The 60,948-nt window shown below is 42.2% G+C and overlaps 2 protein-coding genes across 2 annotated transcripts in view; both read left to right on the top strand.

Moving 5' to 3' along the window:
- Positions 1-19,828: 19,828 nt before the first annotated feature.
- nufip2 (nuclear FMR1 interacting protein 2) lies at positions 19,829-34,060 on the top strand. Its single transcript, XM_017491562.3, has 4 exons — positions 19,829-20,083; positions 24,964-26,628; positions 26,979-27,011; positions 28,433-34,060. Exons 1-4 carry the CDS (start codon positions 19,939-19,941, stop codon positions 28,483-28,485), a joined length of 1,896 nt encoding a protein of 631 aa, XP_017347051.1. The 5' UTR covers positions 19,829-19,938; the 3' UTR covers positions 28,486-34,060.
- Positions 34,061-44,675: 10,615 nt separating this feature from the next.
- Positions 44,676-60,948, top strand: part of nlk2 (nemo-like kinase, type 2) — a 91,461-nt gene continuing 75,188 nt past the window's right edge. The window contains exon 1 of the mRNA XM_017490887.3: positions 44,676-46,408. Coding sequence (XP_017346376.1) covers positions 45,933-46,408 — 476 coding nt within the window. The 5' untranslated portion in view covers positions 44,676-45,932. The remainder of the gene's footprint in view (positions 46,409-60,948) is intronic.

Below are 60,948 nucleotides of genomic sequence, written 5' to 3'. Positions count from 1 at the left end.
CGCCATTGGAAAGGGATTTAGCATAACATATAAATAATAATCTATTTAGAAATGGGAAAAAATGACCTCATTTTTTCTCAAAAATGGGTTTCTGTGCCAAAAAATAAACAACCTTTTTCATCTTGAATAAAACGGATTATCTTTGGTTGATTTTCAAACAGAAGCTTTGTCCTGATTTAGTCATTCTCCTCGTTTATACAGTATTAACACCTCACTATGAAGCGTGATCTCTAGCTTTGACTCAAACACGATAGCAGGTCTAGTCTAGGAGGATACAAAGCGATGGAGGTGTACACGTTGTCATAAATCTAAAGTTGCTCCGCTGACATGAACAGACAATAGCCTCGGCTCATCAAAGAAGGAACCTGAACATTTTATGGTTCCCTCTCGATCTGTCTTCACCCTCCTCCCTCCCTGTCTCGGCTGTCGGACTGTTCCTGTGACGAGCAGAGCCGTTTGTCCAAATTAGTGGATGGTAATATTGTGAAGCGCTAATAACAGGATGCTCTGGATTCTTTGTGCTTTCAATGCTTTGTGTTCCTTTCATTGATCATTTATGGCCCAATTTAATGAATTATTATTTGTCTTGACTAGTTCCTTTTTGGAGCTGGATAAATGCATTAAAAAAAAAAAAAAGTGTAAGTGCAACAGTGGGAGTAAACCTTGTACCTAGACACTGTAACAAACAAAACAGCTGGTGTTTGTTAGCACTATGCTCTCTCAGTTCTCTCAGGGAAAAAAAATAGTACTAAATACGGTAGGGATATATAGATACAGACACTGTGCTGATACTGTGCTCATTTAGGCTACTCGTACTGGTGAAAATGCTCGGATAATGATAACGAGTCTTTATTGGTCATGTATATATTACAGCACGGTGAAATTCTTTTCTTCGCATACCCCAGCATGTTAGGAATTTGGGGTCAGAGCACAGGGTCCGCCATGATACAGCGCCCCCTGGAGCAGAGAGGGTTAAGGGCCTTGCTCAAGGGCCCAACAGTGGCAGCTTGGCAGTACTGGGGCTTGAACCCCCGATCAGTAACCCAGAGGAGTTCACTGCTAGCACCAAACACTAGCTAAACTGTTTCTCTTGCTAGGGTGGTACCTTCAAGGTCACTTCTTAAGTACCTTTCATTTGTAATATGTATGCAGAAGATATATAATAGAGTGTATGTTGAACCTCGCAAAAGAAGGTTCTAGAAATATCCCTTAAAGGTTCCGCACTATAAGGCCAAATGTTTGTGGACACCTGCCCATCACACCTATATATGGTTCTTGGTAAATGGCCTGCACTTATATAGCGCTTTTCTAACCTTAGTGGTTCCAAGAGTTGATTGTGATGATGTGGTGTCCACAAACTTCTGGTCATATAGTGTATGTTGAACAAAGGTGGGGACCAATCAGAATCCAGAACAATGTTGTGATATAAGCTGAATGTAATGAATTATATTCATGGAGGGGGAAAAAAGCAATTCAGACGTAAACAAGCAACGTGGTCTGATGTTTGATTATTCGTAACGATCCACACAAGTGTGTTTGTATTAAAAAGTTAGGTTAGGTTTAGGGATACCGGTAGAGTCACTGGAACCTTATTGGTTTAAGACTGACGCAGAGTGTAACACGCAAATCAAACAAATACAATTTAAACAAAAGTGATGCATATAACTTGTATGCATTGTTATAATATATAACATATTTATATGCAATTGTATGCATATAAATTGTATGCATTGTTGCATATTAATTTTCTGCATGCATTTTGGCTCTTTCTCATCAGAACTTATAAAAAGCTAGACATGCAACACCCACAAGTGACAACAGTAGCTCTATTGACACACCCACAAGAGACAAAGCAACATGACTTTCATTAAATTGTACATTAAACATTGGCTTAAAGTATGTGCCTGAGTCATAAACTGAAAACTGCTCAAATGTATGACCTTTCCTTTTTCTCCCTAAAGTGTATGGCTTTAAGCTATTCAAAATAACCCACAATTCCATGAGGTTGTGTAAAGGGTGAGAACACCATTGGTCAGGCCATGTATCTGCTCATCATGAGAGTGTTTCTCCTTGTTCTTGCAGCGGTTCAGGCTATTTTTTTTACGAGGTGCAGGAGTACAGTCCGGCCTAAAGCCAAAGCAGGAGCTCAGAAGATCCTATCAGTCCAGTGGGTGTGTAGGAGGTTATAACACTTAGACGCTGAACGAGACGTCAATTCAAACATTGCTTCTTTCCTGCCTACCTTTTTGTGCTGACCACGAAGAGACTGAGTATGAGTTCAACATCCTCGCTTACCTCTGGTAAAGAGCATTTTGAGCAGATAAATGGATGAATGGTGTGTATGATGCAACAAAACATGACTTGTGCGTAAAATATACCTTTCCAGAGACCATGGCATTGTCGAATATACTAATAAAGACGTAGTTCCTTTTATAAAATCGTTTCATAAACAATGTATCTCGATGGCTAAGACATGTCATGAGTAAGGAATAGAACACCTCGTGTTGTGCCGTTATAGGATAATCATCATGAACAGAGCATTTTGAAGAAGCGGCGTTAACATGACCACCATCTTGTAATAGAGTTGTTTTGTGCACACCACTGGTAAATCCATCCTATCAGTTTGTTTTGACAGTCAGAGCTGCTGATGTAATATCCTGAGGGTCGTGAATGGTGCTTTCCACTATGTCAATAAAAGCCGAATTGGTTTTTGTTAGCGGAAAATGTGTGAATTACACCATCGCCCTTCCTTTACTTGTTCTGCAATTATAATTGTAATGTGCAGGTTGGCTAAATACAGGTCTGCAGCTTCTATCGCTCTGTGTGTATGCTCTGTAATTTGAAATAAGATGAAAACCCTTTGCGTGTTGGTGTTTTGGGAGGCTGTGTTAATTCAATTCGCTTCCCAGAAAGGTGTGTTAACAGCAACCACAGCAACTGGAATGGCTTCATTAATAAAATCACGACGATGCTGGCTATTTTTCCATGACGTAGCAAAAATACAGATGTTATGTGATCTGTTTGTTATGATACACCATCCATATGTAATGCACATCTTATGGAGATATGTTTTCTCTGGCTGGGGGGGGGCACATCATGGATGTTTTCTGGAAACAAGGAAGGTCACACAGTCTGGGAAGACATGAGAATGCTTGTGTAATTGCTTCTGCGTACGTAAAAGCAACTTTTGACCAGTTATGTGAAGAAGAAAGAGTTCTGAACACTCACTGAACAGTCCGAAGGACACGACGGCTATAATTCAGGTCGTTTCTCCCACGGGAACTCAGTTGTTTTCCATTAAGCAGAAGTCGGTGCAGCCATTTTATTGGTTCAGAAAAAAACAAATAAGAGAAGAAAAAAATCTGTATCTAATGTATGGTTGAAATGTAATAATCTGTAGTTATTCGTAGGAAATAATCCAATCATTTATATTACTCGTATTGACAAAATGTTGTTCTGATTTGTTCTGTTTGACCAATAAAATATTTATTTGGTGATAAATATGCAAAAAAAAAAAAAATGTTCATGGAAGCCCTCGGACTGACATTTCAACCAAAAATGCTATCCATGACTGCACGCTAATTATTAAACCTATTAAATCTCCTGAAACATTTGGACAAATTTTAATCGAGAACGGCTGACACGAGGACATATTAGATATAGGTCCCCAGGTCATTCCTGACCTCAGGTTACATCGCACGTGCTTCCTCCGAGACACAAGGTATCTTTCAGCAAACTGCTGCCTATGCGGTGTCACTGGGCACAGTCATGGAAAAGCGCTATCCGTCCTCGTCCACATACATGAGCTCTGTGTAAAATGTAAATAAAAACAGAGTGCAACGATTTGCAAATCTCATAAAGCCATATGTTCTACACAATAGAACATAGAAAACATATCAAATGTTTAAACTGAGGAAATGTACTATTTTAAGAAAGAAAAAAAAAAGAGTTTTTTTTTTATTTGATGGCTGCAACACATCTCAAAAAATTTGGGACAGGGGGAAACAAAAGGCTGGAAAAGTTACTGTTCATATATATATATATATATATAAAAAAAAAAAAAAAAAAACAGGTGGAGGTTGAGGAACATTATTTTGAAATTATACCAAACTGTAGCCGCAGTTTTTCACAGATTGCTGAACCTCTGCCCATCTTTACTTCTGAGAGACTCTTCTTCTCTAAGATACTCTTTTTATACCCAGTCATGTTACTGACCGGATGCCAGTTAACCTCCAGCTGTTTCTTTCTAATAACACTTACTTTTCCAGCCTTTTGTTGCCCCCGTCCCAACTTTTTTGAGACGTGTTGCGGCTATCAAATTCAAAATGACCTTATTTTCAGTACATTTCCTCAGTTTAAACATTTGATATGTTTTCTATGTTCTATTGTGAATAACATTTTGGAATTGGGGTTGTAATTAAAGCAGTCCATACAGGAATTTTTTATTATTATTGCGGCTAAAAAAAGGTTTGCTTTTGCTAAGGGTTTTATTTCAAAAATTACTACTCGAATCGGCGAAACCGCAATCGCATGAAATGGTCTTGCGCGGTCTTTCGCCGTGGTGTTTGTTGGTAAATGAGACCTTTTAGCCGTACTCATGTTCGACGCACGGGAATCGCAGAGCGCTTTGGCTGAACGCGCGTCGTGATGACGTCACGTGACATGTCTTGGCCCAAATCTGCAGAAAATCTGTGGTAACTGTGATAAACTGCAAGCTCCGTCAAATACTGCAGAGTACGCTTGATTTTGCGTTAATTTCTGCGATCAGAAAATCACGCAGTCCTGGAAGGACTGATTAAAGGTGTGCAGTGGGGGTTGCTCGCTTTGTACATGGGAGCATTGTCATGCTGGAACAGGTTTGGGTGCACATAAACTTTTTTTGTAGAAAAAAATTGTTGTAGAAATCTTTCGTGAAATCCTTTGTAATGAGACGCTGCTCTCTGGACGTTCGGGAAATTTATGGAGGTGTTTTTTATACCATGTGCTTAAGCATGAGAACTATGCAGGAAGATTAGAGGTCCGTGTGATTTAAATGCTCACCTGTTTATTACGGCCGCTAACACGCTCAGGAGTAAAGCACATGTAACGGTCAAAGTGCAGGCAAGTGTGAAGTGGAAACTTTGAAGAGTTTATGTATTGAAATTTGTTTGATTTTTTTATTATCTACATGCTGTGCTTCAACGCATACATAACTTGGCCTATGTCACGCATTCTGCTAATAAGCTTAAGTTGAATACCATGGGGATTATACCGCTTAGGATCATAATGCATGCATTAAAAAAGGGCAGTTAATCATTCATCTTGGATTACTGTTGCTTCCCTCAGTTGATTATTTTCCAACAGCACACCCTCAAGTGTTTGATTCTTCTTATATTACAACAATTTGCCCATGATTTTTTTATGTATGAAACAACAACATGTCAAGCTCCGCTTCCATTCACAGTTATGTTTAATGTTCTGGAACGTTCATGAAGCAAGTTCTTGTTCTCACTTACAGTATATCAGCTATAAACAGTTGTTTCTTTACCATCCTCTCTTTTATTCTCTCTCGAAGTTAATAAGACAAAAAAAAAAATAAATACGCAGCTTGTCTTCTTAAAGAATCAAGAATTTTACAGAAGTACTTCAAAATTTCAAGGGGAAGAATTTATTATTTTTATTCATCAATCCATCTTCTATACCGCTTATCCTTTTCAGGGTCATGGGGGAACCTGGAGCCTATCCCAGGGAGCATGGGGCACAAGGCGGGGTACACCCTGGACAGGTTGCCAGTCCATCGCAGGGCACAATCACACACACACTCACACACCCATTCATACACTACTTGGACACGCCAATCAACCTACCATGCATGTGTTTGGACTGGGGGAGGAAACCGGAGTACCCAGAGGAAACCCCCGCAGCACGGGGAGAACATGCAAACTCCGTACACACAGGGCAAGGGCGCGAATCGAAACCCACGACCCTGGAGGTGTGAGGCGAACGTGCTAACCACTAAGCCACCGTGCGCAAAAACAGCACCAAAGGATTGTTTGTTTAATTATTAAAGGGCTTTGCTAAAATTGTCCACGTAAACTTTTTTAGGTGTCAAAACTGATTACTGTTTGGTTGAGGATAATGGCAAACTTCATATTTTTTTGTACCTTGGAACTCTGTGTTATCATAGTCATTTTTAAACAGATACTAACAACATTAACTTCTTCAATGCAAGTTAATATTTCATTTGATACTTGAACCTAATTTCTATTTAAATTCCTGAAATAAATACACATAGGTATACGCTCCACTCAAAAACACAAGAGAAGACGATTTTATTTTTTTTAATACAAAACTGGCACCTGTCATGTAATGGGAAGAATCAACGATGAGGACAGGCAGAGGTCAAACGATCAGGTAAACAGACTAGAGTAGGTAAGGCAGGATAATCAGAGTCAAGGGCTTAACCGAATCAGAACCAGAATCTCAACACAGTAGACTGGCTTGGTAATGACAGAGACTAAATCAACTGAGTCGCAACGTTCTAGTGAATGAACAGTCTCTTTTAAAGTGTGGTGTGGTTGTTTGTCTGACTGGGAACAGTGTGTGATTAGTCCTCTGGGAAAGTGAATGTGTCTGTGTGTAGTTTGGGAGTTGTAGTCGTCGTCGGCCGTGTTTGTAGTCTGCGGTGCATTCTAGGAAATGGAGTCGCTGGTTTGCCGTGCCATGACAGTACTTGAAATCCCATCACAATAATACAGAAGTGACTTTTGAAATAGCCTGTACAGTATATAAAGCAACAAATAAATAAACATTTTCATTACATTTAAAATCCACCCTCTCTAACCCTAATCCCTCAGAGCAAACAAGAACAAATCCGTTATGTTTTGTTTACACAGACACCCGACATTACACTGGAAGACGCCAATGAAACTGTGAAATTAGCTTCTAAACCAGGGATGAGAAAAAATTCCGGTCCTGAAAAAAAAAAGGAGTTTCGCTCCATAAGCAGCTAACAAGCTAACGTTTTCGATCAAATCTGTGCCAAGTAAATTAGATCTGGAAAACCGGATGTCCTCATTCCACTAAATACAAATTCACCAAATACTACTTATTTAACACAGCGATAAGTGTTGCAAATCGAGGTTTCCACTGGGAAAAGTGAAGGGAGGAGGAGCACAGAGAGGGGGGCGGGGCATATGATTGAACAGGAATGCGCAGGATATTTTCACTTCAGCTGGCGTTACAATCATCCTTCATGTTTTAAATCATTCAAATGATGTAAATGATAATGCCCCAGTAGAAATGCTCTAGTGACACCCCTGCTTGTTACCAAGAAACCACAAAGCGTGAACTCCTCTGTTACATTTATTCATTTAGCAGACTTACCAACGAGGAAAGACAAGCAAAGCGATATATCAAGCGGAGAACATGACAAATAGTGCTACGGTACAAGATTTATACTTGAGCTCTAGAAAAGCAAAGTGCACAGAGTAGAGGTGTAAGAGCCAGAGTAATTATTTATTTATTTATTTATTTATTTATTTATTTATTCAAAGAAGGATGATGTGGGGTTGGCGTTTTAGGGGTTAGTTTAGTGCTCTCGGAAGAGGTGGGTCTTTAGCTGTTTTTTGAAGATGGTGAGAGGTTCTGCGGTCCGGATTGAGGTTGGGAAGTTCGTTCGACCACTGAGGAACGGTTAGTGTGAAAGCTCTGGAAAGGGACCTTGAGCCACGCTGAGTAGGAACTACTAAGCATCTGTTGTTAATCGATCGCAGATTGCGTGAGGGAACGTAAACCTCAAGGAACATGTTGAGGTAGGAGGGTGCTGTTCCAGACAAGGTCTTGTACGTGAGCATCAAGGCCTTGAGTTTGATACGAGCGGCTACAGGAAGCCAGTGGAGGGAGATGAAGAGGGGTGAGACATGGGTCCTTTCGGGCTGGTTGAAGACGAGGCGTATTGCTGTTGCATTTTGAATCAACTTGAACAGCTTTAACTGTTACAAATCTCTGACACTGGACACTCCTTCCATAAATGTTACATCTCTTTACAGGATATCAAAGATAATACCTTTTTCTTCGTTATTTATTATTATTAGATAATGTGGAGTGTCTACCTAGTACTAGTCTTTATACCATTAGTTCGCTGTTACTTTACTAAAGAAAACATATTAGAACGAGCGCATTAATATAAACCTGTGATTTGTCTTGCACTGCTGCCAGAGCTGCTGTTATAGAAAACAAAATCAACAGCTTCTGACCAATCAGATTTGAGAATTGAACAGCGTTGCGTTTAAACGGACAACTTTTCAATCATACAACATCTAATCATTATCTCCTACCATAGTTATCAAGCGCTTAACCCCTTGGTTCTTTTTTTTTTTTTTTTTGCAGATGAATTGTACGTGTTCGTTTAGGGGTTTCCCCAAACTCACAGCAGTGATAGCTAAAGGCAACGATTATGGTGTAATGGAAATGTCTAGGACCTCCTAGGCCTCTATTCAAGGGCCTTGTAATAAAAGAGAAAAAGAATACAACAGCACATTGTCGGCACACGCTCTCTCCCTGATCGGCTCTTCTCGCCCGGCTTCTTGGCACAGCGGTGCGCCATCTGGCGCAGTCGGGAGGAGATTATGATAAAAAGCCGGGTGTCCTGTCTTCTTAGGAGAGGAGGATTTTAGGTTTCTTCCGCTCTGTGACTCAGTGTCCATAGAGCTGCGGAGGAAAGATGGAGGGGGAAGGAAGACGGGGCAGAAGTGAGTCATGTATGTATTGACACACACTCTCACTTACAGCTCGTCAGCAGGTCAAGCCGATACAGGAAGCAGTCATGACTTATACGGACTGGGTAAATTAAAACAGTCTAGCACTAAATACATTCATTTTCATTCGATTTTGACTTCCTTAAAAGACGTCCAGACTGTAGTCAATGTTATTGTGAAACGTACTGTGTGTGTTTATTTCTATAACCTTTATTTCTGCTCTAGTCTAATAAACACTCTCTTTTACAATGAAAATGCAATCAACACTAAAAAATAAAACACTTTTCCCAGCAATCCTTTTTTAAAAAATTGCTTGTCTAATATCTAGAGGTGCACCGATACTAAATTTCTCAGCCGATACCGATAACCGATTATTCAGAGCGATATCGGCCGATACCGATAACCGATTATTCAGAGCGATATCGGCCGATACGATAACCGATTATTCAGAGCGATATCGACTGATACAGATAACCGATTATTCAGAGCGATATCGGCCGATACGATAACCGATTATTCAGAGCGATATCGGCCGATACGATAACCGATTATTCAGAGCGATATCGGCCGATACCGATAACCGATTATTCAGAGCGATATCGGCCGATATGATAACCGATTATTCAGAGCGATATCGGCCGATACGATAACCGATTATTCAGAGCGATATCGGCCGATACGATAACCGATTATTCAGAGCGATATCGGCCGATACGATAACCGATTATTCAGAGCGATATCGGCCGATACCGATAACCGATTATTCAGAGCGATATCGACCGATACGATAACCGATTATTCAGAGCGATATCGGCCGATACGATAACCGATTATTCAGAGCGATATCGGCCGATACGATAACCGATTATTCAGAGCGATATCGGCCGATACGATAACCGATTATTCAGAGCGATATCGGCCGATACCGATAACCGATTATTCAGAGCGATATCGGCCGATACGATAACCGATTATTCAGAGCGATATCGGCCGATACGATAACCGATTATTCCGAGCGATATCGGCCGATGCGATAACCGATTATTCAGAGCGATATCGGCCGATACGATAACCGATTATTCAGAGCGATATCGGCCGATACAGATAACCGATTATTCAGAGCGATATCGGCCGATACAGATAACCGATTATTCAGAGCGATATCGGCCGATACCAATAACCGATTATTTGGAGTGATATCGGCCGATACTGATAGTTCTGCCCTTTAAACCTTTTAAATGAATAATAATTAACTCCACAATTCTGAAAGAAACGCAAATAAAAACTTTATTCTCTCCATTTCAACAAGTTGTTTCACAGTAACTGGTCTCATAAACAGAACACACATTACTCTAATTAACATGAACACATGAACTCAATTCCGAAGATTAAAGTAAGATTTCTTAACCTATTGAATGTTATTAATTCGTATTAACATTGACTGAATTCTAAAATACCTCCTGTTAGTCTCACATTCACTCTCCACAAACAAAAGCATTTCTACTTCATCACTGACATCAAACTGGTAATATATAATATCAACCTTGTTATATATTTACATTAACTGTATGTGAAATACACTACTCTACAAATATATTTTTCTGTGCAATATATACTTTTTTGGCAACTCATCTTCATTTAAATCTTTCAACAGTGTACTGGCCCTTTAATTCAGCTCGTGGTTGAAGACAGTGAACAGTGTTTTTAATCACGTTCTAATTATCATTACCTTTAAAGTGATCTGTACATTGTTAGATTTGATACTTTATTATAGGCCTGTTTTGTTTTTATATTAGTTAACTGATATTAACTACGCATTGTACATGTCTAAGGGGGCACAAGATGTTTCCCTGGTGCCTGCAGGGTTGGGGGTTCGATTCCAGCCTCCGTCTTGTGTGCGTGGAGTTTGCATGTTCTCCCTGTGCTTCACCGGTTTCCTCCGAGTACTCCGGTTTCCTCCCCCATTCGAAAGTCCAGTAGTAGTGTTCACTGCCTCGTGCCCTGAGTCCCCTGTGATTGAGGCTCCAGGCTCCCTGCGAACCTGTGTAGGATAAGCGATGCAGAAAATGGATGGATGGAGTCCATTTCCTAAACGTCTTACAAACATGGGCACCGTGGACGATAACACCCGGCTGCTTCACAATGATGCAGCACACCTGGTTCTCATCACACACATACACACATTATAAATAGAGACTTTGGCCATTCAGTCACTGCAAAGTATCTGCTTAGTAGTGTGTTTATTAACTGACTTATCCAGCATTTTTTGCTTGTGTTGATGATTCTGGTCTCTCTGGGTTTTTTTTTTTTTTAATGATTCTTGTCTCTGCCTTGGATAGATATCATGTTTGTTAATCACCTGACATTCGGTCTGTTCTTGACCACTATTAAGCTATTGAGGTTTTGTTGTTGATTGCCATCTCTAATCAAAGTATTACCCACAGCCATCTTAGCCACCTGACATAAACTAAGTCGAACATACACTACACTGATTGATTTTATTTCTCATTAACTAACTCAGAACACCTTGATGTAAATTTACCTTGACGGCTTAGTTTCCCCCCCAACGAAAACGACACTCGAGCCGATCATCATATAAATGATTGACGGTTGCGTAGATGTTTTGAACTCTCCGATATTAACTGACATTCACTAGAAGCCCTGCTCCCTTCCTCCCACACTGCAAAAAAAAAAAAAAAAAAAAAAAGACATCTTAGCAAGTGACAATATTTGGGATTCGCTAATAACATCTGCACACCTCGGAGAAGAAGAGTCACCAGGATCCAAGCGAATTCCCCATGACATCATCTTTACAAGATGGTCCAAGGGGTTATGATGTTGATCTGGGTCACAGTTTAGCTCTCACAATACGTCTCGTCTCGGGTCCCAAAAATACGTCTTATCGGCTGGCTCGCTCCGATTGATTTCGTTGAGAATTGCTTGGACAGGATAATGGCAACATGTCTGCGCTTTCCCTATTCATACAGCAACAGAACATTCCAGAAGAGTGAAATATGACGTGGTAATGATACTGATTACAGCTCAGATGAAAGGGGCCTCAGAGAAAGAAAAAAAAGGAAAGCATTATTGCTTTGCTCAGGGCAAAATAGCCGACTACCTGTAAAACTCCTTCACAGAGAGAAATGTCTAACATTCACCTACACCTTTCACTAACACTCTGATTTATGCCTGAGCTGAAACCATGACAACAGTCTCTGTTTGACAGGGGGGGGGTTTTGTGAACGATGACCATTTTTCATCCATCCATCCATCCATTTTCTATACCGCTTATCCTATTGGGTCGCGGGGAACCTGGAACCTATCTCAAGGAGCAAAGGGCATGAGGCGGGGTACACCCTGGACAGGGTGCCAGTCTATCGCAAGGCACAATCACATACACATTCACACAGCCATTCATACACTACGGACACTTTGGACACGCCAATCAGCCTACCGTGCATGTATTTGGACTGGGGGAGGAACCCGCAGGAATCCCCCGCAGCACGGGGAGAACATGCAAACTCCGCACACACAGGGCAGACATTTAGACATTAATATCTGTGTGTTGAGTTATTTTGAGGGGACGGCAAATTTACACTGTCACACAAGCTGTACACTCACTACTTTACATTGTAGCAAAGTGTCATTTCTTCAGTGTTGTCACATGAAAAGATATCATCAAATATTTACAACAATGTGAGGGGTGTACTCACTTTTGTGAGATACTGATTATATATATATATATATAAATATATATATTTATTCTTATTTAGATTATGTAGATTATCGACTATACAATTCCTATGCAAATGTATGTTGTTACTATAGAAACGGTATCACGTTAGGACGAGTTCCTGAAAAACACAACACTAAAACATTACAGCGGTGTAAACGATCATATAGCACTACTTACTACATTCCAGCGTTTCCAAAAAAAATACTGTAATCATACTGACTGTTATTTTTTACAGGTTTGTGGTCGTACTCGCAGATATTTAGCTGGACGCTTTGAACGATTCTGCACGAGGATCTGCTTACGCTTAATTTAGGAAGTCTTAAAATACGCCTCGTTTGGTGGGACATGATCTTCTTCCTGCAAGCCGCGCTGGCGTTCACGGTGGTGTTCTCAGACATATGAAACCTTCAGACCTGTGCAGCCGACGTCCTAAAATTAGTTTGGGAAGTTCTGTTACGCGATAGTCTCTGTTTGATGTGTTTTAGATGGGATGACATGCCGTGTAGTTTCTATTCCATGACCCCAATGACATCAGGTAGTGCACTGCGCGGATATAGCAGTGCTAACAGGAAAGAGTTAAGTGCTGTTGAATAATTTAGTCAAAGTAAGCCTTTATTATGGAGCAGGAAAATAAAGAATATATACAGTTGCGGATACATTTCAAGTATGTAAAGAAAACAAAAAAATTGAAACGATTTTTTCCAGTAAACTTTTTATTTATTTATTTATTCACGTTTAACATTTTCAGTGTTTGCTGATCTTTAAACCTGTACGATATTTAATCTGAAAATCAGTGTAGGAACAGAAGAATTGCTCAACTCTGTTACACACAAATTGGGTCAAATATATATAGCCAACAGATGTAGTACAATTTAAAACCCTGTCTTCCCTAAGAGAGCTTCTGTCTCTACATCCATTAATTGAACTTTAAGTCTAATAAGATAGAGACTTTTTGTTTTTAGAGTAAACACATTTAACTGAAAAGCTGCCAAGATTATGGGATGATGTCATGGTGTTATCTCTACAAGTTTCTGCCTCCTTGCTCTGCACCTATGCTGCACCTCTCTCCAATACCTGTACTCGTACCTTTGCTCCCTTTCCCCCATCTCGCCATGCCTTGTATTGCTATTGCCGTCAATTTCCTTCATCTGAAATGGTTCACAGGCCCCTCCGAAACTATTGGAACAGCAAGGCCAATTCATTTGTTTGTGTTACACAGCTAAGACATTTGGGTTTGAGATGAAAAGATGGATATGAGACAAGAGTTTAGGATTTCAGCGTTTTTTTGGGGGGGTATTTACATCCAGATGTGTTAAACAAAATAAGAACCTTTTGTATCAGACCGCACGATTTTTAGGGGAGCAAAAGTATAGGAACAGATAAGTGAAGTAAATTCAAGTAAATAACACTTAACATTTGGTTGCATGTCAATACTTCGTCTCATTGACATCACCAAACTGTTGGGTTCTTCTTTTGTGATGCTTTTCCAGGATTTTTACCTCAGCTTCTTTCAGTTGTTGTTTGTTTCAGGGGGGTTTCTCCATTCAGTCTCCTCTTCAGGAGGGGAAATGCTGCTCAACTGGGTTAATGTCTGGTGATTGACTTGGCCAGTATAAAACCTTCCACTTTTCCCCCCTGATGAAATCCTTTGTTGAGTTGGCAGTGTGTTTCGGATGCATGATGAAATTCCTCGTGATTAATTCGGGCGCATTTCTCTGTAATTTGGCAGACAAAATGTTCCTGTAAACTTCTGAATTCATTCTGCTGCTACCATCATGAGTTTCAATCAATACAGAATAGTGAGAATGTTCCAGAAGCAGCCATGCGAGCCCAAGCCATGACACTACCTCCACCATGTTTCACAGATGAGCTTGTATGTTTTGGATCATGAGCAGATCCTTTCTTTCTCCACATTTTGGACTTTCCATCACTTTGGTAGAGGTTAATATTGGTTCCAGAACTTTTGAGGCTCTTCTCTGTATTTCTTTTTTAATTCCAATCTGGCTTTCTGATTCTTACTTCTGATGAGTGGGTTGTATCTTGTGGTATTGCCTCTATATTTCTTCTTCGAATGATGGATTGGGAGACCTTCACCCCTGCCCTGTGGAGGTTGTTGATGATGTCACTGACTGTTATTTTTTGGGTTTTCTTCACAGCTCTCACAATGTTTGTGTCACCAGCTGTTGTTTTCCTTGGCCGACCCATTCGGTGTCTGTTGCTCAGTACACCAGTGGTTTCTTTCTTTGTCAGGACATTCCAAATTGTTGTATTTTCTATGCCCAGTGTTTATGCAATGTATCTGATTGAGTTTCTCTCTTCTGTCAGCTTCAAAACTGGCCCTGCTGTTCCAATACTTTTGGAGGGAACTGTATAATAAATATACCATTTACAGCAAAATGACCCAGAATCCATAATAAATGTAAAAAAATTCTGGGAGATGCAAAATGTATCCCCAATTCTAGAACGACATATTCAGTGCCCTCTACTAATATTGGCACCCTTGGTAAATATGAGCAAAGAAGGCTGTGAAAAATTGTCTTTATTGTTTAACCTTTTCATATTTAGTAAAAAAAAAAATCATAAACATTCTCTGCTCTCATGGATATCAAACAATTGCAAACACAACAAAGGTTTATCCTATATATATATATATATATATATATATATATATATATATATATATATATATATATATATATATATATATAGGTGTGCAGCAATTGGCACCCCTATGACTTCATATGAGCATAATGTATTTGAAGTATATTCCCATTGATATTTTACATTTTATTTAGTACACCTGGGTGACTAGGAACAGGAAGTTGTTCAACCCTGACTTCCTGTTTCACAGGGGTATAAATATGAGGTAACATATAGGTCATATTCCCTTAGTCATTCATAAATATGGGTGAGACAAGGAATATAGCTGTGATGTGCGGCAAAAGATTGTTGAGCTTCACACAATGGGAAGTGTCTATAAGAAAATAGCACAAGCATTGAAAATGTCCATTTCTACCATCAGGGCAATAATTAAGAAGTTCCAGTCAACTGGAAATGTTATGAATCAACATGGAATTGGACTTGTGTCTATATCGTCTCAACGCACTGTGAAGAGGACGGTTCGAGTGGATAAGAAACCTCCAAGGATCACAGCTGGAGAAGTGCAGAAGTTAGTTGTGTCTTGGGGTCAGAACGTCTCCAAAACTACAATCCGAAGTCACCTACATCACCACAAGTTGTTTGGAAGGGTTTCAAGAAAAAAGCCTCTACTCTCATCCAAAAACAAATTCGAGCATCTTCAGTTTGCCGACACTACTGGAACTTCAAATGGGATCGGGTTCTGTGGTCAGATGAAACCAGAATAGAGCTTTTTGGTAATAAACACCAGAGGTGGTTTTGGCGCACACAGAGAGGTAGCCATATGGAAAAGTACCTCATGCCCACGGTTAAATATGGAGGTGGATCTTTAATGTTTTCGGGCTGTTTTTCTGCCAGAGGACCTGGACATTTTGTTAGGATACATGGCATCATGGACTATCAAATATCAACAGATATTAAATGAAAACCCGACTGCCTCTGCCAGAAAGCTTAAAATGGGCCTTGGTTGGATCTTCCAGCAGGACAATGATCCAAAACATTCATCAAAATCAACACAAAAATGGTTTACTGACCACAAAATCAAGGTCCTGCCATGACCATCCCAGTCCCCTGTCCTGAACCCCATAGAAAACCTGTGGGGTGAACTGAAGAGGAGAGTCCCCCAGCGTGGACCTTGAAATCTGAAGGATCTGGAGAGATTCTGTATGGAGGAACGCTCTCAGATCCCTCGCCATGTATTCTCCAACCTCATCAGGCATATTAGGAGAAGACAAAGTATTGACATTGTAAAAGGGTGTCAATAATTTTGCACACCTATATTTAATAGATATATTTTTTGATAAACCCATGTTGTGTTTGCAATTGTTTGATATCCATGACAGCGGAGTATTTTTGTGAATGTTTTCAACAAAAGATCAAAAGGTTCAACAATTAAGACAACATTCTTTGCTCATACTTACCAAGGGTGCCAATATTAGTGGAGGGCACTGTATATTTCCCTCGCTGTTAATATACTGAGAGTGAATTGTGCTGTGTGTTTTATACAGTAAATCACAAACTATTTTAAACTGATAAAGCACTTTGACTGACCTCCTCTGGTAAACCTGAGACAATACAGCTGTTTATCTAAATCAGCATGAAAATGAGCACTGGTTCCATTAACAGGCTGTTGGACAGAGCAACTTTACACCAAAATGTATGGCTTTCATCCTGAATATTTGCAAAGCATGACAGACTGGACACAGAGAGCACCGAGAGCACTGATTCTCAGTGTGGGGGTGGAAAGCAAAGCCAGAAGACCTGTGATTTTTTCTTGTTTAGAGTCACCATGGTGGTAATCCCAACTCATATGATCAAATCTGTGCTATTAGTTATTGAGTTCAGATCCTTCTTAGCCTGTTTGAAGTCGTTTGACTCTGATAAACAGACGAAAATATTATTGTACACATTCAAATAAGGTTCATGAAATAAATGTGTACTGAGGGCGTCGGGGGAATTTATTTGATAGTTAAACTGGTTTCTGCCTAGAAAAAAAGGGTCAATATTTCTTTATTATAATACACTTACAACATGTATGTCCATGAGTATTACTTGCTGTAAATATTCAACATATCAGAACTCAGTGTGATGGTGTACTGTATCTCTGTTCACAAACACTATATGGCTAAAAGTTTGTGCACCCATATCTGCTTACTGAACATCCCATTCCAGATTTATTCTCCCTTTCCTGTTATAATAATCTCCACTCCACTCTTCTGGGAAGGCTTTCCACTAGATTTTGGGGCGTGGCTGTGTGGATTTGTGTTCATTCCGCTACAAGAGCGTTGTCAAAGTGAGGTTGACGTCAGGCGCTCACGTTGGGATGGTGAAGAGGCTCCAGTTCCAGTTCATCCCAGAGGTGTTGAGCGGGGTTGAGGTCAGAGATCTGTGCATTACACTCGAGTTCTTCCGCTCCAACCTTAACACACCGTGTCTTCATGGAGCTCGCTTTGTACACAGGAGCGTCGTCACGCTGGAGCAGGTTTATGCCTCGTAGTTCCAGTGAAGAGAAACTGTAATCCTACGGCGCACACAGACGTCCTGTACAATCGTGAGCTTTCGACTTCGTGGCAACAGTTTGGGGAAGAACCTCATATGGGTGTGATGGTCGGGTGTCCACATACTTTTGGCCTTATAGTGTATTAAAAAGCGCAATAGTCCGTAGCCTTCTGCACCAGCGGCGCTCTGGCTTCGGTTAATCCAAACTGTTTCCGAGTGTAGGAGTGAACATTTTCATTGGATTTACAACTTTTAGACAATCATATACAGTGGTAATGCATGTTAATAATATTTACAGATATCTGCATGGTATATTTACTAATCCCGTGCAGAAAAGCACAGAAATCAACGCTCCACGGCGCCTCTGCATGTGGGTTGCTTTCGATGTGAAACGGGCTCGTCAAAATATTTCATAAAATACAATACGTGTACCTGGCACTGTTATAAACGTATCAGTATGAAGAACCCATGTGCTCTTTCCGTTCTGGATCTTGTAGTCCATGACTTATTTACAGTAATGAACTGTGAACTTTTCAAACAGTAGCCCTATAATTACTAAAAAAAAAAAAAAAAATGTTGCAGTAGGAATTATTGGGGGGTGGGGCATCGGGGGTTGAGGTTGAGAACCCCTCCCTTAGGTACGATGCAGAACCTCACAGTGGAGTTGAAAACCCTCTTTAGACAGATAGAACCTCCAGACATATAAAGAACTTAAAATAACGTATTTCACACCTTATCTTGTGCGCCACATGTCTGACAAATAGTCCAGCGCCTCGAATGATATTTTGACATAAATTGTTGAGAATAAGTGCTTATGTGACGGTCATTTAAGAGTCGGTGCTTTAGGTATGAAAATCAGGACCAGAACATGTGCAGAGAATGCAGAAATATAATGGATTAGTGCACTAAATAGTGAACAGGGTGTGGTTTTGGACAAATCCTGGGTCCTGCACCGAGCGAGTGGAACAAAACAGCGGCTGCGGCGCACTGGCGCCTCTGAGCGCAGGCGGTGATTGGGTCTATTGTAGGGCTCTTCGATTCCAAAAAAAAAAAAAATGCTCAGAGTTGACTCTGATTCTGATTCAAAAGTGTTGGGATTCACTGGAGTCGATTCAAAGAGTCAGTTCCCCCAAAATCATTTGGTTTTTAGATTTCAAAACAAACCTGAAACACAGGATAGGAAAATTGAGACCTTGCGAAATAAACAGGGAAATATCTAATATTTAATAAGTGCATTATTATTGTACACGATCATTACTGGTGGCATGTATGACAAAGGGGTTTTTGACTCATTTACATCTCATGGTATTATGTGAAGAGTTATGAACAACTACTGCCATTTTGGTTAGTACTATCAGTAAATCTAATTTCTTAGTAACTTTCTCTGTCTAGCATTTACATCGACGTGAACACCCTGCTCGTTACACAGGTGCAGTATTATTGTGTTTCGTCGTTTTATGTTTTACTCATGTTCTAGAGGCACTTGTGAAATCCTACAACATATGACTGTGTAAGCCTGACTTGTGCCCAACGTTCCCAGGATAGGATCCAGATCCACCGTGAACCGAAAGCGCAAACTAACGACGGATGAACAAAGTCATCCTCTAAACGATGTGAACTCGTATGTCGTGTGTTCTGTAGGTGGAAAGTTCTGGAATAAAACACCCTGTTAAACCGGCAAAATATCATTGTCCAAATTGACATAATGAGCTTAATATCTAAAGAGTTGGATTATGTTCATTTAATAATAATAATAATAATAATAATAATAATAATAATAATAATAAATCTCTTGAGAGGTCTCCAGCTGCACAAAGTTTGAGAAGCACCTGATGGACCTCAGGTGGTACAAAACACCCATAATGCACTAGAAAATATGGAGGAGGGCACTATTTCAGAAGGCAAGGTCCTGCAGTCAGGTATTGTGTGTGTATTTTCACATTCTCCTTGTGTCTATGTGGGTTTGCTCTGGGTTCTCTGGTTTCTTCTCACCTCCCAAAAACATGCCAGTAGGTGGACTGGTCAATCTACATTGCCCCCATGTGTGTGTATTCCCACCTCACTCCCACTGTTCCCAGAATAATTCCAGCTCTGGGAAGAATTCACCCTCACCCTGAGCAAAGTGTTTACTGAAGATGAATGAATGAATGAATGAATGAGTGAGTAAATGAATCTCTGCATGAATCAGTTACACAGAGTCGACTCGTGATTCCCAGTGAGTCATTTTTGGGAGTCGACTCGCAGCTCTACTCTACTGCCCGTGTCTGAGCTGCTCCTGCTGTGGTGTATAGACCCAGCTGAGCACATTTCACTGTTAATGACACTTATATGGCGGAGCGGCCCTCCACAGGGGCGAGCGGGGTACAGCTCAGTCACGGAGCGGACGATGGACCGAATCGATCGAGATTATCGGTGAACGATGAGCAAAGCTGCCGTCAGCTCCAGGACGAGGAAACGCCGACGAAGAAAACAGGTTAGTCTTTTAGCCACTGTTTTAACTTCTTTAAACTTCAAATATCGTCACACGATCCCTCGATGCAACTCGGCGAGACGCTAGAACTTGTCCGTTGGCTGCGTTTTGTGCCCGACTTAACGCTTGTCATCAACACTGAGTCGGTTGAATCAGCTAGTTTTTGTTATTATTAGCTTTCGGGAAGCTAGCAAGTGTGGACATTGACCTTGTGCACCGGCTTCCACCCATGCTAACCGATTAAATATAAAACAAATACATACGATAAAACCTCGTTATAGCCGTTTATTAAAAAACACTTTACCGTTTAAAATACGACTTCTACATTCTTTCTCTAAGCGAAAGGAAAAAAAATAACACGTATTAGCTCACTTGGCTTTCCACAGCGACACTAACCGGCTCCTGTGGAATGCCGCTAAAACAGTTAGCTTCGCTAAGCTTATTTCCTGTCCGCCATCTTGGCTGGAGCGCGTATTTTTCCATCCGTATTCCGTCACATTCCCCGCCTCCGTTTATAATTGGCTAGTAAATCAGGTGCAGATTGTGGATTGGTGCTGAGTATAAATGTTCAGCCAATCACATGACAGGAGGAGGGGGGACGTGCCAGAAAGCAGGTGGGAAAAAGAAAATAAATGGGAGCGGGGGGGAGCCGACGTAAACTTGTTTCATGTTAGTCTTAAAAGATAACATTATGGAACAGAGGACACATCTAAGATAAAATGCTGGTTCTGCAGTAGTACGGAACAATGCAGAATGAAAAGTGATGTAGCTTTTTTTTTTTTAAATATATATTTTTATTTCCAAGGCTAAAATTAAGGCTAGGCAGGAGGGAGCTAGCTGGCATGCTAACAGGCTGTAGGCCCTGTTGCTCAAGCTGGCAGTCATGTGAGAGTGCAGAAGGCCTGACTGGAATTGCACCCGCAAGAAACCCCCCTCCAAAAACAACTATTTACGGCTACTTAGCAATAATAATCACTGTCTATGTTTATAAAACACGCTATTAAAACTCTGTTCTTTGCGAATTATGACTTGCTATGAAATGTATTCAGCTTGTTTGCAGTTTGCTTGTCAGTGCTAGCTGACTAAATCCCACCGATGACAAACATTACCTTTACAGTTAAATATATTTAAAAAATAATCACTAAAATACTACTTAAAGATCAACAAATTTGTCTAACACCCACCTGCTTGACTCTGTGACATATTCAGCTGTTTTCATGTTATTATTTCTATCTTAATCCAGAGCTCTGTTGAATTCTCGATTCTGATTGGTCAGAAGGTGTTGCTTAAGTAAGGCATTAAACACTCCTGTGTTGTGCAGTTGTAGGAAAATAATCACTGACTAGGTGGCACGATGAAGAAGAGTTACTGCTTCCACCCCGAGGTGATTTATTGTTGTTATACCACATGGAACATCTTAGCCAAACAAGTTCCTGTTCTCGCGTTATACGTTATAACACCTATTAACAGTCGTTCCCTCACCGGCCCCTCTTTTTCTCTCTCTTGAAGTTAATAAGATCAACAAATAAACAATAAACACGCAGCTTGTCATGTTGCGTTCGACTCACAAAGGCAGTAGTACAACCCCAAATCCAAAAAGAGTTGGGACGCTGTGTGAAATGTAAATAAAAACAGGATGCAATGATTTGCGAATCTCATAAACCCATACGCTCTTCAAAATAGAACATAGAAAACATATCAAATGTTTAAACTGAGGAAATGTAGCTTTTTAGGGGGGGGGAAATAAGGTAATTTTGAATTTGATGGCCTCAACATGTCTCAAAAATATTGGGACAGGGGGCAACAAAAGGCTGGAAAAGTAAGTGTTAGTAAAAAGAAACAGCAGGAGGTTGATTGGGAACAGGTCAGTAACATGACTGGGTATAAAAAGAGTATCTTAGAGAGGCAGAGTCTTTCAGAAGTAAAGATGGGAAGAGGAGCAGCAGTCTGCGAGAAACTGCGTCTACAATTTGTGGAACGATTTCAGAATAATGTTCCAAAGACTATCTCATCATCTACAGTACATAATATCATCAAAAGATGATGAGAATCTGGAGAAATCTCTGTGCGCAAGGGACAAGGGTGAAAATCAATATCGCATGCGTGTGATCTTTGGGCCCTCAGGCGGCACTGCATTAAAAACAGGCCTGATTCTGTAATGGAAATCACTGCAGGGGCTCAGAAACACCTCCAGAACTCATTTACTGTGAACACAGTTCACCATGACATCCACAAACGAACGCTGGTTAAAGCTCTATCATGCAAAGAAGAAACCATAAGTGAACATGATCCAGAAACGCTGCCATCTTCTCTGGGCCAAAGCTCATTTAAAATGGACTGAGTCAGAGTGGAAAACTGTTCTGCGGTCAGATGAATCAAAATTTTTTATTATTTTTGGAAAATATGGACGCCGTGTCCTCTAAACTAAAGAGGAGAGGGACCATCCAGCTTATCAGCGCTCAGTTCATAAGCCTGCATCCCTGATGGTACGGAGTGCATTAGTGCCTATGGAATGGGCAGCTTGCACATCTGGAACGGCACCATCAATGTTGAAAGGTGTATAAACAGGTTTTAGAGCAACATCTGCTTCCATCCCATCTTTACTTCTGTAAGACTCTGCCTCTATAAGATACTCTTTTTATACCCAATCATCTTACTGATCTGTTGCCAATTAACCTAATTATTCATATTGTATAATTATGAATAATTTCAAAATGTTCCTCCAGCTGTTTCTTTTTAGTAACACTTACTTCTCCAGCCTTTTGTTGCCCTCGTCCCAACTTTTTTGAACTGTGTTGTGGCCATCAAATTCAAAATTACCTTATTTTTTTCCCCTTAAAATGGTACATTTCCTCAGTTTAAACATTTGATATGTTTTCTATGTTCTATTGTGAATAGCATGTGGGTTTATGAGAATTTGCAAATCATTGCACTCTGTTTTTATTTACATTTTACACAGCAGCCCATCTTTTTTGGAATTGGGGTTGTAACCAAAGCAGCATTTCTTACCTTTAAATGACTTATACTGTGTGTGTATGTACAAGTGCTTGCTTTAGGCTTGCTAAATCTAGAATGCTAAGTCTACAGTTCACTGTTTTGAGGAGGAAAATATAAATCACTCATTACAGCTAGCTTAAAAAAAGACAAACATGGAGGCATCCATTTTTTTCCCCCCATTCACTTCGCAAGTGAAAGGTGCCGAGGTGGAAAATCCCGTAACTTACCACTGCAAATTACCACTTACAAGTTTAAGTCGAACGCAGCGTTAAAGTTACAGCTTCATGTCTGATTGTTAGGAAGCACTGACACTGGAGACTCCTTTCATAAATGTTAATAAACGTCCTCACAAAAAAGCTGCTGACGAATCAGGGTCAAGAATTCAACAGAGAGAAATTTCTTTCAACACAAGACTTTTTTTGGTGTTGTTTTGCTAACTTGGTATTTGTATCAAAGTAAAAATATATATATATATATATACACATACATACATGCAGTGCCCTTTAGTGCCACTAATATTGGCACCCTTGGTAAATGTGTGCAAAGAAGGCTGTGAAAAATTGTCTCGTTTAACTTTTTGATATTTTGTTTAAAAAAAAATGCACAAAAATACTCTGATCTTATGGATATCAAACAATTGCAAACACAACACAGGTTTATCAAAAAAAATTGTTAAATATAGTCGTGTGTCCATTATTGGCACCCCTGTGAATATTTTTTGAAGTATATTCCCATTGATATTTTACATTTTATTTAGTACACCTGGGTGACTAGGAATAGGAAATTGTTCAGCGCTGACTTCCTGTTTGACAGGGGTATAAATATGTTGTAACATATAGGTCAAATCCCCTTAGTCATTCATAACAGTGGGTAAGACCAAGGAATATAGCTGTGATGTGCGGCAAAAGATTGTTGAGCTTCACACAATGGGAAGTGTCTATAAGAAAATAGCACAAGCATTGAAAATGCCCATTTCCACCATCAGGGCAATAATTAAGAAGTTCCAGTCAACATATTCCAAGACAATATTCAGATACTCCAAATTCCCACCCCTGGAATATGCCTGCTTTAATCTGAAATTTGTTTCATGTAAACACCTCATTCAGAAAATCCACTGAAAGGAGATATATGCATGCTCAGTCCGTAAGGAATAGTGGGTGCTCATGTAAGTATCAGTATCTGCTTTTAACGTGTTAAAGCTCAGTAAACATCCCAAATATGACCGAGTTGCATTTGGACTTATCAGTTGCTTGGGGTTAAAAATTGGGTAAAGTTGTATTGTTGACATCAGCTTTTTTTTTTTTTTTTTTTTTTATTTATTTATTTTTTTTAAGCTGTTTCTACTACTCAGCAACATTATGTAAAAACGTGATTGTTTTAGTTCCAAAGATTTTTCCATTTACTTTTTCCTTTTCAGCATGATCTCCTTAACAGGGTGTTGGTTTTAAGGCATTCCCTGAGACAACATCATCCATGTTTTGTTACCGTGAGGCCAAGCTTGCTATCCTGTCTGCAAGCTTCTTTTGCCAAGTTATGCGAAACATCAGAAGCATGACGGTGACAAGCAAAAGATCTGTGCCGAAAAGAAAGCGCATCAAATCTGGTCCAGTGCCCATCTAGTGTTTGAGGCCAGTACCCTATAGATGGGGTGCACCCTTGATATTTTGAATTAAAAATAAAATGCACGTGTGTGTTTGGTCAGTTACTAACACGTAGCAGGCAACCGTAATCCTGATCATTCTGACCCTTTACTATTTAACGTACCTATTCCATATATTCCCTCTTTATGCAAACTTTGACCAGGCTCGACCTTGGGCATTTTGTTATTCAGATGACTTGGTTTTAATTTTATTTTAATGGCACGTGTGTTCTTTTTCTACCCGCAGACAATGGGAAAATAAATGGATTTGTAGTTGAGGGAGAGGAGACTCCCACTTTCCTTGACCTAGACAGCTCTCTGCACTCAGTGAGCCAAAATGGTGACAAACTCCTACTAGAATCTGACTTGAAACCAAAACCCTCTGGACAGCCCTCATACACTGGCCTGAAGGGGGAAAGGAAAGGCAATAACACTAGTAGAAACTACAGTATGGACTGCAAAAATGACAAGCCCTCAGAGTTGACCACACATGAGGGCAAAAAGGAGGCCTTGGTGTCTCTAAACGGTGTGGTGACGCTAAACTGTGGACCACTCACCAACGGTTATCCCGGCACGCCCGGCACAGACAATGATGGCAGTGGCTCGGAAAGCGGTTACACCACACCGAAGAAGCGCCGACCCCAGAGGAACGGCAAATCTTTGGACAATGTGACTGCTTCAAGCCAGGTTAAGGCCATGCAGCAGGCCAGTAAGCAAGAACCAGGGCTAGCCACTCTAGAACTGGGCGACAGAACCTCAGCTGCGCAGGTGGAAATTAGCAGAGCCTCCTCAAAGACAGACAGCCATTCCAGTGGCTTGACAAAAACTAGAGAGGCAACCACTACCCCACCTGTGCTACCGACGTCCGAGGTTTACCGGAAAAGCGCTGGGAAAAAATTTGAGGATAAGTCCACTAAAACAAAAGTGGCGGCATCGGCTAAAGAGGACTCGTGGACTCTGTTCAAGCCGCCACCCGTCTTTCCTGTGGACAACAGTAGCGCGAAGATAGTGCCTAAGATCAGTTATGCAAGCAAAGTGAAGGAGAACCTCAATAAGGCAGCCCAGACTGGCACCGAGATTCCTGCTCCTGCTCCACAGGTAACCGGGAGGCCATCACAGGTGCCCATGTCGGCTGTGAAAACCATCACCTCGGCCAGCTTTAGCAACGGTGACGGCAACACCTGCCCTCTGCCTGGTCCCCACTTCAGCTCGGTCCCCAGTTCCTCCCCCGTACCAGTCGTCTCCTCAGCAGGCTCTGATCATGTAGCATCTTCCACCGGCAGTAGCTGCAATCCCTCCACCTCCACCTCAACTACCCCGTCTGAGCCCAGGAAACCTAATCTGTTCGTTTACCCCCTTTCCGCCTCCTCCTCTTCCAATATGCAACTTTCTCTCCCCAGCGGCCGTCAATCTGACCCCCCACCCAATCAGAAATCTCTGGGCGACATCTTCCAAAACCAATGGGGTTTGTCGTTCATCAACGAACCCAGCGGCGGTCCAGAAGGTCCGACGTGCGGTTCGACAGCAAAGGCCAAACCTGTAGAGGTGAGCTTTCAGGGAGGCTGCACTGCAGCTGTGGCTACGCAGACACACGGCGCCCCCCAGAGGCCAGATCAGTCAGCTTTTCCAGACAAACGGACTAGCGTGAGTAAAGGAGGAAACCTCGCGCCGTCTGCGGCCAGCGGGTCTACCGAAGGCTCGCTTCAGGCTTTGAACCTCGAGGTGGATACGCAAAAGGACGATCCTGGGGTTTCTGGTGCAATAGTGTTTTGCTCTTCCTCTAAAGACGTCGGGGCGGAGTTTCCCCGCAAGTTGTCTCTGCCCAGGGAGCAAGGCTACACTAAGGGCTTTGAGAGGAGGGCCAGCTGGGACTTTTTTGATCTTAAAGCTGCTGTAGTATATCACACTAAAGGTGAACCACCATCACTTCTTATTGATTTCACAAATATCTTTTTGCTTGATGTCATGTGATAATGTTTTGGGGTTTTTTAATGTCAAAGATGTTAAAGCTTTTGCCGTAGGCTAATTCAACAAATTTAATTCCAGTAACCTTTAGGTGAACTTTAAACTTGACGCAGACTCGAAGCAGGTCGTAGTCCGTAAGATGAATTTGCTTATGCAAAATATTTTGACGCACAAGGTTTTGGTCAGTAAATGTAAGCATTTGAATTAATAAAGGCTGCTTGCAAGTGTTTTTAAGCATCTTCATAAGGAACATTAGTACAAACAATAAGTTTTTTTTTTTCTTTTCTTTTTTTTCAGAAATGGAATATATTTTGAATTTGCAAAAGCAAGGTAAGTGTCAACATGTCTTGTTTTTTTTATTATTTATTTATTTATTTTTTATTTTAACCTGTAATGTTTGATAGTAGAAATGCATCCAGATTGTAGCCTTTTATTGATCTCTACAGTAGTCTTGAATTTTTAGGTCTAGATCAGTTATCGTCATATAATTAGGATACCAGACTAATGGTTTTTAATTTGTAGCTGCCCCGCAGAAAAGTCCGCTTAAACCGAAAAAGCTACTCCTTATTGACGTTCTCTAAAATGTTTTCATTGGGTATGTAGCTATGCTTAAACGTAGCATGCTGCAATTTAGGATTGATGATACTGTCAGGAATCGCCGTGAGATTAGACAACTAGCTAAACAAACTAGCGTTGTCTCAAATCGCATACTTGCACCATATATGGCCAAAAGTATGTGGACACCCGATCATCACACTCGTATGTGCTTGTTGACCATCCCATTCCAGATTTTTCTGTTATAATAAGCTCCACTCTCCACTCTGGGAAGGCTTTCCACTAGATTTTGGGGCGTGGCTGTGTGGATTTGTGTTCATTCAGCTACAAGAGCGTTCGTGAGGTTGAGGTCAGGCGCTGATGTTGGGATGGTGAAGAGGCTCCAGTTCATCCCAAAGGTGTTGAGCGGGGTTGAGGTCAGGGATCTGTGCAGGATATTCGAGTTCTTCTTCTCCAACCTTAACACACCATGTCTTCATGGCGCTCTCTTTGTGCACAGGAGCATCGTCATGTTGGAACAGGTTTACGCCTCGTAGTTCCAGCGAAGAGAAACTGATCCTACAGCATACAAAGACGTTATGTACAATCCTGTGCGTCGAAGTTTGTGGTAACAGTTTGGGGAAGAACCTCATATAGGTGTGATGGTCAGGTGTCCAAATATTTTTGGCCTTAACGTGTTATTGAGTACTAACGCTAACCGATTAGCCTTCAAACCGAGCATTTGAAGTCATACCAAGTATTCTCTAGGGTAGAAAAGCATTTTTGAATGTAAGGTCAAGAGTTTTCCTTTCGAGACGAAGCTCATGACAACAGTCACGATGACGGCAGAAAGTCTGAAGGAGAAACAGTGTTTAACATCGCTGTAAATGAAATCGTTTACCGGATGTTTCGGCTCCGACGCGCTTTCTAGTGGATGTCCAGATGTACATAAAGTACACGTGTGCGTGTGTGAGCGGCATCGCTCACGGTGCGCCGCTTCCGCACTCGCGAGTTCTGCGTCAAGTATAAACCGGAGTTTAAGGAAGAAAATCCGATTTGTTTCACTTCAAACCGGGTAACGTGAACGTAGCCTAAACCTGCGTCTGGATTTCTGTAAAGTTGCTTCATGGTAAAATCTGCTGTTAAAAGTGCTATTCAGATTTTTTTTTTTTAAAAATTGACTTAAAATGACAGTTTTCCTCACTGTGCATTTCCAGATCCAAATCGCGTAGTGCTCTACAGTGAATCTAAGAACGGTCCTGATCAGTGAAGCTCAGTCTGGACACGCCGTCTCCTCAGCCGGACTCCGCTAAGAGAAAAAAAACAAACAAACACCCGCGCTTGAAGAAACCCGGTCACAGCCGCTGACTCGGAAACGAACATCGTGACTCGGAACAAAGGCCGCTCTCGAGACGGAGTGTTTTAAAGAGGCTGAGCGCAAGAGTGGATGAAACGGGTTGGCTGAATAAAGGACGAGAAACGAGGACCTGGAGCCAAGACGCTCTGCTTCTAAAGCAGGACCTGTTTTTGTTTTTTTTCTTTCTTTTGTTTGTTTTGTTTTTTGTTTTTGTTTTTTTGCTGAAGACAATTCGACTGTTTTTGTTTTGTTTTGTTTTTTTTAGGGATGTTCAAGAATTCATGTTCAAACTCTAACAGTACGGCATTTCTTTTAAAAAAGCGTAGATGGCGGACTTCGTCCTGCTGGCTGCCTCAGAAGAGGAAGCACCTCGCGTTCGGACGCACTGCGCTCTCGTGTTCGAACACACTGAAATGCTTTTGACCCCCGGGGGGGGGCGAAAAGAGAACAAAAATGTCGCCCTCTAGTGTCTGGGGTTGGGGATGGGAGTTAAGTCACCGATGATAAACTGTTCAATGTTTCAGGGGACATAAACAAAACAAAAACGTTTCGGTCGAGCTGGCACTTGCTAAGGCCTTGGGATACTTGTCTTAATTTTGTGAATGAATTTGGATGAGTCGTGTTTTTTCTGCTTTTTCTTTTTTTTTTTTTGTTTCTTAGAATGAAATTCTAAGGTTTCCAGGGTGCACTTAAGTGAGAATAGACTTGCAAACTGCTGTCTGTGTACGTCCTCTGGAAGATTCGCTAGTCTTATCGTCGTCTTTTCACCTTTCGCATCACCTTGTAATCCACAGATAAAGGACAGGTTTTTTTGGTTTTGTTTTGTTTTTTTTGTTTGGTTTTTAAAAAAAAAAAAAAAAAAAAAAAAGAAGAAAAAAAATCATTTTACATTTTCAGTTTTATATTAACTCTTAGATCCCAGTGGACGAGTAGATAAGATAAGACGCACCACGGACGTTAAGATCGCTTCAGCACCGGTTCTTTTTCAGTTTATTATTTCATTAGAGCTTCTTAGTTTCTTAGAATATTTCTCTTTGCACAAGGAACAGAATCTGCTGTTGTGGTGTGAGTTGTTTTTAGGGCTACAAGGCCACAGTTTAGCATGACACGATAACAGTTTGTTTGATGCACATGAACAGGCACCCAGCTTTTTCCTCTCCTTTTTAAAAAAAAAAAAAAAAAAAATTCTTTCTTTATCTTTATTTTCAACGAGCACCACTTCTTTTTCTTTCTTTTTTTTTTTTTTAATGCATTCACCGTTAAACAGGGCTCTGTTCCTTTATTCTCAAGCTCATGGATTTATAATTTAAAGCCGAGGGTCATCAGGCGTCGTTTTTTTTTTGTTGTTGTTTTGTTTTTTTCTTTCTTTCTACAGCCTGAAGATGTTCTTGTTTGTTTGTCTGTTTGTTGACTTTTTTTTTTTCTTTCTTTAGTGTCAGGAAGCAAATATTAAGATTTAACCTTTCTTTTTTTTTTTTTCTCCATCTATTTTATCTCATCACAAGATAATTGATTCATATATTATATATAATGAGTAGCACTTTATGTATTTTTAAATCGTATTATCTTGACAGAACGTCGACAGATCAGTGCGTAACGGAAATTATATAGCGATTTACGAATAGGATACTAATTTCTAACAACGGGTCTGGAGGTCCTCGTAAAGGAGAAAATATTTGGGGGGGGGGGTTATTTAGAAAATGACCTAATGAAATGAAATGAAATGCACCAACAGTGTTATTGCCAAAAATGGAAGAAAAAAAAGGGTGTCCATGTTTGCTAAAAATGGTTTAGTTTTTTTTTTGTTTTGTTTTGTTTTTTTTGTCTATCTAACCAAACTGATTTTTGACTAGTAGAAAGCCAAGTGGATCATTTTAGCATCATGTACCGTTCCCACCCCCTATACATGGTCATAAACACTGCCAGCTCCAGAGGTGGAAAAAACAAACAACGATTTCCTCGCTTGACACGAAATGAAACGCTGTAAATTTAACAGTTTCTTTGGCTCCGTTGCCGTTTTCTGTTTCTGAAGCTGGCTCACGGTTCAGCCCCGGATCTTCACGAGACATTTCACCGCATCGGCCAGATAATTAACACGTACGTCGTAGCCGGGATAACGATAAAGGTTATTTGTTTGCTTTTTAAATGCTGCTCCCCCCCCCTTAGCGGTTGAACCACCTGCTTTCTTTCTGTTTGTCTTTTTTTGTTGTTGTTGTTGTTGTTGTTGTTGTTGCTATAATGCACCTTCGCTACTTTCTTCTTGACTTCCTAACAGTTGTGTTAGAAATCAGTTAGCGTGAGTTGGTCCTAACCCTTAGCAAACATAGTTCTTACTTTAAAGCACCCTATAAAAGGTAGGTATTTGGTTTTTTTTTTTGGTTTTTTTTTTCTTCTTTTTCCTCTCTCTCTTTCTTTCTTTTCCGAGGATATGGTGAGAGTAGTACAGAGTCCCTGAAGGGACCTTTTGCAAAAAAAATAAAATAAATAAAATAAAAAAATACACCCACAAAACACATGCATTTGTGCTTGAAAGTTTGTGAACCCTTTAGAATTTTCTACATTTCTGCATAAATATGACCTAAAACTTTCACACAGGTCCTAAAAGGAGATAGAGATCCCTATTAAAGAAATGAGACAAAAATATTATACTTGATCCGATATTACATATCTGTGAGTGGGAAAAGTATGTGCACCTTTGATTTGAGTATCTGGTGTGAGACTCTTGTGCAGTAATACACTCCAGATAAACGTTCGGGGTAACTGTTGATCAGTCCTGCACGTCGACTCGGAGGAATTTCAGCCCGTTCCTCAGTACAGAACAGCTTCGACTCTGGGATGTTGGTGGGTTTCCTCACATGGACTGCTCGCTTCAGGTTCTTCCACAACATTTCTACTGGATTAAGGTCAGGACTTTGACTCGGCCGTTCCAAAACATTCACTTTATTCTTCTTTAACCGTTCTTTGAAAGAATGACTCGTGTGTTTAGAGTCGTTGTCTTGCTGCACGGCCCACTTTCTCTTCAGATTCAGTTCATGGAGAGATGTCCTGACATTTTCCATTAGAGTTCAGCAACTTGCAGATGCAGCAAGACAGGCCCAAACCACAATACTACCATCAGCATGTTTCACAGATGGGATAAGGTTCTTATACTGGAATGCAGTGTTTTCCTTTCTCCAAACGGCTTGTCCATGTGATCTTTAGCAAACTGCAGACAGGCAGCAGTGTTCTTTTTGGAGAGCGGTGGCTTTCTCCTTGAAACCCTGCCATGCACACCACGGTTGTTCAGTGTTCTCCTGATGATGGACTCATGAACATTAACATTAGCCAATGTGAGAGAGACCTTTAGTTGTTTAGAAGTTACCCCGGGTTCCTTTGTGACCTCCTGGACTGTTACACGTCTCGCTCTTGGAGTGATCTTTGTTGGTCTCGGCTCCTGGGGAGGGGAACAATGGTCTTCAATTTCCTCCATTTCTACACAATCTCTCTGACTGTGGATTGGTGGAGTCCAAACAGATGGTTTGTAACCTTTTCCAAGCTGATGAGGTTCAACAACTCTTTATCTGAGGACCTCAGAAATCTCCTTTGTTACACTTCCACACATGTATTGTGAAGATCAGACTTTGACATATCCCTGTTCTTTAAATAAAACCGCTAATCCTAGCAGTACACATACTTTTCCCACTCACAGATATGTAACTTTGGATCGTTTTCCTCAATAAATAAATATCCAAGTATAAAAAAAATGTTGTCTCATTTGTTTAATCGGGTTCTCTTTATCAACTTTTAGGACCTGTGTCCTAAAAAATCCGATGATGTTTTAGCTCGTATTTATACAGAAATATAGAAAACCCATAAGGGTTCACACACTTTCAAGCACCAGTGTACTTACAAAAAAAAAAAAAAAATCTTGTGAAAACAGAAATGATTCTGTGTGCATTTAGATAATTTTCTGTTTTCATGAGATTTTATTTTTTTCTCCTGAAACAAAAGGACTTTTATTTTATTTTATTTTTTACAGAATTATCGCTTGCGCTCCATGTACTGTCTCTTGTTTTTGTGAAAATGAAAACTGTCTCATGCGCACATGATGATTGTCCATTCTCACAAGATTTTTTTTTCTGGTTAGGATGCAAGGGTTGTGTGTTTTTTTTTTTTTTTTTTTTTTTTTTTTTTTTTGGAGGGGGTCAAATGTCTCTTTAGGGGCTCTGTAGATTTGAGGTGTGTGTGGGACTACTTTTTAAACCCCAACCCTGCTCAGTCTGATTAGCTCCTGTAACGTAAGTGAGAACTGGAACGAACTTGTTTAACTGTCACTTTAAACGGATAAAAAGTATTCTTTAGTACATAGAAACTCCTTGGCGGTTTGTCGTGGTATAAGAGGAATAAAACACCTCGGGATGTTCTGTTTTACAGGGAGATAAATCACCGGTGCGACTCGGATTGCTTCCCGAGTACACGACCTCGCTGGTTTACGTTCCTCTAACGGCACACCACCGAGAGTTTTCCCCCCCGCTCACCCGATATTAATGAGCGTTGCATTACTTTTTCCTTCAAGCTTCATATCTGACCCTGTGTGTGAAAGTAAACGCGCCCTTTCCCCACAGCTTATCGTTATTTTTATTTTTATTTTTTTTGGGTTGGGTCTTGATGCACACCTTTTATCTCGGAGTTAGTCATGTAGTACTACGGCACACTTTTCTTTGTCGTCGTTGTTTAACCCTTAAAAGTGTGCTGCACCTCTTCTTCTTTTCTGATCTTTTTATCTAAACACTTCTGGCGTGGAGCTGGAAGACGAGGCGGATGCACATACGCAGAATTCCTACTTTAGGGTATGCACATCAAGCAGAAGTCTTTATTTGATCCGTAAGAAGCACTTATTCCCCATCGATTTATTATTATTATTATTATTTTTGAGTTAATAGTTAATATATATAATGTATATGTGTGTGTATAATTATGCACACTAATCTAAACCCTTGATTTCACCTCTTGATGTCAAGGCCACGAATTAGTAAAGAAGTGCGAGAGCAGGGAGAGATCATCGTACTGAAACTAGACTGTTTATTCTGTACATTTGGAAACGTTTCTACGTCAATACGCATACATTTTTCTACTTACACGCGTTACGTTCGTCGCACCGTTCCGACCGCTGCGTCCGTCTGTCCGTCCGCCCGTCCGTTCGGCCGTCTGTCCGTGTGTATGTCTGAGCATGTGTGTTCGTCTTCATCTAACCGCTCAACGACGAGCCGTGTCGAGAACTTGCTTACTCCCGAGTCCAGGCCACGCTGTCTGCGCTGTAAGAAATATTAAAGGAATCCCATCAGAACATGGAGGAAAAAAAACAAAACAATCCTCTCTCTCTCTCTCTCTCTCTCTCTCTCTCTCTCTCTCTGTCTCTCTCTTTCTCTCTTCCCCATGTTCCCTTTCTCTACAACACCGTTTTAAGTTGTGCCATGTTTTGACTGTTTAAAAAAAAAAAAAAAGAAAAGAAGTTTGAATGAATTGTTCTTTTTTTTTTTTTTTTTTTTTTTTTTGCGTGTTGCTCTGTCTGCATTTCCTCCTGCGGTAATGAAGAGGAGGGCACCGTTCCGTTTCAACAATCTTCATCACTGCTAATAAACTCCATGAAAATGAAAAGTCTCACGTCTCTTTCTGAATGTTTATGTTTTCAACGTTAATGACCTGCTTATGAATGTGAAAGTTTGTTATTTAAGGTTCAAGGTTATTATTTAGTCCCGCCCTGAATAAGCGATCTCGCATAGCGGATGTTTTACATATAAGACACAATAATAACTGAATTTACACAAACGAACCAGTTCAAAAGTTTACACACGCTCGATTCTTAATACCGCGTGTCGCTACGTGGATGATCCGCGACATGATGTGTTTGTTTTGTGAGAGTTCTTCACGAGTCCCTTGTTTGTCCTGAGCACTTAAACGGCCCGCTGTTCTTCAGAAAAATCCTCCAGGGTCCTGCACATTCTTTACTTTTCCAGCATCTTCTGCATATTTCACCCCTTTCCGACAGCGTCTGTGTGATGTCCGGATCCATCTTTTCACGCTGAGGACGACCGAGGGACTCGTACACGACTATTACACGAGGTGCAAACGTTCACCGATGCTCGAGAAGGCGACGCGATGCGTTAAGAAGCAGGGGGGCGTAAACTTTTGAACAGGACGATCGGATTATTGTAGATTATTTTGTTTAAAGATCTTTTTTGTTCATTTACTACCGCCCTTCGGAAGCTACACGAGATATTTACATGTTTCCCAGAAGACAAAATGATAACAATTTACACTGATCATCCTGTTCAAAAGTTTACACCCCCCTGCTTCTTAACGTATCGTGTTGCATTCTTGAGCATCAGTGAACGTTTGCACCTCGTGTAATAGTCGTGTACGAGTCCCTCAGTGTGAAAAGATGAATTTTTAATGTTTAACATTTCACTGATTCTGCAGGGCGTATGTAACCTTATGACCTCAGCTATAAGAATCGTGTGTGTGTGATTGTGTTTAGGTGCGTTTGTGTGACTGTTTGAGCACATGTGATTGTGCCTTTGTGTCCGTGTGTATGAGAGAGAGAGAGAATGTGTGTGAATATGCATTTTTTGTGTTTGTGAGAGATAGAAAGAGAGAGATTGTGTGTGTGTGTGTGTGTGTGTGTGTATGAGAGAGAGAGCGTGCATGTGTGAACGTGCCTTTGTGTGTGTGTGTGTGTGTGTGTGAGAGAGAGAGATTGTGTCTAGGTGTGCTTGCATGACCGTTTGATTGTGTGTGTGTGTGTGTGTGTGTCTGTGTGTGTGTGTGTGTGTGTGTGTTAAACTCCACATGGCATTTAAGCATGGTGTGTATATACTTGTCCTTTAAACAACTTCTCCCACATGAGTTGTGAATCACTCCAGCTCCCTCAAACTTTCCCAGAACTTCATTATGGGATATTGTGTGTCGAGTCATGACACAAAATCCCTATGAAGACAATTTCAGTTCCACTTTTCTGACCCTATAAAACCTTGAAACCTTCTGGGATGGTGGTGGGGAATCATTCCAATCAGCTTCATTCACTGCTGCAGAGCGAAACATTTCCGTTTACTACCACTGGATGTCGCTGTTGTCTAACACGTCATATAACGGGCGTACTATGAATCAAATCAGTTCATTTTAACCAAATAAAAAGGTCAGAGTCGATTAAATATGTCTATTCTTCACTTTTCCCCGTGAGCAATAGGTTATTATGTATTCAGCGGAAAGGTGATGAGGTTTTGAGTAAATATTCCGCTGAATATTCCCATCATGCACAGCATTTGTTCAAATGATTTCTTTATTGTTGAGTCAGGAAAGCAGTGTGTCCTGTTTAAAATGTCACTGTATAAAACATCTTTCTAACTGGAAACAAGGATGAACATACAATGAAGGGAAACAGTCTTTCAGATACTTTTGTTTTTGTTATTTAATATACTTGAAAGTTTGTGAACCCTTTAGATTGGTCAATATCTCTGCATAAATATGATCATCAGATTTTCACACAGGTCCTAAAAGGAGATAAAGAGATCCCTATTAAAGAAATGAGACAAAGATATTATACTTGATCCGATACTACATATCTGTGAGCGGAAAAAAAGTATGTGCACCTTTGATTTGAGTATCTGGTGTGATCCTCTTGTGCAGTAATACACTCCAGATAAACGTTCGGGGTAACTGTTGATCAGTCCTGCACGTCGACTCGGAGGAATTTCAGCCCGTTCCTCAGTACAGAACAGCTTCGACTCTGGGATGTTGGTGGGTTTCCTCACATGGACTGCTCGCTTCAGGTTCTTCCACAACATTTCTACTGGATTAAGGTCAGGACTTTGACTCGGCCATTCCAAAACATTCACTTTATTCTTCTTTAACCGTTCTTTGAAAGAATGACTCGTGTGTTTAGAGTCGTTGTCTTGCTGCATGACCCACTTTCTCTTCAGATTCAGTTCATGGAGAGATGTCCTGACATTTTCCTTTAGAGTTCAGCAACTTGCAGATGCAGCAAGACAGGCCCAAACCACAATACTACCATCAGCATGTTTCACAGATGGGATAAGGTTCTTATGCTGGAATGCAGTGTTTTCCCTTGAAACCCTGCCATGCACACCACGGTTGTTCAGTGTTCTCCTGATGGAGGACTCATGAACATTAACATTAGCCAATGTGAGAGAGACCTTTAGTTGTTTAGAAGTCGCCCTGGGTTCCTTTGTGACCTCCTGGACTGTTACACGTCTCGCTCTTGGAGTGATCTTTGTTGGTCTCGGCTCCTGGGGAGGGGAACAATGGTCTTCAATTTCCTCCATTTCTACACAATCTCTCTGACTGTGGATTGGTGGAGTCCAAACTCTTCAGAGAGGGTTTTGTGACCTTTTCCAACCTGATGAGCTTCAACAACTCTCTTTATCTGAGGTCCTCAGAAATCTCCTTTGTTACACTTCCACAAACACGTGCTGTTAAGATCAGATCCCTTTTCTTTAAATAAAACAGGATGCTCACTCACTCCTGATTTTCAATCAATTGACTGAAAACACCTGACTTTAATGTCACCTTCAGATTACATATACTTTTCCCGCTCACCGATATGTACCGTTGAATCATTTTCCTCATCATTAAATATCCAAGTACAATATTTTTTTGTCTCATTTGTTTAATTGGCATCTCTTTATATACTTTTAGTGAAAATATGAAGGTTTTAGGTGCAATTTATGCAGAAATATATATATATATATATATATATATATATATATATATATATATATATATATATATATATATATATATATATATATATATATATTTTAAACAATTCTAAAGGGTTCACAAACTTTCAAGCACCACTGTACTATAATATACTCTGATCAGACAAAACAAAACAAAAAAAAATAGGCAGTAGATTCTTTGGCAATAATTCAGGTTTGGAGAAAGAAGGGTTGTGTGTATGATCTGAAGAACATCACACCAAGAGGGAAGTACCATAAAATTACAAAGGAAAACAATAAATAAAATAAAAAAAAAGAAAAATGCAAAGAGAAAAACAAAATAAACAACAAACACAAAAAGAGAAAAAAAAATAGGAGATAAACACAGCGACAGGAAATAGTGAAAGTCACTTGAGTAGTAAAAGTTGCTTGTAAGAGATGAGTTGATATTTTATTTTGCGTCACAAAGTGTGTTGAACCAGCAGTGTGTGTGTGTGTGTGTGTGTGTGTGTGTGTGTCCTTTGTGTTCTTTGTACTATTTGTGCTCCAGGTCACCTGTTTTCTGCTCTACTTACACACGACGGTTTGGCTCCTTTGTTCTGTTCACATTCCTGCATCCTCTACACCCGCTCGCCCCGAGCCACACCACACACACATTCACTCACCTCTCTGTCATTCCACCGTTTCACCATTCCACTGCTGTGTTGCACTTACTTCACTTTTTTTTTTTTTTTTTTCAGCACTGAATTTAAGAACCCATGCAATTAACCATTTAATAAATGCGTTAACTTGTCGCATGATTTTAACGGGGTGAAGTCTGACACTATCTCTGACACGACGCTTTCCACAATAGTTCTTCAGTGTATTTTGTGTACTTTATGAAATATCCATGACTTTTCTCTGTCTTAAACATTACTGCTACTAACTATGATGGTTCCCTTCTGAGTCCGGTTCCTCTCAAGGTTTCTTCCTCGTATCATCTCAGGGAGTGTTCCCTCACCACCGTCTCCACCGGCTCGCCCAATAGGGATAAATCCACACTCTTAAAATCTCCATCCTGTGTTTATATGTTTCTCTAAAGCTGCTTTGAGACAACGTCCGTCGTTAAAAGCGCCATGCAAATACAATTGAATTGAAATGGTAGTAGCAGAATGAATTCAGAAGTCTTTGGAAACAATCTGTCTTCCCATTTACAGAGAAATGCATCCAGTCTGAACGGGAGGAAGTTCATCATACAGCAAGACAACGATCCAAAACCACAAAAGAAGAAACCAACAGTTTGGTGATGTCAGTCAGTACGTTTACACGGACTACGATAATCCGATATGAACCCGATTAAGACGATACTCTGATTAAGAAACTAGCATGTAAACAGAGATTATCGATGACCTTAATCTGATTAAGGTCATACTCGAAGTAAACACGAATCGAATTATGACGTGTGGAGTATTCCCGTTTTAGTCGCATTATCGACGTGCGTTACAGACGCGTACACACCTTAATCACACTGTTAACGTCGTGTGGGAGTTTTCACCGCATTTTCTGACAGGACACGTACACACACGGCAGTGAGAGCAAGGCTGCGTCCGAAACCGTGTACTTACCTACTATATAGTAAGTTAAATACATGTTTTCGGCTACTATATAGTGGGTAAGTACGTGGCTTCAAGCAGTCGTCTATTAGCACGTACAGCATGACGGATAATTAACCGCACTTGAACGTTCGTAAAATTAAAACCGGAAAACATAAAACTGTATACGTTACCATAAAAAAGACCAACTGTATGTCGATACGTGAAATGCTGGAGGGGACGTCGGACGGCGTGGCGCGGGGCCGTAATGACGTGTGGCGTTAATCCATCTATGTACTATAACGTGTAAAACTGGAACATGAAAGGAATATTCTAAAAGCGACTCATGTAAACACCTTAATCAGAATATTGTCTTATTCGGAATAAGGTCAATGATTAGATTACCGCCGTCCGTGTAAACGTAGTCTATGAGTCTCTGGCTTGATGCAGTTTTTGCAAGCAAGGGATATGCAACCGACTATTAACTGTTACTTACTTTTGCTCGCCCAAAAATTGTGTGGTCTGATACAAAAGGTTCTATGTCTTGTGATGTAAATATGAGATGAGGAAAGCTGCTCGTATTCGTCTTTTGATCTCAAACCCAAATGTCTAAACAAAAGAATAGGGCCTCGCCGTTCCAATGGTTTTGCAGGGGAGTGTAGCATTGTAGTCACTGAAGTACTTCAGTGATGTATTAAAAACCGAGCGCTCAGTGCTCACCTGTAGCTGAAACCTCACAGCAGGGCCTCACTGAATTAAGCAGCGTGTTGATTAATACGCTTAGCGCTGAAGGAAAGTGTTATTTTTGTAACTCCTACTATCTTCTCTTTTACAGCTTCGGGTTATTTTAAGATTAGTGCACAGCAGTGTTTCTACATCTTTATAATCTCGAAGCTTAACAGACAAGCCGTGTGTTTAGTTTGAAAAAGCACAAAAGACTTTAAAAAGAAAAAAAAAAAAAAAAAAAAAAATCAATCACCTGCCGACAGCGAGACTTTACCCAGACAAACCGTTTTCGGATTTATGTGCGTTTTACAAAGACTTCCTGTTTAATGCCTTACCACAGCTACTGACTCTGTCTGTGAAGAAAGGAAGAAAACACTGCGCTGTTACAGGAAAATAATCAACGACGACGCATTACTGTTGCCCCCCCCCACCCGAAGGTAATTATTTTCATAAACACAGCAGTGTTTTGTTTCTCTTATACCACAGCAATTGGTCCACTGAGCATTTTTAGTTGCGTAAAGAACGACACGTTGGGCTTTTTAAGCCATTTATAGTTACAATTTAATGTTGTCGTACGTTACAGCAGCTATAAACGCTCTTTCCTTCACTAGCCTCTCGTTTATTCTCTCTCTTGAAATCAATGTGACAAAAAAAATTGCAGTTTTACCAACGCGCTGATACTGGAGCCTTCGTATAGGCGCTGGTAGCGTAGTGAATAAGACGTCGGATTGCTGATCGGACGGTCGGGAGTTCAGATCCCAGGCCTGCCAAGCTGCAACTGCTGGGCCCTTGAGCAAGGCCCTTAAACCTGACCAATCAGAATGGAGATTCAATAAGCTTATTGAATCTCCATTCTGATTGGTCAGAAAGTGTTGATTCACTCTGACAGTAGTGCAGCTGCTACTAATGCGCCCGTTCTAACACATTACGGTTTCTATAGTAACAGCTCTCAGTTTCTCAGTAACGTTTTCTTTTTGTCGTATTAACTTTGAGAGAGAGAAAAAAAAGAAAGGATAGCGAAGGAACGACTGTTTATAGCTGTTTATATCGATATTTTGGACATCCCACAGCGTTAAATGTAACTATAAGCGGATAAATAGTACAGAGTGCGTTCTTCCCAGCGCAAAAGTCCCCGTGATGTAAAAATAGAAGTTTTGTGGCTTTTAGTAGGAATATGTCAGTCTTAAGGTTATCTATAAGGCAGTGCGCTCCAAAGCGATGATTCTAAAATTCGCTTTTAGAAGATATACGCGTTCAAAGCGTGCAGTCTCTCTCTCCCAACGATACAGATGGGCAATTTTGATGACATCATCCTGCACTTCAGCTTCTCATCTGATTTTCCCAATCAAATGCTCTCTAGAATCTAAATTGTCCCGCCCTCGACGTACTAAATATCACCTTGCCGAAGTGAGAAATGATATCAGCGAGCACGGGTCGTAAATGCGTCTTTGGCTGTACTATGTGTGCATTTTATTCAGTTTTCTAACTGCAAGTTGGTTAAGAAGGAAATGGGCTCGCGTCCATGGTACTAACTGTCAAGTATGGTTTGGCCCGGGCTGTGAAGTCAGCTAAACGCTACTGGCTATTTAAAAAGGGGGAGGGGTCACTCAATATGCCCCGCCCTGACTTCATTTTCTCAGAATGAAGCTTGGTATAAATTGTAGTTGAGTTTTTGGTCACGAGGTCAGAGAGGAAAAAGTAATCATCTCCCTTTCCAGAGCAGAAGGAGCTGTGAGCTGTGAGCGGTCCGCTTTCCCTAATATCCATGTCTAAATTAACCCTCGATGTGGGACACGTCACACTCATCCATCAGAATTAGGACTGCACTTAAAAGAGGACAGCCTTATTTTAAACCTGGCCAGGGGATTAATTGCTTTGTTTTAATCAGGGCCGGTACTTAATGAGAAACGTACAGCAGTCACCTTTCCTGGAATTTTCCATGTTGGATGGTTCACCTTGGATTAGCTTCACACAGAGAAGCTCGGCAGCCGTTTCGACACAATTTCCTGAAAAGAACAGCATCTGTGATATTCAGCCTCAAAAAAAAGAAAAAAATATATTTCTATAAACGACATTACAGTGCTAGGGGAAAGCTACTGTTTGTGTTTTTTGCATAAGAATATCATAAACCCATACCTTGGAGGAATAATGCCTATACAGTTGGGGAAATAAGTATCACGCGCGTCAACATTGCTTACAGTAAATATAATTCCGATGAGGCTATTCACGTGAAATTTTCACCAGACATCAGTATTAACTCGCTAAATCCGGAAATATAAAGAATCCACAACATTAAAGTCCAATAAATAAAGTTATGTGTCATAAAGCGGAATGACACGGGGAAAAAAAGTATTGAACACACTAAGTGAAATTTATTTAATACTTAACACTTGGGGAAGCCTCTGTATCCTGGTTATGTCTTTATGGAAAGCGTACATACTGCAGCTACAATACAAAAGTGCGAGAGAAAAAAAGAACTCGTGCTTCAATTTCATTTCGCTTTATAGCTCGCTACATTTTTAAAAGAATTTTTTAACCTGCATTTGAATGGAACATACTTCCTCTGGTTTGGTATCGATATTCTCATTTATATGTCTTCTATTCTGTATTTCATTAATCTCCTTACGCTGGTGTTTGTATTTGTATTTTCACTTCTTCTTTCCTTTTATCCTTGTGCCTTTATTATTTCATGATTTTTATTACAATTTATTTATTACTTCGCTGTACAGTGAAAGTGAAATGTGCTGTTAATAAATGTTTTTTTTTAATTATTATTATTATTATTATTATTAATCGAGGCTAATTATTAACTGCTAAACTGCTATAATAACAGTTTGGTTGGCCATTGAAGCAAAAGGTGTTCATGCTTTATTTAATCGTGTACTTTTGTCAGAAACTGTAGTTAGTTCATTTTTTTTTTAACACTTAGGACTAAAACACATTTAAATGACATTTCCACAATAACAATGCTGAAAACCGTGCGTGCTAACGCGTAAACTACACGATCGTTGTTTCCTCCCGATGAAAAAAAAAAAAAAGGTAAGAGCTCCGCAAACGGCAAAATCCCAATTTAAAATTCAACGTAAAACAGAAATGATAGCACGCCGTGTTCCCCGACGTCGTGTTATGGAAGTGAAACAGGATATCCGAGCTGTACGTAGGCCGAAAGTATGCGTATAGAAGTCCGTGCATGTCGTTGGAAAAATGATGGACTGATAATGTTATCATTAGGTTGTTTTTTAAAACCCTGAATATGAGCAACACACTTTTATTTTTAAACCAGGAATACCTGCTTTAAAGGTAAAAGAGAGATAAAGCAGGCTGTGTAGATTGTTTAGCGCTATACAATGTTAGAAGGAGAAAAAAAAAAAAAAAAGAGTATTAAACTGTACTGTTTGGATCATCGGTATCGTGGAACACTTTTTAGCGTGCAAGTTTTACCTACGGAAAATGTCGATGTAGTTTTCTTTCTGGTTTTTCCTGTTTCCAGGCAAGTACAAGATGTACCACTGAGAGTCATTTCACCATCATAAAACCAAAATAGTTCCTTAGAAGTTTTGTGTCCAGCGTTTGTTCTTCTTGTTCTCGCTTTAATCCCTGAATCTGAGCGACAAATTTTTAAAGCAATACCTACTTTAACCCCTCTATTATGTTACGAGTCAATTGGACCCATTTCCGCATTTGAGATGTCTGAAATACTGGTGAATCTCTCTTGTTCTCTTTGAAAATTTTTGACTTTCCTCATTTAGGGTCATGAACTTATATGCAAACATTTCTTCTTATGGCTGGTCCATAATAAAGCTTCACGGTTTTAAGCCGTTCTTGTGTGTATTTAAACTGTGGAAGTCGTTTTGACACATAGCATAATGGATGTAACCCCCCCCCCCCCCCCCCCCCCAACATAATACGTGTGTCGAATATTTAGTGCTATACAATGTCAGAAAGACAAAAAAAAAACTTTTTCATTGTCAGTGTTGTGGTAGACTTTTTGTACCTGTAGTGTGTAACGTTTTACCTAGAATAGTGTATCATTAAATCATTACTCTAACAGCTAATTACGGTCCATTTATGTACCTTCGAGCATATTGCATTTTATACCCGTTTCCAGGCATTTTAAAGGTGCGAGTCATACCCTTCGGGGGGTACAGTGAAAGTTCTGGGAATATGATCAAGGGTGTGGTCATTTGGTCCTCATGAAACCAGAACAGTTCTTCTTCCCGGGTTCACTGATCGTTCAGTATTACAGTGTAATCGTTTCACTCTATGGTCGCTTATGAAATATTAATGAAACATTTACGAAGCATGGAACATGTCATATTAACTAAAGTTTACAAAAGCAGCCAAAACAACAGTTTTTATTAAACACACCTGATCCACAAACAAGGACTAGATGTGAATTTCATTTCTATGTGTGAGTTTTATATTTTATGTTATTAATGTTATATTAATCTTATTAATTATTGAAAGGCTGACAAAAAAACAACAACAAAAAAACAACGACAACAACAATTAGGTCTTTTTTTTTGTATCCACAGACAAAGACAATAAAGTTACATGAATCATGATCACACAAACTTGGCCGCCCTTTACCTTTTACCCTCGGCTCATCAACGATTTGAAGAATAATTGGCCAGCGAATAGTGGCAATCATTTCAGCCCAGAAACGCGCTTCAAGTGGCGGCTTACAATTGGTCGGTTTGCCTCGCCTAAACTCGTCCGTGTGAAACTGTCTCTCTTGTAACGCCATTCCGGCTCAGTGTTTCCGTTTCACTACGTCACCACGCGCAGCCGCTCTCAGAGCCGTAATGGCGTCAGTTTCGCTCTCAACGGTTCTCTGTTTCTCTGGCAACGGATTGGCCCGCGTGACCCAATGAACGCGAAACTCGCTCTGTGATTGGTTACAGCTCGTTCAATCACAGGTGGGAGGAAGGCGTTCCAGTGTCCGTGTGAGGCAGGATCTCAAAAGACGGCTTGGTTGAATCGGAGTGCACTTCCTGAGCGCGTGGAAACCTGTTCTTATTATCATCTAGGTAGGCCACGAGTGTAGGGAACAAGCAGGGGATTTGGGACCGAGTCAAGTTTTGAGCGTGTGCCTTTAGGTCCTGGCAGCACCATCCGGCTAGAGGGTGAGCCGAGGAGGACACTGACTGCTTGTTTTGTCCCTGCCAGCAACACTGGATGGTTCCCCCCACCACCACCTCTTTCGCTGGTGAATTTCATGGATGTTTTTCCCTAAACCGGATGTATGATTTGCGCGCTTGGATACAATAACTAACGACGCCGTAGTGGAAGCCAAAACACGCACGCACACACACACACACGCGCGCGCGCGCACACAGAGGAATCGATGGGGAAAATAAGTTGACTGCTGCCTTGGGAGAAATTGTTGTTTTTGTTCTTCTGCGAACGGGATCGCGCTGCTTTCTGATCACCATCATGGGGATTTTGGATACATAGTGGCTTTGGCACTCCTCGGATTTTTGGGATTGTTTCCTTTCCTGAGCGCAAGCAACAATTTCGGAGTGCCAGCCATCCTCTCTGCGCTCCAGGAAATAACAGTACGAAAAGAAACCTCCATAGCATATCGATGATCGAGTCGATGGAGATACATCCACGCGCATAGGAAACGGTTTGGCATATATGGAGGGAATTTGGTCGAGTTTCCAGCCGTGCGTAAAATAACTTCTTCCCTCCTGCAAACCCCGCATGCAGTCCCGGTGGTGGACGCGGCCTCGGTGCATGGATCAGCCGACATGGCGAGCAGTGAGATCTAAAAGATGAATGCAGCATTTCCCACACTGACACACATCCGTCGGTTTCCCCCTTTCACACTGCAGGAGAGGGAAATAAACCCGAAGGTGGAGCAGATGCGAGGCCAGGTGCTTCCCACCTCCACCATGCGGGAGATCTAAGGCCGCGCACTGGATCATCCACCACGGGGGGAGAGGGAGTTTTTCCATCACATCAAACATTATTTTGTTTTTTATTTAGTTTAGCTTTCTTTTTGTTGTTGTTGTTGTTGTTGTTCATTTCTAGTAGGGATCTTCTGAATGCTTGGAATTGTAAGGTAGAGAGAGAGAGAGGGATCTTCTCAGAAAGAAGTAGGTCAGATCTTGCAAGATAAAGCTGGCCAAAATGGGAGTGACTCTATCACTCGTGGTGATATGACATCTTGCTTACTTTTCTAAATTTGCCGCTATCCAAGTCCACTGGATCCATGACCGCTTGACCCCCCACCCCCACTGGCTGCTTCTCCGCTCATCGTCTTGGCCTGTGAGGTTTCGTCCTCGGATCTTGTTTTCTTGCGTCCCCCGACACCCCTCTTCCGGCCTCTCCCAGAGTGCGTATGGCTCTTTGCGGGACCACGGCTGCTAACGCGGCCAAAATGATGGCGGCGTACAGCGGAGGCGCTTCGGCGGTGGCGTCGGCAGCCCACCATCCACACCACCACCACCAGCTGGCGCACCTGCCCCCTCCGCATCAGATCCACCACCAGCACCACCACCACGCCGGGCAACACCATCTCCAGCAGCAGCAACAGCAGCATCCCGCTCCAGGTTCGGCCGCCGCCGTCCATCCTGTTCAGCAGCAACACGCGTCCGCCGCCGTCATGCTCAACCCGAGCCAGCAGCAGCAGCAGCAACCATACTTTCCGTCGCCCGCACCCGGACAGGCTCCCGGTCCGGCTGCGGCTGCGGCGCCCGCTCAGGTGCAGGCTGCAGCCATCAAGGCGCACCATCACCACCATCAACACCATCTACAGCAGCAGCTGGACATCGAGCCTGATCGGCCTATCGGATACGGGGCGTTCGGCGTGGTCTGGTAAGTAAGTTCTTGGCTGTTTTAATTGAGATGTTTGTGTGGTTTTTGGGTTGGTGTTACTTCCTGGTTCCTGGAGATGGAATGGCAGGATTGTTAATGGTTGAAGATCATGAACAGGTGCAGCAACGTGACTTCTGCTTGTCTCATCAGCAGAGCAAAGCAGAAAGCCATTACACTCCAGTCAAGAAGTTCCATTATACCAAGGTTTCTCAGTTCCAGTCTTGGACACCCGATGTCCAGCGGGGTTTCAAGCTCAGGTCCTGCTCTCTGGATCTGTTCATCAGTCATGTATATGAGTACAGAAACCCTAAAACTTTGCAGAGCAGTGGGCCTCCACGACTGGAGTAAAAAAAAAAAACAACAAAAACCGTGCGCAATACAAAAAGAGCTGTACTGTAGACGTGGAGATTTGGAGTTCAGCACAATATTCGCCAACTTCAGTTCTGGAGATCACATTTTCTGAGAAAGTTTGGTTCCCCTCACTTAGTAACACCTGCTCTAACCAATCTGTATCTCACAACTCCAAGACCCATAAGCTTGTCCACCTGACAAAATACAGAGTAGTTAGTGCAGATATGGCTGATTGAGGGGAAATGAAACCTGCAGAAACCTTGATCTCCTGGATTGAAGTTGGTGAGTCCAGCAGCCAGTTGTGTCAGCAGTATGTCAGTTTTATCTCAGCCTAGTTGGCCATTATATTCGAGTTCTAAAAAAAAAACGATCGGTCGCACCAAGTGACATAGTTTCAACGCGGGCTTAAGTTCCAACGTAACGTACACTAACCCCCCTCCCCCCGCCCAAGTAGGTGTAACGTTCACCGGATTTCCAAGTAAAGAAACTCTGAATGAAACCGACAGAGCCGAACTGCGGTTTTTGGAGATCTGGAGTTGGTCACCAACTGTGCACCGGTATTTCTGCACAGTTTAGTTCCCCCTTTAAGCACTCGACATCTGCTCCAACCAGTCTGTGTTTTCTCAGTTGGATGAGGTCGTTTATGAGGCCTTGAATTTGAAACATGTGGCGTGGTCTCGATCTCCACGAGGAGGCTTGGCAGATTATTGAAACTGGACTCTGGTCTTTCATGACCACAGCTGACCTCGTCGTGATCTACATTTACATTCCATTTGCGTCTGTTCATTTGGCGCACGCTTTTATCCAAAGTGACTTTACAATGGAGACGGGACACAGTCTAAGCGTACAGATGAGCAGTAGAAGGGATGAGACCTTTTACCTAAGGGCGTAAACAAATGGTTCTCTTGGTAGTCCTGTGATTTTATTTATTTATTTATTTATTTATTTATTTATTTAAACCCATAATATTCTGATCACCAACTAAACCACGTGGACAAATCAGACATTTCTGAGCTAGCCCATTAGACCAGCTTTAACGATGTAAAGCCCGGTCTCGTGTTTCGGTTTTGCCGAAAGCTAAAAAAATTGTCGCTTAGAAAATGTACTAGTAGTACGGCAAGCTAGGTAAGTAGTTAAGCGCATCACCGCGGCACAAACTAATATAACTTCCTGCACGGAAGACGACTAGCCGTAGGCGTTGTCCTTTTCTAAGCAAGTTTCTAATGTAGCACGTTGTCAAAAAACGTTAGCAAGTCGTCACCCAGCGTTCAACTATGAGCTGTCGTGTTTTCCCTTTAGATCGCACCCGAAAGGTAATTTCCGAGTGTGGGTAGTGTGTGCTGTGAGGTGAGAGTAACACTAACGTCGGCACCTTATTAAAAACGTTCCTTTTGCGACAGCCCGTTGTCGTAGGATGAAGGAAAAGAAAACGGCGGTGACCGCTAGCCCCATGCGTCTCCAAGCAGGATACGGGGGTCGGTGATTTATATCCAGGGAAACGCCGGTATCGAGGTTGTTTGGATTATTATTCGGTTATCATAACTGTAAACTGAAATGACTAGTCAGTCGATCGAAACGAGACGACGTAATCTGAACCTCGGCTAAAAACAAGTCTAAATAGCGTTAACCGTGAGCGGGAGTTTAATCAATCGAGGAGGTCTCGTTAATATGAAACCGACCCGGCGTTTCAAATCTACATCTGGACGAGCGGAAATTTCAGGAATGAAAAGCTGTCTTGACTTGAACTGAGTGAAACGATTTAGCCGGTCGTCCTTAAAACGAAATCTTTTAATCTGGAAAGGGTCCCTGGGTGCAAAAAGTTTGAGAACCCCTGCACTACTGAGCGCCAGGCAACTACGGATAGACGTTGAGGTACCGCTGGTGAAACGACTGTCTGCAGCCAAGTTTCTGTAAGCCATGTGGAGGCATGATATCTGTACCTGCTCTGACAGGAACAGAGGAGATGAGTGGTTTGGCCTAGATCGCCTCTCCGAGAGGGCATCGCTGTATTTAGGAGAAATGAGTGTTTCAGTTCCGTGTGTTTTGAGGTCAGGTTTCGCTTTAGGTGCAGACCAGATGCAGAACTCTAGAGCAAACGTGATTACCCAGGCAGAGAGTGAGAGGGATTTGAGATGTTGGCAGATCAGACAGCTTGTAGTTTGTCTTGAATGCGTTATTTCCAGGAGGAAGGGGTGTTGAGGTTTGATGAAATATCCTTTAGAGTCAACATCGTTCTGCGAGCTTATGAAACATTGTGGACTGAACTGATGGAAATCAGCAGCACTGTTCGGCTGGAAAATGTCGGATTGTGCTGGTGGTTTGTTTATTTGTTTGTTTATTTATTTATTTATTTATAATAGCGTTCGCGTTTTTTTCCCCCCCTGCGTTTCCACATGCGTGCTTCAGCGCATCTGTTAATTAGCAAGTTATCCAGGTGTGTTACCATGGGGAAAATGGCGTGCAGCGATGCGACACTCCGAGCTACAGCCCGAGCTCATCCGAGGAGTCTTAATTGCTTAGCAGTGATACTAAAGCGGCGGTCACGCTAGGCTTTCAGCTCGCGAAATTTCTTCGGACACCGCCGCGAATACGGGCGACGATCGTACGCCGCGTGACGTCGCACGCCGATGTTAAAATATACCACGTGTTCCGGTACGCGGCGACGCCGCAATCGCGGCGACTTCTCTGTTTCGGTGTCGATTCGATACCGTTTTAAAGCGGTGTCGTATAAAACGGGACGGTGCGACACCGCCGCGATCGTTCCGAAGAGGTCACGCCGTGACGTGTCGGTCTTCGATCGGTCACATCTCTTCACGTGATACGAATTCGCAGCTCAGGGTTCACCGAGCTTGACATGCAAAACTTCGAAGCCCCAGCATTCTCGTGCGTACGGATGGAACGAAGAGTTTGTCATGCGGTGCGACCAGGCGTGTAAGATATAACGATTCGCTCAAATGTACGTGACCTTTTTTTTTTTTTTTTTTTCCCCTGATTATATTATATTACCGAAATCTGCCAACTTTTACGTATCGTATATTGCGTGGCTTTGCGATTTTAACATCGGAGTACGATCGTATAGCGTAGAGTCGTTACACCAAAAAGACCAGGCTTTTCCTCCCCAGTGAAATGGTAAGATGAGCATGTCAGTATCACTGTTATTTGAATTGCTCTGAGGTTAAATGGAAGCCCCGCCCCTTTCCTCCATCTCGCGTGCTCTCAGCCTGCGACTCACTGGGCGCCAATACGAGAACCTTATGAATGACACGCACTCGGTTTAAAATAGCCGCGAATGACGTAAGATCTGCACGCTGTAAAAATGTATTTCTGGAAGACAGCCTCGGTACCTTCCAGCTCTGACTCAGCTCCCATGAGTCAGAGTGGCCCAATAAGCCAGCGCCTGTGTGAACTGTGCTATCAGAAATCCAGAGTGCCATCAATCTCGAAACAAAGCCTGGGTCTTTCAGACACGCTGTGGATTCATCTGTAAGGGGAGGCATGTAGAGAAGCCACCGAGCTTCCGTCTCTTTTTCTGTCACCCTGCTCGCCATTGCCACGGGAATCTTCCCCCTGACCTTTCCTCAGAATCGCTTCCTGCTGCTCATTGTCCTCTTTTAATCGCCGCGGTTCTCTGCTGGTGTATTTTTAGCTATCCTCCAGAGATCCAGGCTGAAGAGCTAAGACCCATCCAGGGCTTCCTCCACAGGTTTAGACGGTTAAGCAAGGGGAACAGGAGCGTCCTCGCTTGACCCGCGACCTGCCACAGCAGCGAAACAAAGCTGCGTTTCGTTCGTGTTTTAGATTTGAGCGCTCGCAGGAAATGTAACAAACCGAGACAGGAATGTACGAAAGAACGATAATAATAATAACATTGTTATTATTTGCATCGTCGTCGGTTTACAAAAGTCTAAACGTGCCGTTTCACCGACGCCGCTCCCACACCGATTAGTCCACTTGTATTTATTTATTTATTTATTTATTTATTTATTTATTTTCGGGGAGTCGGAAATTGATCCGTTTAGTGTTTTCGTGATGCGCTTCCAAACCAAAAGCAAATAACGTGGTCTGAGGAGCGGGCAGGACTGAACATGTCCTCGTAAAAATGGGGAAAAAAAAACAAAAAACGTGCATTCGTTGGTCAGAAATATGGCGATGGAAATAAGAAATTCGATAATTATATAAATAACCAGTTTTGTGTATCGGATCAAGGGTTTATTTCGTGGATCGGGTGGTAGAGCGGGTCGTCCACTAATCGTAGGGTTGGCGGTTCGATTCCCGGCCCACGTGACTCCACATACCGAAGTGTCATTGGGCGAGACACTGAACCCCAAGTCGCTCCCGATGGCAAGTTAGCGCCTTGCATGACAGCTCCGCTACCATTGGTGTGTGAGCGTGTGAATGGGTGTAAAGCGCCTTGTAGAACCGCTAAAGTTTAAAAAAAAAAAAAAGTGCTAATATATAAGTGCAGACCATCTAGCGTATTTTCCGTATATTGTTTGTTGGACCAGATATCCAGGACACGTGTCATTTCTGCAGTCCTACAGCTCTGTCATTTGGCTCAGATGCTGTCGCTCCCCTGCCTAAAGAACCTATAGGTGTGGGCGATATGACAAAACGATCACATCACCGGACGTTTTAATTAAACACGATCCGTATCGCGAGATGTACAGGTTTGCTCACCAGATGCCACGCGAAACAGTTGTGTCGCGCTCGTTTCCTTAAATTCGGAGAATCCTCGCATAGGGTCCATCGAAAAGAAATGACTTGAAATAAGTGAGATATTAAAAAGTTTTTGCAGGTTCAGTTGGCGTCTAATCAGACGCTGTAATCAAGAAGATCCGTAATACGGTGTTCGCGGGGGCGTTCGACGTGGTCCGGTACGTAAGCCGTGCGCTGATTTCATTGAGATGCTGTTTGGGTTGGTGTCGCTTCCTGGTTCGGAGGATTGCTGACGGTTGAAGATGGTGAACAGACGCAGCGACACGAGTTCTGCTTGTCTCATCAGCAAAGCCAAGCGAAGCAGGAACCTGTGATCCATTATACCAAGGTTCCTCAGTTCCAGTCTGGGACACTCGATGTCCAGCAGGGTTTCAAGCTCAAGCTGGTGTAGTCACCAGCGTTCTGTTCGAATGGACTAAGCCCCGCGTGTGTCTCGAGCTTTTACTGAAAGCACGATGAGGTCGGGGATTTCCGGGGTTTTTAGTCTAGTCCCGCTCGTTCTTTGTATACCTGATGCTTTGTTATTTTTCTGACACATCTCCTCGAGTAGGTAGCTTCAGTGCACGTAATAGTCTCTACGCAGCAGGGCTACGGAGGGAAAGTAACCGAGTGTAAAAGGAGAATTAAAGCGAGGTCGGGCTGTGTGTAATTTGCTGAGCGTGGGTTTTGGAGAGCGGACTAAAAGTGTAGCGAGTGCTCTCCGATGCGTGCAGCTGTGAAAGGTCGAGTAAATTGGCTTCGGCCCTGCCGCCGAGAGCACGCGTGTCATGTGTCGGCTTTGCATGTTCGGTCCAGATGGAACAGGGCTTTGCAAATGAAAAAATAATTCCCTGCTGGAAACCACTTGATTTGCGCGTTTAATGTCTGTTTACAGCGCCACAGGTTTTACATGCGTCTGCGTCTACACGTGATCGCAGCGCGCGGGAACGCGCGTGCCATTTACGTTCCTCTGGATCGATTTAATAGCTTCACGGATCACCGAATCGTGACCTCTGAAAGGAATCGAAACCAGAGGGGAACGCGTAGTGTGTGTGTGTGTATATATATATATATATATACCCCGTTCTAGCAGACAGGAAATGAAGTGACGCTCTTCTCGCTCCTCGACTGAAGTGTAAGGAAGTACCCTATTTCGCGTGTATTATCACACAAGAACCCAGGAATAACATCCCAACCCGTGCTCACCGTCTGTACGCACGCCTCGGTGAAGGGAAAAACGGAGCGCTAACTGGGAATCCTGATTCATCTGCTCGCCGGAATCTTGTCCATGCAAGGTTTCATTTCGAAACCGCCCGAGCAGATATCCGACTGATACTAGAACGACAGAAAGTGGAGGAACAGCTTTTTTCCTAGCAGGCGTTTCATTCGCAGATCTTCTATAAATACCCAAGTGCCATTTATAGAATTTGCTCAAGGAAGTGTTTGAATTCAGAAACATCCAGCGCTTAAAATGGCTCGCTATGGAATATTTAAGCACAGGGCCTTAAGATCCCCCCCCCCCCGGCTACATCTTGTTAGCAAAACACGCTAACTGTGAAATTGTGTCTTTCCTGTACTCGGGTAGCTAGGGCTCGCCGAGCCTGGTTTGGATCGACAGATTTGTTGTCGAAATTCTTCTTTAGCCTCTGAAACTGTCAAATATGCTAAAGTTTGCAAGCTAGCTAGCACACCAAAAGTTGTGTGTATGAACAAAGTGTCCATGAACGATTTAATGGTAACGTTAGTCAAATTCTTCGGATTAGAAAAGACTGAGGTGGACCAGCTTGTAAAGTGTATCGATGGCTATCAGTTAGCCAGCTAGTTATATATATATATATATTTATATTTTCGCGGGAGCATGCCCCCCAACCCCGCTAGCATTTCAGCATCCCTCCCCCCCTCTCAACCCCCCAGGTTTAAATTCGTCCCTACGCCCCTGTTTTCAGCGTGTATACGAAATGACACGGTTGCGAAGTGGGCGGAGCTTAACGCTTCGATCGAAGTGGCTAAGTTTCAGATCACACGTTGGTTGCGAGTGGACCAAACGGGTGAAATGAGTTACTCTGTTGAATTTGTATTTTATTTATATTTCTACAGTACAAGAGAAGAGAAGACATGTTACAGGTGCAGCTTACCCACAAAATCAGGAAATGGATCAGCCTGTAGTTTTCTTGCTGTAAAATGTCCTAATCCAGACTAACAGTTTAAGCAGTAACAAAAAAAAAAAAAAAAAAAAGCAAGTGCTGTAAATATGAGTATAACCACGGTGTAGTACGAGTGCTAGGTAAATAACAACAACAACAACAACAGCAGTCACGTCATGGTAAGGGACGTCTAGCAGCTGGACAGGTCTGTGTAATTTGGATGTACTGTAATATGTGACTTGCGTTAGCTTTTCCGTACAGCCAGCGGACATTATCTAACATTAGCCATGCTAAACCGTCTTCTCCAGTGCCTCTTAGAACTGCTTGGAAAGGCCACATCAGATAACAGTATCTCCGTCTGGATCTCTTAATCATGGCCCACATGACTCGTGCATGTTTACACATGCAGCCTCGTCGGCCTGGTCATTACAGAAAGCTTCGTTTGAGAAGAAATTCCAAACCACGAGTGACTGATTGATTCTTCTTTTTTTTTTCTCTCTACGCTTGTTCGAGCGCTGAACGGCTAACGAGGCCGTATTGACTGATGAGTCAGCTGCACTTTCGGGTGTTTGTCACTTTTACTTAGCCCCTGACATCCAGATTTAATGTGAGTCAGTTATTTATTAGCTTCTTACTGTTATTTACCGCTTTCATACCACCAGCTGGTACAAAGGATCAGTTAAGAGATTCCTGAATTTCTATTTCCTGCTGCTTTTTTTTTTTTTTTTTGGGTCTGGCCAGTTCGATGTGGGCGGGGCTATGTTCAGTAAAGATGATTTCATCGCTACAAAACAACCGGGGAGGGGGCGGGGCCGGGGGGGATTAGACAAGTTATATTTTTACAATTTAACGAGTATTTATAATATTTACACATTTCACACATTGAAAGGCCACGCCTACAGGGTCTGACGCTCTTAGTGTTTGTATAATAACATCCCACGATGTTAAAAAACAGAATACTGGCTCGTCATTTTCTTTCCCCTGTATCATCTTTCTTTTTTATCTTTCTATCCATCTATCCATCTATCTATCTATCTACCTACCTATCTATCTATCTATCCATCTATCCATCTATCCATCCATCTATCTATCTATCTATCTATCTATCCATCTATCTATCCATCCATCTATCCATCCATCTATCCATCCATCTATCCATCCATCTATCTATCTATCTATCTATCTATCCATCTATCTATTCATCTGTCCATCTATCCATCCATCTATCTATCTATCTATCCATCTATCTATCCATCTATCCATCCATCTATCCATCTATCCATCCATCTATCCATCCATCTATCCATCCATCCATCTATCCATCCATCTATCCATCCATCTATCTATCCATCTATCCATCTATCCATCCATCTATCTATCTATCTATCTATCTATCTATCCATCCATCTATCTATCTATCTATCCATCCATCCATCCATCCATCCATCCATCCATCTATCTGTCTATCTGTCTTTTTGCTTGTTGTATTTACTTTGTCACTCATGTTGCATTGTCATCTCTTCTTTCACTTTTTTTTTTTTTTTTTTTTTTAACCGTTTTGGTTTTCTTCTCTTTCACCTTTTTCAACAGTTTTTGTTTTTCTTTCTTTCTTTCTTTCTTTCTTTCTTTCTTTCTTTCTTTCTTTCTTTCTTTGTCACTTATGTTTTCACACTTTGCATGTTTTTCACTCGTTTACTCTTTTCTTCTCCTTCTTTCTTTCGTTCGTTCTTTATGTTCACACACATCTTTCATGCCGTTTTTCTTTGTGCTTTCTCGTCGGTTTGGGTTCTGTTTCTTCCGTCCTGTAGCTTGTCTTGTTTGCTTTCACACTTTCATACTCATCTCCTCTCTTTCTCGTCCTTTTTTAATCCCCCCCCCGCCCCCACTATTTTTGTGTTCCCCTCCTTCCCCCCCCCCCGTCACCGTATGTAGTGGAGTTCTAATGAAACGGTAGTTCGGGATATATCTCTCGACTCGGTTTCATTACGGATCTTTCACTTTATCGCGGTGTGAGACGGAGCGTGGAAAACGAGTGCGCGGTGTGTCCTGTTCCACACGCTTCTACCTCTCGGAGGTAATAGCGGGGTTCCCGCTGGAGAACTCTGACTGTGCTGTGCTCTGGAGTTTCTCCTCGGCCTCCGGACCGTACGTCGTGAAAGCAGGACAGCCGGGGAAGAAAAAACACGCCGCGCTTTTGTTCTCGTTTCTTGTTCTTACGTTGCAGACGTTATTGTTCACAATAGTCCATTATCTCGCACTGATATAGTGTGTGTGTGTGTGTGTGTGTGTGTGTGTGTGTGTGTGTGTGTGTGTGTGTAATTATAGAACATTTTAACTGCTGCGTGTGATGCACAGAGTCAGGGTTTAAGCGTGCGTGGCGTCCTCTCGGCCTAGCGGCGAGCTGGTACGTGCTGTTGCACCTCTCGCGGTTGTGAAGCTGTGATGTAGAGACGCGCAGAGCCGAGCTGCTGGAAGCTTCTGAGTGAAAGCCGAGCGATCAGGAGGAGACGTGTTCTGTCGTCTTTCTGTTGTTCTGTTTTCTTTCTTTCTTTCTTTTTTTAAACAGCAACCGCAGAAGCAGGTCTTTGAGAGGCCGTGTGTTTGGCAGATCCACAGCGCGAGTAGAGAGACTGCTAACCTTTGAAATGCGGAGAGAGAGAGAGAGAGAGAGAGAGAGAGAGAGAGAGAGAGAGAGAGAGAGATGCAAGTTAACCCTTTTGTCTCCGCCTCCGTCAGAAGGCCTCATCATCGCTTACTTTCATTTTTTTTTCTCGCTTTCACTTTTTTACTCTTTCTTTCTTTCGTTCATCTTATTTACTTTTTCTTTCTCTTTTTTGCTTCTGTACTTTTTTTTTATCTTTCTTTGTTTGTTTTTATTTTCCCACTTTTTTATGTTTTTTTTTTTTTTTTTTTTACTTTTTTTTTTTTTTTTTTTTTTTACTTTGTTTTCCTTGTTGGTCTTTCTTCTTGTTTGTCTTGTTTTTCCCCCCATTTTTTCTTTCACCTTTTTAAAAGTTGTTTTTCTTTCTCTCCTTTTACTTTTTGCTTTCAATTTTTCTTTCTTTCTTTCTTTCTTTCTTTCTTTCTTTCTTTCTAGGCCTGGTCTCCACAGCACCGACTCTGGGAGCGTGCCGTCATTTCTATGTGCCTCAGCTTCCTCTCTCTGTTCTCTCTCTCTCTCTCTCTCTCTCTCTCTCTCTCTTTATTTTTATCTCTTTTTCTCAGTTTTCCTCTCGTTCTGCGTCGCTCTGTTATATCGCTTGGCTTCGGCTCCCTGAGCTCATAAAGGCTCCGAGTGTTTTCAGCTCCGTCTCACTTTTCCTTGAGATTTAATCACGTTTGAGAACCTGTAATGGTGTGGAACCGTTTAGGCGACATGCCGGCTGTGTCCGCGCGTGTGTGTGTGTGTGTGTGTGTGTGTGTGTGTGTGTGTGTGTGTGTGTTGGCTGTAGAGGTTACACTGTGATCCTCCATCTCATTGTCTGAGGTTGGAGATGTTAAATACAGATGCTTCTGTCCTTTCTTTCTTTCTTTTGAATTTTTTTCTCTCGTTTCTTTTTCGTCCTTTTTACAGTTTTCTCATTTCTTCTCATTCCTTCTTTTGTTTTTCTTTTCTTTTTTTTCTTTTTCTTGTTTTCTTTTTTTCTTTTGTTCACTGTTTTTCTAAAACTCTTATCTCTTCTGTCTTTTCCCCATTTTTCTGTCACTCTCTCTCTCTCTCTCCCTCCATTCTTTCTGTCATGATCCCCCCCCCCCACACACACACACACTGTGTTAATTAAAAGGCCCTGTGCTAGCAGGGGAACCTTTCCATTTAGAGCCCTGACACTTGCGACATTGCTCATGCTTACCTGCTTCTCTCTCAGCAGCTCAGTGTTCAGCGTGCGTGTTGAGTGTGTGTGTGCGCGTGTTGAGTGTGTGTGTGCGCGTGTTGAGTGTGTGTGTGCGCGTGTTGAGTGTGTGTGTGCGCGTGTTGAGTGTGTGTGTGCGCGTGTTGAGTGTGTGTGTGCGCGTGTTGAGTGTGTGTGTGCGCGTGTTGAGTGTGTGTGCGCGTGTTGAGTGTGTGTGTGCGCGTGTTGAGTGTGTGTGTGCGCGTGTTGAGTGTGTGTGTGCGCGTGTTGAGTGTGTGTGTGCGCGTGTTGAGTGTGTGTGTGCGCGTGTTGAGTGTGTGTGCGCGTGTTGTGTGTGTGTGTGTGTGTGTGTGTGTGTGCGCGTGTTGAGTGTGTGTGTGCGCGTGTTGAGTGTGTGTGTGTGTTGTGTGTGTGTGTGTGTGTGTGCGCGTGTTGAGTGTGTGTGTGTGCGTGCATGCGTTCAGAGAGTGTGTGTGTGTTAGTTTGTGGTGTGATTGTATGAGCATTTACACTACACACACACACACACACACACACACACACACACACACCCCCCGTTAAGGGTGTCTGCTGGTGTGAATGTATCGGAGGTGGATGTTCTCTCTGCTCGGTTCTGGTGGTGTTGAGCGTGCGATATCTGCGTAATGGCGAGTCTCGGCTACACCGCGTTTAAAGCGAGCGGTTGCAGGGAGGCAGATGAGCGCTCGCTCCCATGTTGCTTTGCAGCTGCTGCGGTGCTCCATGTGACTGGAGTTAGATGATTAATCAGCTCTTCACAATCAGGCTGAAGTGTGGGCCGAGTTAAAGCGCTTCCACCGCGCCGTTTCAGACAAGCCGCGTGATTTTATTTATTTATTTCTGCAGCGTGTGGAGGCTGCGCTCGGCGCCGCTGCTCTGAATGTGTGCCGTGATTAGCCGCGAGTGCACGCTGAGAGAAATCAGACCGGCCGCCACGCGCTTCTCTCCTCCGAGTGCTGGTGTCTCTCTGCTCCTACCTGTCTCTCTCCTCCTACCTGTCTCTCTCCTCCTACCTGTCTCTCTCCTCCTACCTGTCTCTCTCCTCCTACCTGTCTCTCTGCTCCTACCTGTCTCTCTCCTCCTACCTGTCTCTCTCCTCCTACCTGTCTCTCTCCTCCTACCTGTCTCTCTCCTCCGAGTGCTGGTGTCTCTCTGCTCCTACCTGTCTCTCTGCTCCTACCTGTCTCTCTCATCCTACCTGTCTCTCTCCTCCTACCTGTCTCTCTCCTACCTGTCTCTCTCCTCCTACCTGTCTCTCTCCTCCTACCTGTCTCTCTGCTCCGAGTGCTGGTGTCTCTCTGCTCCGAGTGCTGGTGTCTCTCTGCTCCTACCTGTCTCTCTCCTCCTACCTGTCTCTCTCCTCCTACCTGTCTCTCTCCTCCTACCTGTCTCTCTCCTTCGAGTGCTGTTGTCTCTTTCCTCCTACCTGTCTCTCTCCTCCTACCTGTCTCTCTGCTCCTAGTGCTGGTGTCTCTCTCCTCCTACCTGTCTCTCTGCTCCGAGTGCTGGTGTCTCTCTCCTCCTACCTGTCTCTCTCCTCCGAGCACTGTTGTTTCTCTCTCATCCTACCTGTCTCTCTCCTCCGAGCTGAGTGTCTCTCTCCTCCTACCTGTCTCTCTCCTCCGAGCTGAGTGTCTCTCTCCTCCTACCTGTCTCTCTCCTCCGAGCTGAGTGTCTCTCTCCCCTGAGCCGTGTCTCTGTCCTCCGAGCTGAGTGTCTCTCTCCTCCGAGCTGAGTGTCTCTCTCCCCTGAGCCGTGTCTCTGTCCTCCGAGCCGTCTCTCTCCTCCTACCTGTATCTCTCCTCTGTCCCGCCTCTCTCTCCTCCGACCCGTCTCTCTCTCCACCTCCTCTGACCTCTTTCCGTCTATCGATCTTCTTTTATCAGTGTTTTTCTAAAACATCCATCCCTTCTCTCTCTCTTCTTTTCCTTCTCGGAGAGGAAACTCTGTCCGTCTATCCTTCGCTGTCTCCTTCTCTCTCTGATCTTTCTTTTTCAAACTTTTTTTCTTTTATCTTGATTCTTCTTGCGCTCCTCTTTTTGTCTGTCCGGCTGTCACAAACTCTTTCAGTTTCACAGCACACTCTCTCTCTCTCTCTCTCTCTCTCTCTCTCTCGCTCTCCCTTTGATTTTTTAAATTCTTTTTAAAAACAAATTGCACGTGAAATGTAATCGTACACGACTGCGATGCAGGTTTCAGTGCAGAAGGAAAGGACGTGCGGCCTGATTAAGAGACGCACATTTCCAACGTCTTCGCGTGGAGCCCAGATGACATTTATTTGAATGAATCATAATAAATAGTTATTAGAGAGAGAGAGAGAGATTGTGCGTGGACGTATGAACAGCTTACAGGTGCTTATAGGTAGCACAGTCATTTAGAACGGTAATTAAAGTGACCGGAACTACCTGCGGTACACGCGGTTTTAAGGCACACCTTCCAGCCAATCAGAATATCCGATCGTACGAGCGGGACCGGCTCGGCTCGAAGCGGACTCCTCGTTCCCGCGATGAACGGGTGGCACGCCGCCACGGCCGACTCGCAGCTGTGCCGATATTCGGTTGAACTGCACGATTGCGTGCGTGATCTTGCTTTTCTACGACAGTTTTAGAGGAATGGGAATGGATTTGGATGCAGTAACCATACCTCCCAGTACGCTGCTTAATTTAACAATGGGATTTGAATATGCCTGGCCGGCTGTCTGGTTTGTTTGCCACCCATTCAAAGCAGAAACGAGGAGTCCGCCTTGAGCCAAGCCAGTCCCGTTTGTGTTCCTTTCAGAAGAGCCAGCTGCGGCCGCTCCCTGCTCCCTACACCCACGCCGGGGTTACGCACGTTTAACGTCCCGACCGGCTCCGGGAGCTCCACGGACAGCTCCGGACAGTCCGGCGAATGTGAATTGTAAAAGCTTTGCTGGATGCTGGATTTGAAGCGATTCTAATGCACATTAGTTTAAAAAAAAAAAAAAACATAAAAGAAAACAGTATTTTTTGATCAATCTTTTTACACATGGCGTTTCTGGCGTCCACGTGGCCCCCACTGTTGATGCTTCTTAAAGTGTTTGAGCTGCCGATGGTGCGGGCGAGTGAATTTAATCCCTTTCTGATTATCGTCAGCGTTAAAGTTATTTGTCAAGCGTTAGATTTAAGACTTTTTGTGTAGTACAGGCTTGAGCGACAGAACGGCGGTATCTTCTCTGTGATGTTACATCGCCACAATATCCACTGATATTTACCACCTATTATGTGTGTGTATGTCTATATATATATATATATATATATATATATATACACAGTATCTCACGAAAGTGAGATACTGAGAGGGAGTGTGAGAGCGATGACACCAAATATAACACACCTGCTCCCCATTCACACCTGAGACCTTGTAACACCAGCAAGTCACATGACAGCGGGGAGGGAAAATGGGCCCAATTTGGACATTTTCACTTAGGGGTGTGCTCACTTTTGTTGCCAGCGGTTTAGAC

This window comes from Ictalurus punctatus, chromosome 17 (assembly GCF_001660625.3).
Source record: "Ictalurus punctatus breed USDA103 chromosome 17, Coco_2.0, whole genome shotgun sequence".
Lineage (NCBI taxonomy): Eukaryota > Metazoa > Chordata > Actinopteri > Siluriformes > Ictaluridae > Ictalurus > Ictalurus punctatus.
This window is presented reverse-complemented; position numbering and strand designations above follow the sequence as displayed.

What these genes read in the sequence shown, in the direction of transcription:
- nufip2 (XM_017491562.3), top strand. Translation starts at nt 19,939, where the DNA reads ATGGCGGAGCGGCCCTCCACAGGGGCGAGCGGGGTACAGCTCAGTCAC. An exon ending in AACGCCGACGAAGAAAACAG is followed by an intron (nt 20,084 to 24,963) that starts GTTAGTCTTTTA and finishes TTCTACCCGCAG; the next exon opens with ACAATGGGAAAATAAATGGA. An exon ending in TTTGAATTTGCAAAAGCAAG is followed by an intron (nt 27,012 to 28,432) that starts GTAAGTGTCAAC and finishes GTGCATTTCCAG; the next exon opens with ATCCAAATCGCGTAGTGCTC.